The 72,089-nt window shown below is 37.0% G+C and overlaps 1 protein-coding gene, 2 long non-coding RNA genes and 1 pseudogene across 7 annotated transcripts; 2 read left to right on the forward strand and 2 right to left on the reverse strand.

The window, feature by feature from the left end:
- Window positions 1-16,907: 16,907 nt before the first annotated feature.
- Window positions 16,908-17,282, reverse strand: LOC147515544 (uncharacterized). Its single transcript, XR_015213453.1, has 3 exons — window positions 17,196-17,282; window positions 17,034-17,108; window positions 16,908-16,966 (listed from the first exon to the last, which is right to left on the reverse strand). It is a non-coding gene; the product is annotated as an uncharacterized LOC147515544 (long non-coding RNA).
- A 14,630-nt stretch (window positions 17,283-31,912) lies between these two features.
- On the forward strand, window positions 31,913-44,331 carry LOC147515545 (RING/U-box superfamily protein). Of its 3 annotated transcripts, none has more exons than XM_086588309.1 (9): window positions 31,913-32,156; window positions 32,235-32,281; window positions 32,434-33,630; window positions 35,705-35,793; window positions 37,622-37,724; window positions 37,827-37,931; window positions 41,834-41,945; window positions 42,721-42,903; window positions 44,014-44,331. In XM_086588309.1, exons 1-9 carry the CDS (start codon window positions 32,003-32,005, stop codon window positions 44,169-44,171), a joined length of 2,148 nt encoding a protein of 715 aa, XP_086444435.1. In that variant the 5' UTR covers window positions 31,913-32,002; the 3' UTR covers window positions 44,172-44,331. The 3 variants fall into 3 exon arrangements, with proteins under 3 accessions (XP_086444435.1, XP_086444441.1, XP_086444446.1); XM_086588315.1 differs by having other exon boundaries at window positions 42,721-42,894; XM_086588320.1 differs by having other exon boundaries at window positions 42,721-42,885.
- Window positions 44,332-51,759: 7,428 nt separating this feature from the next.
- Window positions 51,760-58,867, forward strand: LOC147515546 (uncharacterized). 2 transcript variants are annotated; one of them, XR_015210707.1, is made up of 6 exons: window positions 51,760-52,131; window positions 52,216-52,554; window positions 52,732-52,846; window positions 53,795-54,172; window positions 54,952-55,022; window positions 58,494-58,867. It is a non-coding gene; the product is annotated as an uncharacterized LOC147515546 (long non-coding RNA). The 2 variants fall into 2 exon arrangements; XR_015210709.1 differs by lacking the exons at window positions 51,760-52,131; window positions 52,216-52,554; window positions 52,732-52,846; window positions 53,795-54,172; window positions 54,952-55,022 and adding exons at window positions 55,029-57,754; window positions 57,852-57,935.
- Window positions 52,963-54,586, reverse strand: LOC147515547 (alpha-glucosidase-like; annotated as a pseudogene). Its single transcript, XR_015212980.1, has 2 exons — window positions 54,288-54,586; window positions 52,963-53,712 (listed from the first exon to the last, which is right to left on the reverse strand). The product of XR_015212980.1 is annotated as an alpha-glucosidase-like (transcript).
- Window positions 58,868-72,089: the final 13,222 nt, after the last annotated feature.

Raw genomic sequence — 72,089 nt, forward strand, 5'->3', positions numbered from 1 at the left:
AGATCCTACCCTCTTGCAAAACAGAGTTAGACATCACAATAAAATGATTTATCTTAGCCACTCAAATTTCCATTCATAACCACACCTCATTTAAAACATTTAAGTCTAATTGATATAACCTGGTTCGTCCCGTATATTCGGGGAATACCACTTATCATAATACCTATATCAAGGGTAGTCATTCATATGACATCATGATGTCATAAAGTCTCTGCGTGTATAACCATAGATCTCAGACTATCACAAGTCATTAATATTTTCGTAATAACATATCACGTTATAGTCATTTCGTAGTCACATAGAAATCACAATCATTTACTAATATTATTCACAGTCACACTTCACATCCATAATATCACACAATTCATATACTTTTACTTAAAAACCACTCGTCTACTTATGAGAACGGGGAAATATCACACCCAAGGAGTACATTCATCCCTTGTGAGTATCAACTCATACAAACCACGTATATATTTCTCATAAGAAACCATATACATCATATGCAATAACTCCATCACACGTAAAATCAATATTTTTACTTTGCTTATTAATTATCTTGTTGACTCATTTATTCAAAGATGCAGCACAACCTTTAGTTCCTACTCCACGATTTGCACTACACACATTTGCCAAATCACATATATCCATGTGCCTCACTCACACCGAGTACCACTACAAGACATATGTCCTAAGCGGGGATATCGCCTCCAGGAAATATATTTTTATCTTGTAAACTCGTAACTTGAGAGTCACAGCCATCTCTGGGCTTTCCATACACATAATCACAAAGCCTCCTTTGGGCATAATAAAATATCAGGTCATTCATGGCACCTTCAATGAATACCTTAGGTCATTCCCTCCACATTCAAGGAATACCCATCATAATACTAACAGGTCATTCATAGCACATTCAATGAATACCTTAGGTCATTCCCGCCACATTCAAGGAATACCTATCATAACACTAATAGGTCATTCATGACACATTCAATGAATACCTTGGGTCATTCCCGCCATATTCAAGGAATACCCACCTACATTCCCGTACATTCAAGAAATACAGCCAACCCGCAAGGCGAATGTATTAGTTCCTCTCTAAGGCGGCTTTTCACATGACATCATTAGTCATAAACATTTCATTTCATTTCTTTTCATAAAAGAGGCTTGGAAAGATCTAAAGATATGGGAAACACATTAAATTTTCATTGTACACTTTTACATAAGATTTTTAACACTCAAGAGTTCTCATTTATTATAATATTTTCATTACAAAACAAACATCGTCTCAAACAATAGAATAATTACTAAAGATTCTAAACATTATAACTAATCAACTCACCTCATTATCAATTATATAAATCATATATATCAAAAGGTTCAATTAGGAATAACGCATTAGTTAAATGTCTCGTGAATACATTTTAAACCACCACAATCACGTACACAATTAAGTACTAACATTGTACACATTTACTTAATTATCACAATAACTAATAACAAATAACTAATATATAATATAGTGTAGTGCCTACACTTTTGCTCAAAACTGCCTACGTATCCAAATCTTTTAAGATTGGAATCAAGCCTTCGTAGTTCTTATCAGCCACATAATCAAAATCAAAGTCCATCAATGCCAATATATATAATTGCATAAAACCACGTCAAATCTTTATTAGATAATTACAAACATATTTATACAAGTTTCGACAACATCCTATTATTGGATTTGTCCACAAAATTCAATATGTCAAAAGTCTGAAAAGTCAACATTCAAAAAGTCAACAGTCAGAGCCAACAGTCAAAGTCGACAGTCAACATATCATTTTCATGGTCAACAGACTCATGATCAGCCATGGTTCATAGTTAAGGTCATGGCAACATTATTGAATTGTATTTCTTATATTCTTTCCATGTAAAGAGAAGTATCTTGTTCGTATTTCATTGTTTACTCGTTATTAATTTTTATGATGTCTAAGTGTCATAGCGTCGTATATCATAAAAAACTGAAATATCACATAGTAGTTAATACACGTACACAGGTATATATAGAAATGTCTTAGCCTAAAGCCAAGTATGCAAATAGCCCTAGACCTATCCTAATAGACCAAATCATCATCCGAGTTAAAAGTCAACTCTGGTTAACTAGTCAAAGTCAACTCTGGTCAACAGTTAAAGTCAACTATGGTCAAGAGTCAAGTCTGATACTCAACAGTCAAAGGGTTATTTCCCAAAATCAGTTAATCCAAAACTCATCCCATAACCCATTAACTAAATAGTGAACTCATAAGTCCTAAGCCAACTTGGCTAGCCTGACTCGGTTAAATAATTTAAGTCTTAACCCAGCCCATAAACACTTCATCTTGTTCTTTAGATTTGGGAAAAAATTTCTTTCTAGCCGGATTGATCATGTCATGTGCAAAGTCTATAAATGATGGTTCATTAATTATCGCAGTTCGCGGCAGAGACAAGGTAGCAAGCGTATATGAAATGGAATACAGGTGGACCAAGCTACTTATGGATCGATAAATAGATTAAGCCCAAAAACAAAAGAAAAGGAACTGGCCCAAAACAAAAGAAAAAGGAACTGGCCCAACCACAAAACAAATCAATTTCGGCCCAAGGCCCAACCAAACAATCTAACTTAGTTCCGGCCCAAAACAAAAGAATAGAATCCGACCCAACAACTAACTAATGTTTAGGCCCAAGCCCAACCGACTAACAGGTCGTCTTCCTCCCTCACCAGCAGCTCCCTCCACCACGAGTCTCCGCTCGTCCGACACTCTAAACTCACCGACACAATTCTGTTTTGAACCTCATGAAAAACCCCATCTTTAGATACTATCAAAACCCGATTCCCCCACTCCTCAAAATTCGCGGTCGGCGCCATTAACAAAGTTTGGAAGCTTCAATAGCACCATTAACAGCCCTCACACACACACTACACTACCCCATCACCAACAATCCATTCCAGTACTCAACTAAAACCACAACAACAAAGTTCAAATAATCTAAGCTATTGGGCGATTTCTCTGGCAGCCATTAACGCCCTTCCAAAGCTCCAACAGCCCCCAACATCAACCAAACATCAACAATCCACAATCAACCAAATCAATACTATATATACAAGTTCAAACATAATTTACAGGACGATTCTTTCCTTTGGGGCTTTAGCCGCCATTAACAACCTCCAAAGTTTGAACAGTTTCAACAGTTTCAACAAATAAACTTCCAGAGTTTTTACTAATTAAGCAAATTAATATAAATGACATCTAACTTGTTTAACAAATTCGACAGGATGAAAAGGTATCAACAATAAGCATAACAAAAATATAACTACTCACCTCTATTGTGTTTACGAGCGATGTAAATGAATATAAATTTGAGAACGAAAAACGCCACGTAACAATCGTCAGAAAACAATCACAATAATATTTGTCATTCTCTCATTTTTCTACTCTGTGTAAAACTCTCTCTCTCTCCCTATTTAAAACTCCCTGTGTAAACACCATTTTCAAAAACCCCTTCAAATAGGGAATGGGTTTTATCCTCTTTACCTTATATATTTATAATCTTTATCCTTTTATTTTATTTTATCTCTTATTATTATTTTTATTATTTATTGTACTAGAAAAATATTAAATAAAAACACGGGGTGTTATAGCAATATACCTTCAAGATCAGCATATCTCCTCCAAAGGTAGCGAGAAGAGTTGTCTATAGACTCGTGTGTCCGAATCAAAATTACAAGGAATACTTTCAACTGTCCTCAGATTCGATCTTATCAGAATTAAACATAGGGGCAAGCAAGAGAAATTCGCGACCCATTCATAGAGGCAGGCTAAGAGCAAGTCGCGGCCAACTGATGGGACCATGCTAGGGTGGTTGTACCAATCGAACATATATGAGGTTATGTTAGAGTTTTCCATGCCCAAAACTAGGAATGAAGGGTAACTTCTTGGATCCGCGAATTCTTCAAAGTCCGCGCACCTGAGAGGGGGCATTTGTAATAGTCATATCTGTCACACCCCGAATTTCGTATTGCACTGAAAACATTATTTGTCCCCCCTCTTGATCTCAGGGTGTGACGACTCTCCACTTCCAAAACCCATAAACAGTTTAAAATATCACGGATAATTAAAACCAATAAAAATTTCAATTATACATAAGTCCTCTTCATTACAAAAATTCCCAATTAAGATTAGGTTACAAATCTCTTTTCAATAACTCTTTAATTAAAATATACAAATGAGAATACAAAAACATTGTCTAGACTGAAAAGCTATATCACCTCAAGGGAAAAACAAAACGTATCCGGAGATGTAACGCTAATGCAAACCACAAGCAGCAGCCAACCTTCTTCAACACTAAACCTGTCAAAACTTATCAACTATGTTCATTGAATGAACACACCCGATAAGCAAACATGCAAATCGGGTCAGCATTATAAAAATGCTGGTGTGAGTAGCCCTAAAAATACGAATATACTTATACATATATATACACAATCCATACGGCAGTTAGTTCCTCCACCGAGGCGCCTTAACTTTCAACGACTAATACAACATTCTTAAGTACAATAATCTAGGCAGGTAGTTCCTCCTTTGGCCTTTAACATTCTTAAGTACACTAATCTAGGCGGTAGTTCCTCCTCTTTGAAGCTTTAACTTCCCTCAACCTAACCACACAACAACTATACTCATAATAAATAAGGCATGTAGTTCCTCCATCGAGGCTTTAGGTTCTAACTAAACTATAACCACCAACCATATACAAATCATCTATCTAGAGATATATCCTTTACCAACATATTACCATAATTAGATTATTTGGGGCTTTCTTTGTGTGTCCCTAAAATCACGCCGTCGTATCTATGTCTTACCTAGTTTCCGGCTACCACAATCGCAAACCCAACGCCGAACATGTACATCCACATGCCTCCCCTTACATAATGAGCCTCTCGTGCGTAACCACCCTGAGCGGGATGCCGCACACCAGGTAAATCCTCACACGGAAGCCAAATCTATGTAAGCACTGCCACTATTCGGCATAAAATATTGCGCATCATCGTTCTATTTTGCGAACGGAATAATCAAGCCACTATTCGGCTACGCCAGGAGGGCCGCCCGAAGGCCATTCAGCTTAACTGAAACGCCAGAAGGGCCAATCACATGAGTTGTGGTAGTCAGGTTCTAGGATTTTCGTTACGTAATTTATTCAGGTGTCATACATCTATGACTCATAAACATTTCTACTATATCACGTGCAGGTCAATTACCTTATTGCACTAAGCCACAATCTCTAGAAATATCTCAATATATCTCATAACCATATTTCATACTTTCACGTGCCAATATCTTATTGCACTACACCACACTCCCGTGGGCAAATATTCACCAATGCTATATTAGCATTTCACATATAAAATAATGGAGTGTATATACATTTCTCCAAGATATTGCATTTATACAACTATCCTAGCATATTATATCATGTCACAATGCTTCAACGTATCACATACATGATAACGTATTAGGAATATAATATCTCCTAACATCTCAATATCGTCACGTGTCAAAAATACACAATATCAATGTCAAATCTTTATTAGATAATGACAACAAAAGTTGTACAAGCTTCCACAGCATTTTATTACTACATATGTCCATATAATATACAACATAAAACGTAGTACAATTAAACAATCCACAGTCCACAATCAAAGCCCAATATGCTTTACACACTACTCACGTCAAATCTAAATTAGATAATTTACCAACCAAGTTATACAATATCCGACAGTATTTTATTACTATATATATCCATATAAACAAACATATGAAAAACTGGAAAAGTCAACATCCACCAATCGGTCAACGGTCAAAGTCAAGTCGGCGGTCAACGGTCAAAGGTCAACACCTCATGGTCAAGGTCAAACTCAACATGCCATGGTCAAAGTCAAACTGTCATCGCCAAAGTCAAAGGTGAAAGTCAACCGTCCATGGTCAAAGGTCAAAGTCAATCGTCCATGGTCAAAGGTCAAAGTCAACCGTCAAAGTCAACGGTCGATGGTCAAAGTCAAACTGTCCTGGTCAAAGTCAAACTGTCGTTTTCGTGTTCGACAGGTCCAGGGTCATAGCCATGGTTCATGGCTAAGGACAAAGTGCATGGCTCATGGGCTCCTAGCTAAGGTACTGGTTCGGACCCAACTGGCCAAGCCCAAACGTTAAAACCCGAAAGTCTAAAACATTTGAAAGACCCAGGTTAGATCTATTTTAAGTCCAATGGGTGGTCCATGCAATATTAGAAAGCGGGCCCAAAAGCGGTTAAGTGGTTCGGTCCAAAATTGAACTGAAACCGGTCCAAAACTTAAAGAAATCGGGCCAAACAAAACAAATAAGTGGTTGGCCCAAACAACTAAAACAAAATGGCCCTAAAACAAAACTTAAGGTTTTTTGAGGCCCAAAACCGAATTTGAAATCATCGTTCATCATCTTCACCCATCACCACCACCAAAACCGACCACCACCAGATTCCAATCGGCCACCCAATCCAACCTAGCGGTTTGACTCCTCATAGAAACCCACACCACTTTAACAAAGGCAAAAACTCCAATTCTTAACTTCCACATATCGACCAAACCTAGATCTCGAGACCGTCGCCATTAACGAGCTTCCACCAAGCTCTAATCGACAGCCCCACACACCACCTACACTACTCCACTTCACCCAAACATCAACCCATCATCACTCAACCAAAAGAAACCAACCTAAAATCAGCCCAACCACGGGGCCATTAACGCTCCAAGCTTCATCGCGCCCCACACCACTCAACCAACAACCAACTTCAAATTTTCCCCTACCACCATTCATTCAACCAACAACCCTCAATACACAACAAAACAGTTCAAACACAAGAAAAATACAAAAACACATCCCACGGTATCACGATACTTGGCAGAAATGGCGTTTTTCAGAAGGAGGAGGTTAGGGGCTCAGGCGCCTCCCTTCACCACCACCGAATGGTGTTCCCAGATCCTACCAAATCTACAGAGTATAAAACAGTGCAGGGAAGAACCATGGTTGAACAGAACCAAATTAAAAGCGACAAGAAAAGAAAATGAAAGGTGGTTCTTCAAGACATGAAACGTAATGCGTAATGTGGTCTAGATGCGAGAAAAACCAATAAAGAAAAACCACTCACGCCACAACAGTTAACATAAATGGTATTGGCGCCATTTACACGTTGTTCAAAGCTTCCAACGATTCGAATATCGATTTCCAGTCCGACGAGAATAATTTGAAAAGACGGTTAAACCAATTTTACCAACTACGGGATCTAACAACAATAAGCTGAATCACGAACCAAAACTTTGAAGCAAAGTACAATCATACGTGAAATAGAAAAACTAATCTACTCTTTGAATTAAAACCCAACGAATCCTCCGTAGTCCAACCGTCGTGCTCCACCTCTCCAAAGAAAAAAACCTTCTCTCGCCCCATTTTTAATATTTTATTATTTTATGAACCCTATTTTCTAGAAAAGTGTTTATATACTTGGGTCCGAAACCCAAGCCCAACACAGACTCGGGCCCAAAACCAGGCCCACGTATCCCGAGTCCAATCCGACGAATTTTGAAAATAAATAATTAATTAAATTAATTAATTAAATAGAAAAATACGTATTAAAAAATACGGGCGTTACAATATCCATAGATGGATCATGTATGTATTGAGCCAAGAGATTAGCCCAAGACCATACTATGTATTGGGCCAAGAGAATAGGCCCAAGACCATACTATGTCCCATGAAGTAAACCTAAAGAGAAAGGGAGGGTTAGGATTAAAAGCAAGAAGGAGATATAAAAGAGAAAGAGGAGGAGAAAGGAAGAAAGGGGGGGGGGGGGGGGCTCAGAAGAGAGTGAGGAGAGGGGAGAGGGGTGGAGAGGAAATAGTGAATTATGGCTGCTTGATCCCAAAATGGGTACGTAGACAATCTAAAATATTGGTACAGTCGATAAAAAAGAGATCTCTAAGGCTAGTGAGGGTAGTGGTTATGAACACGGTTCACACATAAACCCTAGAAGATTAGTTTTTCCATAAGAAAATAAGTATAAATGCATGTCATAAATATAAAAAACATTAACAACATAGCAGATTATCCCTATATTGATTATTGATACTAGTAAATGGGCACGTGTGTTGCACGTGCTAGGAAAGAAAATCGAGGTGGAGAAAATTAAAAGAATGAATGCATATATAGGGTTTAGATTAATATAGGTCGAGGTCTTACAAAAAACTTCAATAAGGAAAAAACACTTCAATATGCTAGTTGTATTCTTTGTACGATTCGATATTTGATGCTATTGTATGTTCTGAATAGATATATCCGAAGAGGTATTTAACTGCTTGTAATTTAGTCAATATATAATTATTAGAAAAAAAATACATTAGATAATGTTAATATTTGTTCTATAGATCTATTAAGTCGGATATAATTAGGTGGAGTGAATTGAATGTGTAAATAATAGATTTCCTGGAGATGGCTATATGGCAAGATAACCATTTCAAAGCTATCCATATAATGTGTATCTTATTTTATGTGTAGTGTTGTTTTTTTCAAGCCATATGTATGGAGGTTGCATCACTGAATTACATCTATTTCACTCTATTGTTAGTCGCACATTCCTTTGATGTACATACATAACTTTGGCAAGTTTCGGGTTTCCACTTGATTAAGATAATGAAGAAGGTGCAAAGTGCATGTTGAAGGAGTGTAGTTTGTCAAGCGGGTATGCTATGCTTAAATGAACAACTGATTCAGAGTAAGCAAATAGAAAAGCCATTAGTAAAGAGCAAGAAGTGAATATCTGTGTGGATTTTGCCATTTTCTTTCTCAATTTCGAGCATTTCATGAATAACTATATTCAACAGTTTTCATTTGTATAATTGTATGCCTCCCTAATCTCTAGATTGGATAAATTGGATCAACTTGCCTTGCAGTCCTGCACATCCCATTTTACGCACCTTTTTCAAAATAATAATCAGTTGGTCCACCATATATTAAGCATTTCATGATGGGTTGGGTTGGGCCATTTTATATATTGTCCTGGGATTGAGTATTCTAAAACAATGAGTTGGTTTGGGCCATTATGTACTAACTCATTATTGAAAGATTGTTCACTAATGCAGGATCGATTCATGGAATCATGGATTGCTACGAATGCTGAACTTTAGCCTGAAGACTTTGCAATTGGGTTATTAGGTTATGTGCTGGAGTTTCATTTGAAATTTGAAACATGGAATGGAATGTTTATTAAAAATCATTATAAAGAATAATAGGCAAGGCAAACAACAGCCTATATAGCTCAGTGGTCGAGTGTCAGTCTTGTAAATTGAAGGTCTGTAGTTTGATCTTGCATGGAGGCATGTTAATACACTATATTTTTACAGTATTAAACACGATTAAAAAGTTGGTTGCTTTTTGGGTAATCATAAGGCATAAGCATTTGCAAAATGTTTCAGAAAACCTAAAAGACATCCGAAAAAAGGAGTTGGTTCCAGTGTCACATTCTCTTCTATTAAAGTAAATTTTCAAAAATATAGGATTAAGCTAGACCACCTTAGAGTCTACTCAACAGGTACCTTTCTACATCCACTATCTTTTTCATTCATAAAAACTCAAATCGTTACTAATTAGTAGCTACTGTTGATAGTTTTTTTAACATTAAAGATCTTATATCTTAATAAAAGTATAGATGTAGGAAGAATTACGATTCTCTCCTAGTGGTGTGGATCAGAGGTTCATATAACAGCCAAGTCCCATAGTCCCCTCTCTGAAACACAAACATTGGTTTTATAATATCTGGTGCAATATGAGAAGCACTGTTGGATAATTAGTCTAGTTAATATCACATTGTATTCCTCAGTCCTGAAGGTTATTGAAATGATACAAAGTTTTATGGCATTGATATCAAAATACAAAACCTGGATTTACCCAAAACATATAAGATGTCAGAAATGTTTTCGTAGTTCTCATTCTCATCTAGCTAGCTAACACAAAGCTACATTTTCCATTCATATATATTTACCAAAAATAATTGAGAGGGATAAATTAAAATGAAAGGGCAAAAAGAAAGTGTGATATACTTGTAGTCCAAATTTTAGCAGCTGTGAAAATCGGTTGTTCTTTGGGAGTTTTCCGTTATGTTGAAGTCCTAGATTAAGCGACACATCACTGACACTGATTCCAAATATTTAAAGTGAGGACTCAATATCTGTATCAGCACCAGTGGTTCCAAAATCAACTTGAACAGTACTGCCACGCTGGCACCTGTCGTCGACTGCCATTTGGTGGTGACGTTGTGACTTGGTTGGTGACATGTCATTGTACTTGGTAATGGTGGCTTGGTTTTTTGAGGAGCATTGTGTATTGATTGCATTGGATGAATGGTTGTTTTATGTAGCTTTGATTTCAGATCTTTTGCTTGCTGATTGCATTGGATGAATGATGTTTGTATAGAGTCTCTTGACATGGGCTTACTGTAGTCACAATATTAATGTACGCTTGTAGAGCACAGAAGCATTTTGAACTCTGATCCTTCAGTAATCTCAGAAATCATGACGTGAATGGTAAGATAAATTTCTCAGTCTTCTTCTTCTCTTTTTAAATCTTGAATTGCGACAACTAATCCCATTATATCACTCTTTCCTATAGATGCCTTAAGGGATTGCGGTGGGGGGGAGGAAGGTAAAGTGTTATTCCAAATCCTCTACTGCAGGAAGCAGACATGCAAGTCATAGTAGAGAAATGAAAATAAAGATAGACAAACATACATCAAGTGGTTCTGGTGGCTGCAAAGCGGCTGACAAAAACTTTCCAATAGTTCCAAGCTGCAAACTCTTAATTTGCAGACAAAGAGAGTTCAATGGCGTTCTCAACAGCTCAGGTAGTTTGATATTCAGCAAAAGGCTCATACACACATCTAGGGTATAAGTGATAACACTCTCCAGGCTGAACACGACCAGCTTTTATATAAATATTGACCCAAATGGTAGTCTCGTGGAACATTTCGTCAAGAGAATGGTTGTCAAATATTAGATTTTCGAACGCTTCATCTTAGAACAGCCAGAAACTCACCTTAGATTGCTTAATACACCATACGATTTCCTCTTCACAAAAAAAATATTCCTAAATACGAAGATGGAAAACAATGGTGTGCGGATATTCCCTGTAAATGGTAGTAAAACAACATTATTTCAATGTCTTATCTAATAGATATGATATTTGGTGGCCCAGAGTCGAGGCATTCATTGGATAATTTGGAGACCAGCTGGGAGATGTGCACTTTGGCATCCTACAACCTCACACAAACTCCTAGATTTTGTTTTTCAAGTGTCTCCTGGGCTTTCTTGAGGACCGACTGTAGATATTTTCATTGGGCTTCTATCCGTAGCTATAATTGTCGATGCACCTACATATAGAATAGGTGTTCCATTGATTGTAAGTTTAGCACATATATCACATGCATTCACTCTCAGCTATTTAACATTTTGTTGGTTGATGATGATTCTGATGATGGTTATGATAACTCATTAGACTATTACCTAAAGATGTTCGTTTAGCCTTCTTTGCACTTCAATTTGCATCTCTAATGATTCACTTATCTCCAAGCTTCTGATACATTTAAGTTCTTTTGTCTGTTCAGGTCAAAGCCAAAGAATGTATATACAAAGATGTGTCGTTGTTCAAACTTCAAAGTGTTACTTGTTTGTTTGGGATCCTGTCATGAGTGCTCCACTAGCATCACACATCCTATCCCCTGCTTCCGCACCCGTAAAACCTGTCACAATAAGTTAATGCCTTCTTAAAATTTGAAATTTGTAATGTTGTTATTCTGAATAATGAGGTACTATGTGTACTTTGTCTAAAGATGAAGTTGGAATACTCGAAAAGGGTGGGGTAAGAGCATGCACACCTTTATCTTCTCAACAACATCTTCCTTTGCCCCATTTACAGTGTGAGTTGCTTCCAACATTTTTCCATTATGAAGTTCGTTGTCTTGAATATCAACAACAATAATCTGAGACGCACAAAATGCCCGAGCTATTTGCAAGCAACTGAGGTATTTGATTTAGTTAATATATTTTATATGAAAACTTGACCAAAATGGAAGTTGCATCTTACCTAGTTACCTACATTTGAGTATGAAAGAAATTTGACCAAATAGATATTCAAGCATATATCTCCTAGGGGACCAGACTATTAAATTTCCATTCACATAAAGAGGTAAGTTAGGCAAGCTCTATGCTTGAGCATAATGCGGCAAATTGTAAACATTCAGATATAATATTCATGCACATTCCAATAATCAAAACTCTAAAAATAGCCATTTGTAGACGGATTGTTGATTATTGGTAAAATACTATAGCGAACACTCTTTGCTGATTTCAGGAATGATTTGATAATATGTTATGTGCAGCAAATCATATTCACATGTCTGCAGCTCATAGAGCTCTAGCTTGTGCAAGTGTGAGCCAACATACTTTTTAAAACCTTGTTTTTATCACCTTGACTACACTCTTTACTGCATTTTATATGTTTATATGCACTAATGCACCCCAAAAAGTGCACAATAGGTTTCAAGTGTTAGATTAGATGATAAAGTCTGGGCTAGAAGTCAAAATAAAATTAATGATAGTAAAAGATAGAAACTGGCGTGCCCTAGGAAAAACAAAATAATGGCAGATTTAACGTCTGGGCTAGAAGCCAAAACAAAATTAATGATAGTAAAAGGTGGAAACCGACGTGCCCTAGGAAGAACAAAATAATGGCAGATTTTCACCTTGATCCAACACCACTAATGCAAATAACTGCAACTGCATCTCCAGCACGCATGTCTCATTGCACCATAGGCGGTAAAGATTGCACATCCCAAAATAGTTGATTCTGTGTAGGGCAGATTATTAGTCATACATAATCCTCGATGAAATATTTGGGAAGTTTTCTTCAATATACTTTACCTGTAAATGAATCTTTAGATGGTATAGGGCAAGTCCTGGAATCCCCATGAGCTTCATAACCGTCTTTGGTGTTGCCTCTGCGACAAACATATAGAAGATTGAATTAGCAGAATAAAATGCGGGTGCATGTTCCTAAAATTAGCTTATATAGAAATGTAAAGAAAGAGATACTCACTGTCTGCTCCTCCAAGATGTTTGACAGCTCTGATGAAACCCTCGTGCAGCTTAGGCGTCCATTTTAATCTAGGCTTAGCATCAGTAGAGAGAACCAATCCTGTGTCACCACAAGCATTTCCTCAGCCTTGTAAAAAGTTTAATTAACTAAAACTAATTGCCAATCAAAACCAAATAGCGAACACTCTTTGCTGATTTCAGGAATGATTTGATAATATGTTATGTGCAACAAATCATATTCACATGTCTGCAGCTCATAAAGCTCTAGCTTGTGCAAGTGGGACCCAACGTACTTTTTAAAACCTTGTTTTTATCACCTTGACTACACTCTTTACTGCATTTTATATGTTTATATGCACTAATGCACCCCAAAAAGTGCACAATAGGTTTCAAGTGTTAGATTAGATGATAAAGTCTGGGCTAGAAGTTAAAATAAAATTAATGATAGTAAAAGGTAGAAACCGGCGTGCCCTAGGAAGAACAAAATAATGGCAGATTTAACGTCTGGGCTAGAAGCCAAAACAAAATTAATGATAGTAAAAGGTGGAAACCGGCGTGCCCTAGGAAGAACAAAATAATGGCAGATTTTCACCTTGATCCAACACCACTAATGCCAATAACTGCAACTACATCTCCAAAGACGCATGTCACCGTGATGTCTCATTGCACCCATAGCGGTAAAGATTGCACATCCCAAAATAGTTGATTCTGTGTAGGGCAGATTATTAGTCATACGTAATCCTCGATGAAATATTTGGGAAGTTTTCTTCAATATACTTTACCTGTAAATGGCTCTTTAGATGGTATAAGGCAAGTCCTGGAATCCCCATGAGCTTCATAACTGTCTTTGGTGTTGCCTCTGCGACAAACATATAGAAGGTTGAATTAGCAGAATAAGATGCGGGTGCATGTTCCTAAAATTAGCTTATATAGAAAGGTAAAGAAACAGATACTCACTGTCTGCTCCTCCAAGATGTTTGGATGACTCGATGAAACCCTAAATGCATTTCAAAGGCCCATTTTAATCTAGGCTTAGCATCAGTAGAGAGAACCAATCCTGTGTCACCACAAGCATTTCCTCAACCTTGTAAAAAGTTTAATTAACTAAAATAATTGCTAATCAAAATCAAATAGCGAACACTCTTTGCTGATTTTAGGAATGATTTGATAATATGTTATGTGCAACAAATCATATTCACATGTCTGCAGCTCATAGAGCTCTAGCTTGTGCAAGTGGGACCCAACATACTTTTTAAAACCTTGTTTTTATCACCTTAACTACACTCTTTACTGCATTTTATATGTTTATATGCACTAATGCACCCCAAAAAGTGCACAATAGGTTTCAATTGTTAGATTAGAAGATAAAATCTGGGATAGAAGTCAAAATAAAATTAATGATAGGAAAAGGTAGAAACCGGCGTGCCCTAGGAAGAACAAAATAATGGTAGATTTAACGTCTGGGCTAGAAGTTAGAACAAAATTAATGATAGTAAAAGGTAGAAACCGGCGTGCCCTAGGAAGAACAAAATAATGGCAGATTTTCACCTTGATCCAACACCACCAATGCCAATAAATGCAACTGCATCTCCAGCACGCATGTCAGCTGCATGTCTCATTGCACCATAGGCGGTAAAGATTGCACATCCCAAAATAGTTGAATCTGTGTAGGGCAGATTATTAGTCATACGTAATCCTCAATGAAATATTTGGGAAGTTTTCTTCAATATACTTTACTTGTAAATGGCTCTTTAGGTGGTATAGGGTAAGTTATGGAATCCCAATGAGCTTCATAACTGTCTTTGGTGTTGCCTCTGCGACAAACATATAGAATGTTGAATTAGCAGACTAAGACGCGGGTGCATGTTCCTAAAATTAGCTTATATAGAAAGGTTAAGAAAGAGATACTCATTGTCTGCTCCTTCAAGATGTTTGACAACTCTGATGAAACGCTCGTGCAGCTCAGGCATCCATTTTAATCTAGGCTTAACATCAGTAGAGAGAACTAATCCTGTGTCACCGCAAGCATTTCCTCAGCCTTAAAGCTAATTGCCAATCAAAACCAAGTAGCTGAAATTGTAAAAAGTTGACACTATTTGCTCTGCACATGCTCCAATGCCTTTTGTTCATCTTTTCTATAACTAGTTAAACATTGTATCTTTTCTATAACACGATATGTTAGTATGTGATGGATAAAAGACACGTTTTCCTCCTTACATGCTCCAGTGACTCTTCTGCATTGTAGCAAGTAAACTGCTTTCATACGATTTACTTTCTAACAACATGGACTTTGTTAGGTCCACAATATAAATAAGTCAAAACCATAATCAAAATGGTCATTGTTGTGTGATAAAAATGGCAAAGATAGTCCACAGACCAGAAGCCAGGTAAAAGGAAGCACATAATTCATTCATTTGAATAAGAACTGTAGCACTTACCTTCTCTAGTGGATAAGCCATTTTACGACACGTAGCACATTTCTCTTGTGTTCCAGAAAACATTCCAGTAGCCTTGGTAGGTGACCTTGTCTGAAACCTTGGTAGTGGATATCCTAAGCCTTGGTAGATGGCAAAGCAATGTGTTGAAAGCGGCATAGCCAGCACAGTATGTACCTTCCTTCAAAATGAATACACGTAACTAAAAAGACGCATGGTAGTTTAATCAGCGACTACATAAATTGGCTACGAATACCTTGAGTGGTTGGTACGTTCTGCTCTTCTTGTTTGATACATGAAAGTGATTAAACCTAGTAAAACATAGATAAAAGATGCATCACTTTCATTAGTTCTCAATTCACAAAAGTAAAATATATCCAGAAGAAGAAATAAAATAAATGTAAACTTTCTATTAATGATTTGGTCTAGCATGATATAGGATTGAGTAGGCAATGTTGCATGTGGATTATTCAAATAAGTTTGATCACAATAGTGGCAGTAAAAAAAAAAAGAATAGATATTGAGTTTTCCCACATAATAGAAAAATAGAGGAGAAAACATACCAATGTGAGTAAAACTGCGTTTCGTGATATAATACACCGATCGATTAGAGATTGTGCTTCTACAAACCAATTCCAAACTTCCGAAACAATATCTTCTAACTTTTCCTTTTCTTCTCGAAACAATTCCAAACCTCTTCAGCCAATCCTTTTTTTCTCTTTCTTTCTCATATCTTACTTCCGGTCTAGTACTAATAAGTTTAGAGTCTAGAAGCTTACTAAGCTGTACGAGTCACTAACCAAATGAAATATACGTAATCAAACGGTGATGGCTAAACATGCGCACCAGGGGGTGAAGTGATACTTATATATATCAGAGGGTTGCTAAATGGTAAACATTAGATATATCAAGTGCAAGCCATAACCATGTAGCTTGCTCCTGGTGTGAGGCGCTGACCTAGCAAGAGAAAGCACCGAGGGATCTTTCTTTACATACCAGAGTCGAGAAATTTTTAAACCTTCTCTCATAATAAACATTTTGATAGAAATAAAAGTATGCTGGATGAAATGAGGCCATAAAAGACCACAAATGACTATAAGAGAAACAATACAGTGATACACTACTACCAAGTAAGAGTGTAAGCAAAAATTATCTCCATTCTCCATAATATAAACATATATATTCCACTACAGATATTTAGATCATTTTTGACTTATGGAGCTCTGCAATGAAAATATTATTAAGAGAACAACTGTAAGAAAATGCAAGAAGTCTATACCAGAATTTTTGCGCTTCCAAAATCACAAAGCTTTACGTCATGGGTATGAGGATCAACCTACTCCAAAAGAAGAGGATACCTCATAACACTTTAATTGAATATAAAACACTGAGAGAGTAATTACCATAAGATTTTGTGGCTTCACATCCCGATGGCAAACTCCAGGTACAGTGTGAATATATGCTAGCCCTCTAAAGATCTGAAAAAAAATCATCAATTACATAGTGTCCTATCAAAGTACTATGATAAAAAATATATATATATGAAAAAGAAGGGAACTACATACTTGGTATGTATAGAGTTTCACATAGAGGAGTGACATCCTCTGATTCATGTTCGAGTAGTGCTTAAGAACTCGGTAGACAGTTTCAGGAACATATTTTATTTCCAAGTTGAGATAAAGTTCATTCCTACTGGTGGTAGAAAAAAAACAGTGCTAAATTTTTTGCATTTGAAAATTCAGTTTTGCAATCCAAATAAATTAAGAAATTGAATTGGGTTCAATTTTTCCTGAAATTAACTATGAAAGGAAAAGAAGAATTAAGAGGGGAAAAAACAAACAATTAGAAAAATACATACTAACCTTTTAACTTATTGCTAAATTTGATACTGAGATGGTGCAAGTTCAATGATCGTATGTTTGAAAGAGACGAATAGAAAGTCTTATTTCGGAGAAGTAGGGCGAAACGCTGTGGTCTGTTTTTAGTATCGATTTTAAAGTTAATTTGGGTATTGGTCAAGAACGAAGAAGACAGCGGTTTTCTTTTTTTTTTTTTAATTGTGAAACCGTGAAACGGTGTCTTGTTTTCTATTTTCTGAAGACTTTGAGTTTTATAGTCTTGGGAATGTTTTAAATTACCAATTTACCCTTCGAACATGAAGTGTATAAAATTTCGTGGGTGAAACTTTTGGGTACCCTTTTGGACCAAAAGATTGGGTTAAAACCGAAAATACGGGAACTAATAAACGGCGACAAGTTTTCCCATTATATATAAGATATATAAACACTACACACCTATAAGAAAATAAGCAACAAACAACGCAACTTAATCAAGATTTGTACAAACACCAGATGACTATGACCTTTGATTTAAAAAATCAACACTAACCAAATCTGAAGATCAATACATGCAACAAATCATTGAGTATACATTCAGCTTGAAGACAATACAACATTGAAATGAATATACATGCGATGAATGAAAGTCAAAGCATAAAATTACCACAAAAATTTGAGAAAGTGGTTGTCAGGATTGAATCTAGCTTACTTTGATCTAATGATGCAGTGGAAATGTCAGCTAGAACCATCAAAGCATATCTCGACACCCTTTCCGCCAATCTCTGCTATTAAGCACTTGAAGCTGCTCGATTCAAGCTCAGCAATGACCTTGTCAAGTTGTCAACAACTGTTTTAGGTAGCACTGATACATGTGGTCAAGGGTTGCATGGCCAAGAAATCAATAATAAGACGATAAGGAAATACAGAAAAAGAACAGCAAGCAGGTATACTACTTTAACATGCGCATGGTAGACTTCTATCAATTGCTCTTTCATAAAATACAAGAGTTGTAGAAAAACTATACTTGTACGTTTTTATCTAATTAAAGTAGAAAACTCCCATGACCCCTCTAAAAAAAGGAAATGTTCTCCACCACATTTTCTGGATAAAGAAAAAAATGTATGATAGGAAGGCGCATATAACAAAAAATGTTTGATCAGAAACACCATATCAGGTGTTTCATCACTTAGAACCATTTTGTAAAGTAAACATATCAGAGCATTGTGATTGAATGCAAACATGGAATGGAAAAATTAAACATGTTATATCCAGTTCATAGCACATTAAATATGGCAGAACAAGCATACAAATAATCAATATTACTTACTACTAGCAAAGATGGGAAAAATTACTTTTAAAGTAAATCAGAAGATAGTATAAAAGTTAGATACATGTTGGTAACAAAGTCAATACACACCCTCCGCCGCCTGCTCCCGTTAGCTTGGAAGCTAACTTATATCTTTCAAAGTTACACAGACTCACACCCATGCATTGGAGAAGACCTTGATTCATCTCGATTAACTCTTCAAGCTTCCCTTCCTTCTCAACAAATTAAGGAGAGGTCGTCTGATGTAGGTGACTGGATAATGGGTGTAAGTACCCTCCGTTCCACACTACAGTACACGTGTCCACATACCAGATCGTCCTCCTTCAACTCATCCCACACCATCAGATCGTACCCACGACCCAACACCCAGGTCATCCACAACATTAGTTACATCTATTTATGGAAGCAAATCAACTAGCGCAATCTCGGAGATCAATCAACGCCACAATCAAGGAGACATTAACTTTGTAACAGCAGAATAATGGCGAATCATCAAGATAGCACACAAGGTGGATCTATAATTTATAACGGTCCAGAGCAAATATGGAAAGTCAGCTCAAACATCTATAAATAGAGAGAAATGAACTACGTAAGGCTTGATTCAAGTTTTTCCCCAAGAAACTTGATACGTAGGCAACTCTTATCCCAAGAAGAGTGCAGCCATTCCTAAACCAACACATCATCAGGTCATAAACCCAAATTAAGTAACATCTACATTGGCGCCGTCTGCCGGTTTGTTCTCTTGAGAAACTACACATACCATTTTCTCATGCCCACGAAGCTGGTCACAAACAAGCCACCATGGAAGCACAATTACAAGCATTAGCATATCAGATGAAGACGCTACAGGAGTCATTTGTAGTACTTTAACAAGAGAACCAGACAATGAGCGAGCACATCACCTCTAACAACAACAACGGCACTCCAGACGCAGTAGAGAACAATGCCGTCACAGCCCTCACCACAACCACAAACAAAAGGTTAGAAGACTTTGAACAAAGATTGGAGAAGTCGAACGACAAGGCTAGCACGCTCCAGATCGCCCAAAAGATCCTCCAGACGTACAAGGCGTCACCATTCACAGCTGAAATCAGAGACAAACACCTTCTATTAAAGTTCATCCAGCCAAAGTTCCCGCTGTACGATGACAGCTCGTGTCCAGGTCAGCACGTAGCTCGTTTCACCCAGATCCTCACCCTATATAGTGCTACAGAGTACGACTACTTAAAGTGCAAACTCTTTGCAACTAACCTAAAAGACGGAACTTTGGAATGGTTTTACACACTCACTCCTGATTCAATCAGCAACTTTGACAAGCTAGCTGAGTCGTTCGCATCAGAGTTCGTCCACAATAGGAAGAAGCAAGCCGACCTAGACTCCCTATTTCAGCTCAAGAAAGCACATGGCGAGACGATTTGCGCTTTCCTAGGACGTTTCAAAAAGGAACTCCTTTCAATGGAGCCAGGCTTAAAAGACAGCTTTGCAACTTCTGCATTCATCATGCTCTCCTGGATGACTCCGACCTAGCAGGGTCCCTAATGTGAAACAAACCGGAATGCTTAGATGACCTATACCACATAATAGACAAGTACATCAAGTACTCGCAATGGTTGGCCCAGCGCAAGGGCAAAGAAGTCCTTACAGGGAGCGACAAACAAGAGCCCTAACAAAGCATCCACTATTCTGGGAACAACAACAACAACAACAACAATAACAAGAGCTCCAGCCCCGACAAACCCTCTTACACAAAGAGGGAATTCTCCAACTTTTCCAGGATGCCAAGCCAGATCCTGAAGAAGATATATGCAGCACCATACTTCAAGCCCAACATCCACAAGGTGATCGCCATTCTAGAACGTCCATACTGCCATTTCCACAAGCTCCACCACCATGACACCAATGATTGTTGGAGCCTCAAGCACTACCTCCAAGACTTAGTAGAGAAAGGCAAATTGAATATATGTTAGTTAATTTGGGTCTACAACCTGATGATGTGTTGGATTGGGAATGACTGCACTCTTTTTAGGATAAGAGTTGCCCACGTATCAAGTTTCTTGGGGTAAAACTTGAATCAAGTCTTATGTAGTTCATCTCTCTCTATTTATAGATGTTTGAGATGACTTTTCATATTTGCTCTAGACCGTTATAAAGTGTAGATCCACCTTGTGTGTTATCTTGATGATTCGCTATTATTCTACTATTACAAAGTTAATGTCTCCTTAATTGTGGCGTTGATTAAGCTCCAAGATTGCGCTAGTTGATTTGCTTCCATAAATGGTTGTAACTGATGTTGTGGACGACCTGGGTGTTAGGTCGTGGGTACGATCTGATGGTGTGGGACGAGTTGAAGGAGGATGACCTAGTATGTGGACACGTGTACTGTAGTGTGGAACAGAGGGTACTTACACAGCCCCCTTTATTTTTTTTATCCGTTCTTTGGACAACTGGTGGGTGGAAAAAGGACGATTTAAAAAATAAAGTCTGAAAACACGTGTCTGACAGCTGTTTGTTTTGAATTTAGGTTTCGGAAAATGTGTGGGAATAGTTGGGTTTTGAAACGTGGGCCCAAATCACGACGATTTTGTGGGCTAGTCATGATTGTGCTTGCGTGGGAAACAGAAACGATTTGTATTTTCTTGAGGTTTTGGGCAGATAAGGGTTTTGGTTTTGTGAAAGGTTTTCGTCTATTCATTCTTCAAGCCAAAGGAAAAAACACAGAGCAAAAGAAAGAAAGAAAAAAAAAACTTTCTCTTCCTTTGCTATCAGGTTCGTGCTTTTCAACTTTAAAAATTTGATCTTTTCTTCTTCTTTTGATTTTGCAATGTCTATGACTAGTGATAGTTTGAGTGGTGAAGTTGAAATGGATGAATGGAGAGAGAGAACAGTAAAATGGAGAGAGAGAACAGTAAGTGTTAAAGAGGAATATGTTGAAGTTAGGTCTCGTAGTGGTGATGAGGCTTCGTCGTCTCCACTATTGGAGATGAGGGCTGAGGATGCGAGGAGGCCTAGGTCGAAAGATTGTTATGCTTCTCTGAGGGAGGAGTTTGGTTAGGTGAAGGCCGACCTGGCCATGTACGACCTGAGGGGGGAGAGGAATTTGTTTAATAGTGACTACGTTCCTTGGGGTGGAGGAGTAGTTGTTTGTTATAGACAGTTTAAGGCTGGGATGAGGTTGCCTTTTTCCCCGTCTTACTGTGCAGGTGCTGAATTATTTGGGAAAAGCCGCTTGTCATTTTGTAGGGAACAATTGGAGGATTTTTCATGTGTTGGATTTGTTGAATGACAGGGGCTATAACATATGCTTATCAGATGTGTTGGAGCATTTTGTTGTGAGGAGGTCGGGTGCTCTAAACTTCAGTTTTCAGGTCGGTAAGGGGAAATCTCCTGTTATTATGGGGGTAAGCAAGGAGGAATGGAGTCGTAGGTCGTTGTTGGTTGTGGGTAGATATTGTCCTCCTCATTGGGAGTTGGCAAATCGTGTTGTACAGTTTGCTGGCAGGTCATTGGTTTTAGGTCATAATGTGTGTATGGTATACTATGATTTGGACGTTTTGACTTATTTGTTTTGTTTTTGCAGAAGTTTCTATTCGTGGTTGTACCAAGACCGGTGCTATATAAAGGTTTGCTTGTTTGAGTTGGGAGAAGAAACGAGCTTTGTTAGGGGGAGGTTGCTCATTATTTTAAGAGGCGTGGAGGAGAGAAAATTAACCGTAAGAAGTTGGAGCAAAAGAAGAGGGCTCACAAGGCTGTCGTTGTTCTCTCTAATTCTAGCTCAGATTCTGCCATAGAGAGTGAGAGCTAAAAGAAGGCACCTATTTCTGGAGTGAGAAAGGCTGGAGGGGCTGGTGATAGCCGTTCTGGGGCAGGTAAGACGGCTGGTGTGGCTGCTGAAAGCCGTTCTACACCTAGACACTCTGAGGTGGGTGATGTGGATCGTTTGGCATCCCAACGTTCTGAGCTAGGGGATGGAGGACGCTCTGCATCTAACTGCTTTTCTGCTGGTGATGCGGATCGTTCTGCATCCAACCGCTTCTCCTCTGGTGATGTGGATCGTTCTACATCAACCTGTTCTGAATCGGTTGCTAGAAGTGCTGGTGGTTTCGCTATTGATAATGCTGGTGGAAGTGCTGGTGGAGATGGTGATGCTCCTACTTCATTCCGGAGGCCTAATTTGAAGAGGCGCTCTGAAGTGGTTGAGACGGAGGGGGCTAAGAGGTCCTGAACTGAGTCTGAGGAATGACCTAATACTGTAGAAGGTCGTACTTCTTCAGGTCGGGTACCTTTGAAGAAGATGAACTTGAGTGATTTGGCTGTTGACGCTGGGGTAGCTGAGGCCCATGGTAAGAAGAAGGTTGTTGATGGTGAGCCTGCTGCTCAGCAGTGCAAGTGGTCAGGGAGTGTGGCCCTAAGTGACAAGAGTGGAGATGACGTTCTGAGCAGGCTTGTCATGTATGAGGACCCTGCTAGTGGGTTGAGGAAGTTTGTGAAGAATGGGGACTGCAGTTTCAAGTCCACATTCGTTGCTGGAGGGTTATTGGAGAGCATTATTCTTGATGGAGATAGGCGTAAGCTGGATGGTAAGAGTCTGGAGGTGAACTTGAAGGAGATGGATCGGTCGCTGTGCTTTGTGAGTGTTCTTCTGTTATGAGTTTGTTCTCTTTGGGCTTTGTCAATATTGGTCCGATCTAATCTTAATTTGTTATTTGTCAGGTTCTGGCCATGTATAGGAAGTTGAGGGAGATGGCATGTATCTCCGATCTGTACAAGAAGGAGTTGGATGCCACTAAGGAGGCCTATGGCAAGCTGGTGGCCAAGCAACAAGTGGAGAGGGCTGAGTTCGTAGGGTTGAGGACTCAGGTGCAAGAGCTTGGTGGGAAAGTGGCTCTGTTGCAACCTTCTCTTGACTCTTTGAGGCTGGAGGTTCAGCAGTGGATTGTTGAGTGCAAGAAAGTGTGGGCCGTTACTAAACGAGCTGAGTCTGAATATAACAACCTAGTGGATTTGGTGAAGGGGGTGATACTTACGTTCTGGTGGATGATTTTTTGGAGCTAGATCGTAAGTATTAGATCCTTAAAATGTCAGTTGAATGTGGGGCTGCAACAGTGTCTGCGGAAGATACTGGTGCAGATGCTAGTAGACGATCTATTCTGCCATCCGATCTAGGTGCTGCTCCAACTGCCTCTCCTGGTGATGTTGTCGAAGATTTGTTGACTGTTGGTGGTGATTCGGATAGCAGTTCTGATGTTGTACAGGGCAGCGAGCTGGATCCTTTGAATGTTAATCAAGTTTCTCCTGTTGTTTTGTCTTAAGCTTCTCTAGTTTAATTTTGGTTGGCTGTTTCTTTGAACAATTTTGAAACGTACACTTGTGCTCTTGCTACTGATAAACAAAATTTTTGATAATGGGGATACTATGGTCGTTTTCCTGGGATGACGTGGGGGCTTCCAGTATTTAACCGAATTTGTTATTTAAGTAGAAATATTTAAATTACTTACTTGTTGAGATTGTGCTTGAGGTTTGCATGCATGTGATTGCTTTTGTTGTCTTTGCGTGTTGTTTGACGACCTGTGTTATATAGCGGTAGCATTGATGAACTGCTGAACTTGGGTAGGTCGTCTGATTATAACAGGTTGTAGAGCATTTGTATATGACCTGGTAGATTTGCATAGTTGACACCTAGGCTTTGCCATGTTTAGGTGTGTGTAAGTCGTTCCTTTTAGGAGAACCTCTTATAGTTAGCCTTTGAATGACCATTATAGTTGAGTCTAACTTAAACCATTTCGAGATTGTAAGTTGACTTGGGGTCCTTTTGGGGGTCCCCTGGATTGCATTTGGCTGATAATTGGCTTTTGAGTGGCAATTACAGTTGAATCATACTTAACCCTGACGTTGATGTTAAGTTGATTTAGGGTCCTTTTGGGGGGACCTTGGTTTGAATTGATTGATAATTAACCACTGCGTGGTTGTTGTATTTGAGTTGTTCTTGACTCCTTTTTTGATGTACGACCTGACATTGTGATGTCCTAGGTCGGGTTACGTAGCGCAAGGTGCATGGTATTCATGTAATGCAAAAATGACATCTGTACTCGAAATGTTGATGGAATTTTATTCATATCGACCTATATATCTGGAGAAAAACTTATTGATAAAATTGCTTTAGGAAAGATGTATTCCAAGGTCGGAGAAGCATGTCACCGAGCTGAGTTTTAATCCAGTACGCTCCGTTTCCAACAGCTCTGTCAACTATGTATGGTCTCTCCCAAGTTGGATAGAGTTTGGCTGGTGCTAAAGTCTTTTTGAGGACTAGGTCGCCAGCTTAGAAAGATCTTGGGACGACCTTCTTGTTGTATGATCGTTGGATTGTCTGGTGGTACTGAGCTAGGGATATAACAGCTGTTTCTCTTAGCTCTTCTAGGAGATCGACTTCTTTGGCTAAGATGTTGTCATTGTCTCCCGATTCGACGATGTCTAAGCGTGTGGTTGTGATTGTGAGCTCTAATGGTATTACTGCTTCTGTTCCGAAGCAAAGTGTGAAAGGAGACTCGTTGGTACTAGCTCTGGCTGTTGTTCTGTATGCCCATAAAATGTTCTCGAGCTGCTCTGGCCATTGGCTTTTCTTGCTCTCCAATTTTTTTTAGAGATTTTCTTTGATGACTTTGTTTGTGGCCTCTGCTTGGCCATTGCTTTGTGCATATCTAGGTGTAGAAAATGCTTGAGTGATGCGCCATTTTTGTAGAAAAGTCTTGACTTGTGTGCCAGCAAATTGGGTTCCATTTTCTATGATAAAGGTGTTGGGTAGACCAAATCTTGTGATGATATTGGTCCATATGAAGTTGATGACGTTAACTTCCTTGACTTGGACTAGTGGGATTGCTTCAACCCACTTGGTGAAGTAATCTGTGGCTGCTAGGACGTATTTGTGCCCTGTTTTCTTTTGTGGGATGAATGGTCCCATGATGTCTAGCCCCCACATGTGAAAAGGTCATGGGCTGGCAATATTGATTAATTCCCTTGCTGGACTTAGGTGGTTGTGGCCAAATGTTTGACATTGGTGGCATTTAAGAACGTACCTTTTTGCCTCGATATGCATGCTTGACCAATAATACCCTTGGGCTATTGTTTTATGTGCCAGAGATCTTGCTCCTGTATGGTTGCCGCATTCACCTTTGTGGATTTCATCGAAAATGAGTTGGCTTTCGCGCGGAGTTATGCACCTTAGGTGGGGTTCTCCTGCGGATTTGCGGAACAATCGTCCGTTAATTACTGTGTATTTTGGGGCTCGAAATTGTATTACACGAGCATTTTTTGCTTCTGCCGGGAGCTCACCCTGTAAAATGTACTTCAGGAATGGGCCTATCCAAGATTGAGTGATTTCTTCTTCGGATGAGGGCTGAAAGTCGATGAGGCTGTTGACACTTTCTTTCTGGTATGCTGGTCTTTCCAGGATGTCAATGTAGATTGTGCTAGGGCAAACCTCTTGTGTCTTTGAGGCTAAGAAAGCTAGACTGTCTGCATGTCTGTTATCTTCCCTGGGAATGTGCTCCAATGAGAACGTTTTGAAAGATCTTATGAGGTCATTGACGACCTGAGCGTACTTTGCCAGGTTTACTCTATTCGTGACATATTCTTTGGTGATCTGCTTGACGATTAGCTACGAGTCGCTGTAAGCTTTAAGCTTTAAGCTTTGGGACTTGTAGCTGATGTGCCATGCGGAGGCCTGTGATCAATGCTTCATACTCCGCTTCATTGTTGGACGTTGTGAAACCAATCTTGATTGATTTTTGTAGCTGGGTGCCATCTGGTGATGTTAACACAGCCCCCAGTCCACTTCTATTATTGTTGCACGCCCCATCTACGCAGAGGTGCCATGTGTCTGGGGTGGCAGGTTGATGGAGTGAAGTGATGGGCTCAGGTTCCCAGTTGATGTCTTCGACAGGGAAGTCCGCAAGGAAATCATCAATGACCTGTCCTTTGTGAGACGTTCTGGGAACGAACTTTATGTGGTGCTCTCCGAGCTCTTCAGCCCACTTGGCCATACGAGCGGTTTTGTTGTTGGAACTCAATACTTGCTTGATGGGTACATTGGTGATGACCTTGATGCTGTTAGATTGGAAGTAAGGTCGAAACTTCTGAGCTGAGTAGAGTAAAGAAAGCATCGTTTTCTCCATTGGAGAATAGTGCTTTTCTAAATCTGCCAATGTCTTGCTGGTGAAGTAGACTGGCTTTTCGACTCTTTCGTATTCGCAAAAAAGAACTGAGCTGATTGCAAAGTCGGTTGTTGCAAGGTAAAGCCCCAATGTTTCTCCTTCCTCTAGCTTGGACAGGACGGGCGGCGTTGATAAGTAAGCTTTCAGGTCGGTGAAGGCTTTGTGGCATTCGTCTGTCCATGTGAATGTTGCGCCTTTTTTGAGTATTTGCAGGAATGGTCTGTATTTGTCAAATACTCGTGAAATGAATCTGTTGAGTGCTGAAACTATTCCTGATAACTTATGAATTTGCTACTTTGTAGTTGGTGCTGGCGTTTCAGGGAGAGCTCGTATTTGTTCTGGATTTGCTTCAATGCGCCTTTGTGAAACGAGGTAACCTAAAAATTTTCCCGAGACTACTCCGAATACGCATTTTGCTGGGTTGAGCTTCATCTTGTTTTGGCGAAGTCATTCAAAGGCTTCTTGTAGGTGGGAGATGTGATCGCCCGCCTTTTCACTGTTGACCACCATGTTGTCTATGTAGACCTCCATAGTGTCTCCTATCAAGTCTTTGAACATTTTGGTGACCAGTCTTTGGTAGGTCGCACCGGTGTTCTTCAAGCCGAATGGTAGGACGTTGTAACATAACGTTCCTTGCTCGGTTATAAAGGATGTCTTTTCCTAGTCTTCTTTTGCAAGTGGTATTTGGTTGTATCCACTATATGCGTCCATAAATGATAAAAGCTTGTGGCCGCACGTTTGATTTACCAGTATGTCGATCCTTGGTAGGGGGAAGTTGTCCTTTGGGCAGTGCTTGTTGATGTTAGTGAAGTCTATGCAAAGTCGTACCTGACCGTTCTTCTTTGGAACGGCTACAATGTTGGCTAGCCAGGTCGGATACTCGACTTCTCTGATGAATCTAACATTCTTGAGTTTTTCTATCTTTTCATTGATGGCTTTCTGAAATTTGAGTGCTAGTTTCCTAGGTCGTTGTTTGATGGGCTTGACGGTTGGATCTACATTTAACTTGTGGCAAGCGACCTAAGGATCGATTTCTGGCATATCGATATATGACCAAGCAAAAACATCTTTATTGAGAGATAGAAATTTGACAAGTTGCTTCTTGAGCTTGGGGTCTAAATCAGCCCCTACATAAACAAACTTTGGGTCATCATCTGTGCCCAGATTGATTTTTTCTCTTGGTTCTATTTGAGTTTGTTTCCCTTTGAGCTTGTCTGCTGCAGTTGCTGGAGGGCTGGATGTTTGAAGATCTTGCTTCTTTGGGACGTCTTTGTTTTTTACGACCTGAGGCTTGGGTGAGGTCGTTGTGCTGATGTGATTGCACAGGTGAGCTTCTAGTTGGTTGCTTCTGAGCTCCATGATGCCTCGGGGACCGGGAAATTGCAGGACCTGGTGTAGGGTTGATGGAATTGCTTGGATCTTGTGAATCCATCGGCGTCCTAGAATGGCAGTGTAGGACGACTTGACATCGATCACACTGAAGCGTGTTGAAGTTTTGACCATGTCTTCATTTTCTCCAATGGAGACTGGCAGGATGACATCTCCAATGGCATCTGTACGATCTCTATTGAACCCATAGAGCAGTGCATTTGATTTTATCATCACCGAGTCTAGCAGGTGCATGTCCTTGTAAGTTTGATAGAAAAGTATGTCGCACGAGCTGCCTGGATCGATGATGACTCTTTTGACTGTCCACCCGTTGATTTTGACGTGCAATACCAGGGCATCATTGTGGGGTAGGCACACCTTGTCTAGATCCTCTTCAGTGAATGAAATTGTTGTTGTTGTTTGAGGGTTATTGGGATTGATCACCTTAGCTTTGTGGGAGAGGTGATAGATTTATTGAAGTGCTCCAACTCATCGGCGTTTTTCATGACCTGAGGTTTCGTCATTTGAGGTGTCTGTAATCATATTGATTACTTTCTCCTCATCGTGGTCGGAGGAGTGTTGTCTCCTGTTGTGCCTCAACCGACCTAGAGATCATCGGGCTGCTCTGCTCCTGCTTCTGTTGTTGGCAGGTCATTCGTTGCTGCGGCTCTTGCTTCTGTGCCGTTTGGCATCCAACTTATGCCTTAGGTCGCTTTCTGGCAGGAACTCTTTCAATTTGCCTTCCTCCACTGAGTCTTGGAGATAGTGCTTGAGGCTCCAACAATCATTGGTGTCATGGTGGTGGAGCTTGTGGAAATGGCAGTATGGGACGTTCTGGAATGGTGATCACCTTGTTGATGTTGGGCTTGAAGTATGGTGTTGCATATATCTTCTTCAGGATCTGGCTTGGCATCCTGGAGAAGTTGGAGAATTCCCTCTTTGTGTAAGAGTTTGTGGGAGCTGGAGCTCTTGTTGTTGTTATTATTGTTGTTGTGGTTCCTAGAATAGTGGATGCTTTGTTTGGGCTTTTGTTTGTCGCTCACTGCGATGACTTCTTTTTCTTTACGCTCGGCTAACCGTTCCTCATACTTGATGTATTTGTATATTCTGTGGTATAGGTCGCCTAAGCGTTCTGGTTTGTTTCGCATTAGGGACCCTGCTAGGTCGGAGTCATCCAGGAGAGCGTTGGTGAATGCAGAAGTTGCAAAGCTGTCTTTTAAGCCTGGCTCCATTGAGAGGAGCTTCTTTTTGAAACGTCCTAGGAAGGCGCGGATCGTCTCGCCATGTTCTTGCTTGAGCTAAAACAGGGAGTCCAGGTCGGCTTGCTTCTTCCTGTTGTGGACGAACTCTGATGCGAATGACTCAGCTAGCTTGTCGAAGTTGCTGATTGAATCAGGAGTGAGCATGTAAAACCATTCCAAAGCTCCGTCTTTCAGGCTAGTTAAAAAGAGTTTGCACTTCAAGTAGTCGTACTCTATAACACTGTATAGGGTGAGGATCTGGGTGAAACAAGCTACGTGCTAGCCTGGACACGAGCTGCCGTCGTACAACGAGAACTTTGGCTGGATGAACTATGATGGAGGGTGCTTGTCTCTGATTTCAGCTGTGAATGGTGAAGCCTTGTACGTCTGGAGGATCTTCTGAGCGATTTGGAGCGCGCTGGCCTTGTCATTCGACTTCTCCAATCTTTATTCGAAGTCTTCTAACCTTTTGTTTGTGGTTGTGGTGAGGGTTGTGATGGCGTTGTTCTCTACTGCGTTTGGAGTGCCGTTGTTGTTGTTGGAGGTGGTGTGCTCACGCACTGTCTGGTCCTCTTATTGAAGTACTACGAACGACTCCTGTAACGTCTTCATCTGACCTGCTAATGCTTGTGATTGTGCTTCCATGGTGGCTTGTTTGTGACCAGCTTCGTGCGCTTGAGAAAATGGTATGTGTATTTTCTCAAGAGAACGAACCGGAGACGGCCAATCCAACACATCATCAGGTCGTATACCCAAATTAACTAACATCTATAATGGGTGAAGATAACTCTTTGCTGATAGAATCAACTGCAGTAAAAACATGAGCCATAGCTGGGTGCCTTAAGATGCTTTCTGAAACGTACGTACACCGGCCACCAATGCTTTTGTGTTTCTCCCAACTTTTGTATTAGTAATAAGCATCTTGAGTGGCATACTGGATTTCATGAGAGTCAATTTGCCCGAAACTTGAACAAGATTAGATTGCCTATTACATTAACCGAAATTACAAATGATCTCCCAATAAAACAACCTTTTTGCAAAATTTGAAAAGAATAGAAAAAAGTCATTTGACAAACTAGACTAGAGAGATAAATATATTGCAAAGATATGAGGAGATAGTTATGTCTCCTCATAATGAGCAGTTAGTTATTTCAATTTTTAAGTCTTTATTGTTTCCGTTATGTCTCCAAACGAGAAAAGAAGACAATCCTTAAAAAACGTTTTTATAGTTGTAATTTGGCGCACTTTTGTCGTTTAATTTTTTCCAATTTTTCAAGTATTGTGAATAAATGGGATTTTGGGCTCAACAAAATTGTCAGACCCCATTTTGGGCTGGGGTCTAGAAATAATAAGACCCATTGTTTTAAAAAACGCTAGGCGGTAGTCGGGCGGTGGGAGAGCGCCTAGCGCCTTCTAGGCAGTACCTAGACGGGCTAGGCGCTAGGCGGTTTTGTTTCCCTAATATATATAGTAATACACACATATACTATAAGAAATGAAGAAAATCATTTACCATAATTCAAAAAATAAATACAAACAAAGATACTTATTACAAAAATGAGTAATAGTTGAAGAATATCGACTTTATATAAAAACATACTCTTTGTTATAGTGACATACAATTTACATTAGACTTGAGTCTTTTAAACTCATTCAAATCTTAAGTCTACATGGGCCTTTAATTTTTGACATTTAATTATTCAAAAAAAAAAAAAAAAAAAATTTGACTGGACCGCCTAGAGGCCACCTAGCCCGCCTAATTGGTCCACCGATTTTTTAAACGACTTGGGCCTAGTCGAGTCGGTTGGGCACCGCCTAGCGCCTAGAGACCGCCTAGACCGATTTTCAGAACAGTGATAAGACCTTAAAAAAGAAAATTAAATAGCTGACTGGGCTGTTATATGTCGTGCGGCTATAAACAAACCGGTTACCAACCAATCAGGTAGCTGGTAAAAAAACGCATTTTTACTTGGTAAAGAAAACTCCTCAAGTAATAATAATAGTGTTTTGGGTCGGCTGGATTTTTTTCTTCCAATTTTATCCTTTTTCATATTTTCTATTTACAACTCTCTAATTTGATCTTAAGTGTAATTTGTTATATTTAATAAAGGTAAATATGTAAATATAAGATTCAAATATAGAGTGGACAACAAATGCGACTGGAATTCGATGGGCTTTTTTGGTACTGGATTTCGGTTGCAAATTTTTTAAAATTAACATTGCCGACTGGACTTTTGTGGGGCTTGCTTTCATAGTTAATTCCAAAATTAGTATATATAAAAAGAAGGAAGAAGGAAAAAAAAGTCGAGACCAATAACTACTAGTCAAGTGCTGGTGAGCCTGTGGTTGAAACCCAAACTCTCTCTCTCCAAATTCTGTCTCCAAATTTTCATGTCCATCTCCCCCACACACGCTCACAGATCGAAATCATCCAATTCAACACCCTCTTCAAACCCTATTAATTCCAATCATGGATTCCTCTTTCAATCTTCTCCTCAACCACAGCAACTCATCCCTTCTGACCCCACCACCCCATTGGTTTCCGGTAATTCTGTTAACTTTTATTTTTATTATTAAATTATATTATATGTCGTGTCATAAACTAGCTCTCTCATTTTAACAGATGGAACCCTCTCATCTGCACCATATTCTATTCACTCTTCCAAAAAGGTAATTCCTTTTTCTTTTTTCTTTTTACTCTCTGGATCAGCTGGTCCTAGGACTATAATAATACACACGACACCCATTGTAAACAAATGGTTGTTGAGTCTTTTATTTACAAATGGTGATCATAGGTTTATTGTTGTATCTTTTCACTTCAGGTGACAAGGCCAAATGGTCGGAGAAACACTCGTTATCGGTATCAATCTGATGGTCATGGAATGACATCATCCCATGTCAGAAATGATCAGGTTGGTGCTCCTCCAAGGAAAAATCAGACTGGGAATGCTAATCACTTGTTGAATTTTCAATATGACCCTATTTTGCGTCCCCAACCAAGGGTTCCGCCTCCAAGAAGGCCACAGAAGATGAGGCCTTACAATAAAGACCTTTTTCTTCAGGCAAACTTCAGATTTGTTGTGTTGGATTCTGGAACTCATTCAGTTGAATCCACGGATGCAGACAAGATGTTACAATGGGAAAATGTTGTTTGTGTAAGGTACTCCACGCCATATCCTGTGCAGTGTCCAATTTGCTTGGAGACTCCGTTGTGTCCACAGATAACTTCGTGTGGTCATATCTTCTGTTTTCCTTGTATTCTCCGGTACTTGTTGATGGGTGAGAACGATCATAAAGGTGATTGCTGGAAGAAGTGCCCCCTGTGTTTTGTACCTATATCTTTGAAAGATCTGTACACTATCTACATCGAAGATGTCAAGCACTATCAGCTTGGTGATGACATTCAGTTTACACTTTTAACTCGAGAGAAACATTCGTTGGTTCCTTCTCAGAAAGATTCTGATAATCTTGACTTCCCTGATAGTTTTTCCAAATTCAGTTTGACATCGGATGTCGATCTATCAGTTGGAGAGGCCTACTCAGAGCTAAAAGATTGGTTAGTTAGAGCAGAGTCAGGGCTTGTTGATGATCTACAACATATTCCATATGTTTGTGCAGCACTGGAGCAACTAGAGCAGAGGAAGAAGTTTTGGACTGAAATGCGGTCTCTTATTGGTTCTCCTCCTTTAGGAAACTCTACTGCTAGTTTTTCTAATAGCAAGGCATTGAAATATTCATGTAACACAGATTATAAAGTATCCTCTTCTAGTTTGAATGAATATGTAACTCCATGTGCAACACCAGCTATTGGTCGTAGTAAAAAATCAAAACAGTTGGAGAATTCGTCTCCCGAAAATGTGAATGGAGAGGAACGAGTGGGAGAAACCGGTGAACTGCTTGAAACATGTGAAGGCAAAGAATTTTTTTTGTCTTCTTCATATGAGGAGGAGAATATTGTAGAAAGACATGCAAATGGTCCTGGGCACATAAAGGAGAAGGATTCATACTCATTCTACCAGGTACTTGGCCTGGCGTTATGATTTATATTTTAGTTCTTTCCAACATGTAAAAAACTGTAGGGAACATAAACACGTTACTATTATGTTCTAGGAAGGATTACACGTAAAGAAAAGATAAAGAATGATCTTTTTCTTGGATTGGATACTGTGCAGGTTCCATATAGAGGTTTAACCGTTTAATCTCTTTGCTGATACTATAGAGTTTATACAGAATTACAAGGAAGTATTTACCTATATATTGCATATGGTAATAACCCTGTTTTTAGTCCACTGTTGAGCTTGAGACTGAATAGAAGACACATTATTACTAAATTCATTCCATCATTGAGCTTGAAAAGTTTACCTACTTACTGTGTATGGTAACAGCTCTGTTTCAGTCCATAATTAGTTACTTGTCTGGCATTACAATTTATATTTTTGCTCTTTCGTGAATGTGAAAAATGTTGGGGGAATGTAAATGCATAATCATTATGATCTAAAAAAGGATTATTTCTTGGAATTGATGCTGCACAGATGACATGTAGTGGGGTTATACTTTTTGCCAAGATTGTAAAGTAACTGCCTATGGTAATAGCTCAGTTTTCAGTCCCAAGCTTGAAATACTTTTACACGAATCCTTGAATATGCGATTCCCATCCTTATATTTTTAATTGGAATTTGAAGTTTTTAGGAGGGGCAAGTAATTTGTCATTTCCTGGAACACTTATTTTTAAAAGGAAAATATAATGGAATTTACAACTCCCTGCGGAACTCCGTCCTATGGAACCACCAGCACAGGCGACTTCCATCATGAATTTGAATGCCCCTCTCCCTCATCATCATCTCTAAGCTTCTCTGAGCATTCATATTACTATATGTTTCATATGATATTCACATTATCATATTTTTTTGGCGATATTTACATGATTACATCTTCATATATTATTTTTTATGATGATCACATTTGTGTGTATCCTACCATATTTGTTGACTGTTCCCTGTAACTATTTATACTTCGGTCATGTACAAATGTCCAGTTATCATAGGCTGTCGTGTATTAGTAGTGTTGGTACAAGTAGCGTTATAGTGAAATGACCTGGTACAGTTGAAGGTTGTTTGGGGTAATAGCGATGTCGTAATGTATCACCTACTAGAATCTATTATAGGAGAGAAGTAAATAAGTTTTTAGACAAATATCATCTCGAGCAATATAAAATCGTCCATTTGGGCTTGGGCTTCTATGGATGTAAGAGTGAGAGGCCATAGACTTGAAGACCTCATATTTGGGTGGGAGAATGTAATCCTGCCAAACTGGTGCTAATGGAGAAGTGATGCTGCATTTGTCGCATTGGTCATTGTGGCAATGCCAATAGCAGTAAGTAAATTTGGTAGTGGTGGCGGAGAGTTGAGTTTATTCTAAGGTAGTGATATAGCAGGTTGGTGGTATTGCTTTGCTCTAAGCTCTTTAAGTTCTTTTGCCTGCATGCATTTCCTGAATACTGAAAAAGAGAAATTTGTTAATATAGCATAATCGCAGTATCAGTGTTTGATGTGCATTTTACTAAGCGATATCTTATGTGTGAAATAGACGTTAACACATTTTCAAGGTAAATTAATGGGTTATTTATAAAAATAATATAAGAATTAGGTTTAGTTAAAATTAACCAACTGAATCTTTCAAGATCATTTTTTCTGGATGTACAAACATACTTGTGGTTGTGGGCGTCCACTTATGTGAAGGTGAGAGGACTTGGTTTTAAAGACCTCATATTTGCACCAGTTAATCTAATCTTGCATTATAATGTTATAATGATTATACTTTACCGATAAAAAAAAAACAAAAAAACATGTTATAATGTTAGTGGTTTCCAATGTGATTGTATCTGTCACAATTACGTGATTAACAAAATCTGTATCCAGAAAAGAGAACAAAAAGGTGTTTATTACCATTAACTAATTCTGATGTCTGCTCCTGGCCGTTGTTCTTTTATGCAATTTCACTCCACAGGCTTCTTCTAACTTCTGCAGCGTTATTATGAATTGTGTGCATCTTGCAGCTAATGCCACTGGTGCTCCATTTTTTTCATTGTTGCAGGCAGTTGATGGGCAGCACCTCATTATTCATCCACTAAACATGAAGTGTCTCCTTCATCATTATGGGAGCTCTGAGCTGCTTCCCCACAGGTGTGTGAGAAAAGTAGGAAGCCCTGTGAGTACATCATTAGTTATTTGAGCAAGCCCCGTGAGTACATCATTAGTTATTTGAGCAGTGACATGTAGGATCACTAGTGCGCACTTAGCATTTGACAAAATAGTTCCCACAGCTCGAAGTCACTTTTAGCTATTTCTAGCCATCATCAACCACTGTGGGCCGAGTCACCTGCTGCATGGCAAGTTATTAGCTTTACTTTGATGCTCTAAAGAGTATTGTTTGATTGGAAAGCGATAGCAGTATGGTCATAATCAAAAGCTATATCTAATTTTTAATTTGGCTGGATTGTGTCATATTGGAATAGCTTTTCAATTTTTAGCTTGATCCTTTTAGGGAGTATGTTTTTGCAGTTTTTTCAAGTTTCCTGCTATTATCTCTTATGTCTAAACTGTTGGGGGATGCTCTTATAGATGCTAATTTTCTTGTTGATGTCTTATTTTATGTATGTGTTTCTTGTTTCATTAGTTAAGAATAATCATGATCAATGTATGACATTGATGCTGTTCATGTTGAGGACAATATATTTACATACTTTTGCCTATATTTACACTTTATTTATAGTGCCTGTGGGACCCTTGTAAAGTACATTCAGGACTGCCCAGCCATACAATAAGCCGAAGATGATCTTCTCTGTTAGTTAGTCCAGTTGGAAATTCCTACCCTATTTGAAAATTTCACCTAAAACTGAAACCTAGAGTATTGAGTTTTACTGTTACTTCCATTTGATTTTTCTTAGGGTTTCGAGTTTTCAGTCATATTATTTTTTGCGAGGATGATCTTACTACAAGAATTTATTTGGACCTAGCAAGAGGGAGTAAGAACAGGTAGTATGTATAGGGATTAGGGAGTATGCATAACCTTGTCTTAGTACAATAAAACATCTACTAAAATGCCAAACAGATGAAAAGGCATGCTCTGTAACCGTGAAAGATGCGGGAGACAACAAATCTAAAAAAGAACACCTTAAAACATTAAGAAAAAACTCTAAATGCAAAAGATACTGGAGAAGGTCGGTGAGGGTAGGTTGGTATTAAGCAATATGTTATATGGTAACACAAATTACTGAAAAACATCTTCTCATGTCATATTTCTATGCCCAGGGCGGAGCCCATGTTTCAATGGCATGACCATTAAGAGTCACATAGGTTATATGTAGGCCTAGAATCTTGGTTTTCTTTTGTAGCCCGGTGGTATGGTTCAGTATCTGAGGGCAATTTTGGGTCTACCGATCTATCTCTATCTGTCTTTCTGCTGGAGAAAGATTTGAGGAGATCCAATCCTGTTAATGATGGACACCAAGATATCAGACACTGAATCAATAGGATAATCTCCATCCTATGTTATTATTAGTTTATCAACATTTTAGTATATAGGTATTTACTTTTGATGAACCAGAATCGAGGTTCTTGAAGTGTTAGACTGGTTTTTTTAACTATGAAGTGGAGCTTTAGTGGTTGGGGAGGAAGATGAAAGGGGCAAATGAGGGGTAATCATGGCATTAGCTATATATCAACAATTTTGGAACTTTGGGCTAACTGAATGGGGGTTTTAGTCTAATGAGATAAGCAATAGGAGGTTAAATTAAAACTGCCACACACTTTAGAAGGTTTAGTCTAATTAACCCCAGATTTATAGTGAAAAGTGTGAATTAACTAAATGTTCTCTTGTACTCTTTTCTCATGGCTAATCAGATGCAAGGCATTTGAGGATTTATTTGGTTCCAAATCTGTAATTTTCTTAAATTGTATAATTTTTCATTGATCATCAAACTGATATTATAATTGAAATAACGAATTGCAGAATAAGTGGAAAGATTTTAGAGTTGGAAACTCTGACTCAGACAGAGGCGGTCCGGAGACGTTATCGATTTCTAAGCCACTTCTCCTTAACAACAACCTTTCAGGTATGCAATCTTACTTACTGATATATAATGTACTAAAATTCTATCTCATAGTAATATGAAGTTTGTTTTCCTCTTCTCATTTTATTCCTCGTATACTTGCAGCTTTGTGAAATAGATATGAGTGAGATATTGCCTTCTGATGCACTTTTGCCATTTAAGGATGAAATTAAGAAACGCGAAAATCAGAGGAAGCGACTCAAAAAGAAGGTAATACAATTAGTACTGTTTTCACCTTTCAGTTGTTTGTCTGCTGGTATATCACAATTTTGTTGGTGTGGGTGGTTGTTTTTTCGCGGAAGGGAGTAGTGAAGTACCATGTATGTGAGGAATTTGAAATATTTGGAATTTTGGATGAAGTTTCTGGATGTGTTGGACTACTAGACTAGTCTATATTCAAAATCTTGAATACATGATACTGATAATATTTAAAGTACATGACAGAGTTGGGTATGGTGGACATGGTAGTATGGTACCCATAAAATCTGGACTCGGGGACACGGTTGATATGTCTTTTTTTTATTTACTTATATCTTATATAAATCATCTATTTACCAATTCTATACTTTAATGCCAAGTCGGGCTCCCATTTTGACAGTAGTAAGACCACTAAGTGGGAGTATTTGATCCAAGCCTTCTAAATCTGGGTATTTTGTTCATTAATAAGTGACCCTAATACTCAGGATCTTATCATATCAATCAAATCTTTATTAATTCAATGGTCTAAGATTTTTAAAGAGTTTAGGAGTTGAGTATATTGTGGTGAGGTGGGACAAGCTTTAATATTCAGTTGTAAGGTGATTTGTGGTTCTCGGTTTAGCCTCATATGGCTATGGTTTACTTTTGTTCCACTCTTGTAATAGAAGGCTTCCTTGACCTTCTTTTATTTTTTATTTCTAATGAGATTCATTGAATATGCAATAATACCCGTACCTTAAAATCCAACAAATATTTTAGTTTCTTTTTTTTTATCCATAAAAGTTAAATTCCATTCCCAATAATAATAAGAGTGTTACAAACAAGATAGCTAACCCTTAGCGAGAAATTAAGAGTAGCTAACCACATCCCCACCAAACTCCCCCAAAAGCAAAATTACAACACCTAGCAAAATTACAACACCTAGTGTATCCCAATTACAAATAAAATCAAGAAATCTCAACTCTCCAAAGATGGACACATTCATTGACCAATTATACAATAACTCTTTAATATCCACCAAAATCCTGTGCATATCCTTTTCCATGTTCTCAAATACTCTCCTATTACGTTCCAACCAAATCCCCAACACTATTGCCTTGGGAATATGTTCCACTAGCCACTTGGCTTTCAAAGAAAGATCCACCGCAACTATGTCGCCATCAAGAGCCTCTCTAATATCACCCGAACGCCTCTATGGTTTATTAAACGAAGAGAAGAGCAATTCCCAAAGTCACTTGGCCACCGGACAAAGAATAAAGTCCACATCCTCTTCAACCCCCTTACAAAGAGAGCACACATTTTCAATCCTTATACCTCTTTTGTTTAGTTCGTCAATAGTTTGAATGTGCCTAGATATGTCATCCAAGTAAAAAAGGCCACTCAAAACGGGATAGAATTCACCCCATATCTTCTTATACGGAAAGTTGGCAATGATTTCATTCCCCTCTAGCTCCTCTTGCGCCTTTTCTTAGCAAGCACACCATAAAACGATTTAACCAAGAACACTTTACTTTTGTCCCACTTCCAATTTCTCCCATCTACCTCCCCAAACTCCTCTCCTTCTTGATAGATGACCGCCAACAACTCAGCAAAGATTTCTAGTTCCCATTCAATAAGGTTTCTTTTCAAAACCAGAACCCAAATCATCCCATCCACTCCTCGTGACAAGTATTTCGTGACTTTAGCTTCCTTATTGACCGCTAAATCAAAGATAATTGGGTAAAGATCACAAAGTTTCCCTTCTCCCTCCCATATATTATTTCAAAAAGATAGTCTCACCTCCCCCTAGTTGAAAGTTTATGCCATTATTGAATTGATCCCATCCACTAGTTATCCCTTTCCACAAAGTGATCCCATATGGTCCTTTTGGAATTTTAGGTTTCCACACACTATCCCCCTCACCGTATTTTCCAACAATCACCTTTCTCCATAATTACTCCCTCTCCTCCCCATACCTCCACAACCATTTAGACAAAATGGCTTCATTCATACATTTGACATACTTGCAACCTAGCCCTCGTTCTTCTTTATCAAGACAAAGCCTATCCCACTTAATCCAATGTATTTTCTTCATCTCACTACTACTTTCCCAAATGAACCTTCTAAACTCCATCTCGATTTCATTGACCACACCTTCAAGTATTGGGTAAAGAGAAAGAAAGTAGTTGGGGACTTGGCTAAGTGCTGATTTGAGCAAAGTCAATCTCCCCCCTTTCGACAATAGTTTTGTCTTCCATCCCGCTAACTTGTTAGACACCTTCTCGAGCACCTTGACCCATATATCTTTAGACTTACTTTTTTTTTAGTTGTTAGAACAGTTTAGAAATTTAATCCGTTGGGAAAAACTATGATACTACTATGTTACATATACACGCCATATTTTAAAAATAATCAGTGCCGGATACGTATATGTGACACATTGTGTGTGATGTACCTCGATTTTTGACATTTGGTCATGTCTGACGCTTTGTCTCCGTGTCGGATACAGACACACGTGTCCATGTCAATGCAATTTAGGAATACTATTAAGACTGGGACAGATGTGGAGTTGTATACGTTTTGCAGTTGATATGGAGTTTTGAATATTCAGGACTTAAAAATAGTAGCAAACCAGGAAGAGAAATTTTGACTACTGGTCATGCCTTGGGAGGTTGGGCCCAAGGTCTTGGGATCAAATCCCACCTTCAGCAGGGAAAGACCATTGAAGTGTTTGGGCCTTTGGGGGAAGAAAGTTGTAACTGCATAGAAAAAAAAAAAAAAAAGGTAATTTTGACATTTGGATACTTGGACATGGAAGGAATTGAAATTATTAGAAATTTATATATGTTTAGGACAAAAAAGGACCGTAATACTTAGGGGGGATAATATTGGAGATCAAAGGAAATTTTGAAATTGGTGGTGATAAAAATTGTAATTGATGACCCTTTGCAGTTATGTGGGGTTTGTGGCTGGAGAGGAATAGAAGTCAATTTGAGGATAGAGCCATAAGTGTGGAGCAGATAGTCATTTCGATCCAAGGTTTGGTGGCTGAGTGGGCATTGATTTGGGGGTGGAGGGATACTCCTTTTGGTAGTTAGCTGTTCAGATAGTACTCTCTTTTGGCTGTGTCATGTGGACAGTTCATGTGTCATTCACTTTTTATGTTGTTTATTTTGCATTTCTTTCTTTCTTTCTCTTGATGTATATAGGATACCTCATCCTTCAACCTTTTTGATAATATATACACTTGACTGATCAAAATAGAAAAAAAATGTTGAACTAATATAAAGAAGGGACAAGTTTGGAATATTGAAATTATGGTCGCAGAATGTTAAGCAATTACTGTTGATATTTGTCCCAGGAATTTAAAATAGCTCAAAAAGGTCCTCAAAACTTTATTTTAACCAACATGATTCTGAAAGTACTGATCCTTTCTGCTCTCTCGTTATCACTAGTATGCCTCTGAAATAATTGCAAAGTACAAAATTGTCCTTGATTTTTTGTTACCTAGTTTGTTCCCAAATGATTAAGGAAACTTCCAACTTTTGATTCTTTCTTTATCGTAATTTTGGTATTGCCCATTTTCCTTGAAACAATTACAACTTGGTTCCAAAGTTGCCATCTTGGAAAGTTTGAATGCTCTGTATGAGTATGGAATGCTCAGCTTTAAGTCACAGGTGCAATATTCCAGCACAACATTTGCCCATTAATTTTTTATAAACATGAAATATAGTTCTCTCATGTCTGCACTAGAGTGATACCTGGCATTGTATCTTTGATGCTTTAACACTTTTAATTATATCCTATGTTTATTAATTATTTTTGTTTTATTCATCAATTTTCAGCTTGTGTAATATTTTTATAGATGAGGGCTTCTCTTTTAAGAGACATCTTATCCTGTCAACTGACAATTTAAGTGCGTATTCTATCCCTAGGAGCATCAAGAGCAAGTCAAGGCCGAAGTCACTTCCATGCATGCCATGTCCATCCAATCCAATTTTGGGCGTCCTTATATTGAAAAGTCATTCTCCATGGATGACTTTAAAGGTAATGTTAGCATATCTAGACTCAACTATTGATATGTTCGACTGCTTAATGTAGTTTACATTATAAAGTACTTAAAATCTTCCATATCCCTACACAGTTGATACTATGACCTATAATCTATCTTATCGTGTTCTTCCTAACTTTGTAGCATAGTACAAAATGCCGCAAAATTTGCAAAATTGGTCAGAATTTGGCTATAAAGTGGACAATTGCAAATTCGCCCACAGTATAGTGGACAATGCTTATATTTGCCTATAAAGAACAAACAATTAGCAATGTCCTGCCGTCCACACTTTCCTCTATAAATATTCTGCAGGTGCTGACTAGCAAAGTCGGTAAAACCTTTGGGTGATGATACCAGAGGTCTGGGAGCCCCGCCAGCAACAAAGAGTTACTGATCTCATTTAAAACAGGCTTGCCAATCAAAAAAAAAAAAAGCAATGTCCACTATACTGCACATAAATTGGCAGACAAGAAATTTTCACTCATTATACTATGGCTTTCCACTGTTGGTTCAAGTTTGAAGGGATTAGCAATTTTTCCACTATTTACACACTAACCCATTATGGACTATTTGTCCACTGTATTGTGGATTTGTGGGAAATTGCCATTGTAAGACTTGAATTTTGTTTTGTCCACTAGTTTTTGCCAGTTTGCCCACTATCTTCCCTACAGCCCCTATAACATCTCTCCTCCACTTTCTCAAATTTATCGTTCTTGCTATCTTCCCATTACTCCTATAACATATTTGTACATTCGCTACTTGTGTTGACAGCTTTAGGAAATGCTCCCTTGTCATCCAGTCCTCCAATGAGCAGTGAAAGGAAGCGATTCTCAGATGTAACGCGGCTTGGTTTTGCTGCTGCACATGATTCTCCATCATTGAAAGCTGAGGAATCTGCCGATTCTAGTAAAGCCGAAGAGAGTGGCGAAACATCAGGTTTAGCTGGTAATCCTGGTATTGTACTATCATATTCTTATCACCATTAAATACGTTTATCTAGATGTTTTCGAGGCTTTTCGGTTTCAATGGTGATTGCTGTGTGACACCAGATGTTCTAATGTCTGGGTTTTTGTTTGTTGTTGTCTTTTTGTAATGTCATTGCTTCGCTCCGGAAGAGCAGGATTTTTACATATCTCATCTCGGTGAAAAAGAAAAAGAAACGAAAAATAGGAAAATAGACAAAATACAAAAAATGAAGAATTCCTGTTATCTCATCTATCAAGGTTCTTGGATAATAATCTTGTTTTCTGGAAGTATTATCCCATAGCAAAGCCTGGTGTTGGCGTGTTTCTTACTTTGATAGTTTGGCTGTGCTTGTTTAGTTGTCTGTGTGTGAGTAATTTCATGTAAACTCTAAATCAGGGTGTATTGTAATTAGTTAGTAGGTGTTCCGATTACTAAAAACTAACAAATAAAATGAAAAATTGGTTAAAGGTTTGCTGCTATATCTTTTAGAAAGGAATATGGTGGGAGAAGCACCTGTCAAGTGTCGACACCTTGAAACTGCCCTATTCTGCTACACATCCTATTGTAGCTCAAATTTGCATGCAATTTTTAGAGGCAAACAAGCACAGGCTTATTTGTATGCGAATATCAAATTGGCAGAGTTTGTAAGTTGTAACTAAGTAATTGTTGGTGACACAGAAGGGACTTTCTCGGAATTCACTTGTTTTGATATTTCATAATTCTGTCCGACGCTTTATTCTGGTATTTGTGCTGACATATAGGTGATATTTTGGCACTCAAACGTTCAGTCAATACGAGAATTTGGAATGTGGTTGGTGAATAACCATTATCAATATTGGAATGTATCAGTTCCTGTTAAAGTTTATAATGCATGTCGATAATTTGTGGTAGATGGGAAGACATTATGTATAAGGATCTTGATTTTGGTTCGTTGTGAATTTTTACTTAGTTATTTATTTATTTATTAAATTTTGTATCTGTAGGTTTTCACAACTTACTTTTATATTGAAATTCATGAAAGTTATCTGTACCTATCCTTTCACTAAAGAACAATGTAATAGCAATTCTTGGTAACAACATTGTTTTATCTCTCTGCAGGTAGAAGGAACATGGTTACTCTGTCATTTGCCAATATCATCTCCACAACCAAATCTCCTGAAAGCAGGGAAATCCCAAAGATCGATGCGCTTGTTGGAAAGAAAGGGAAGAAACCTAATCGAGTCCTTTTATCTACTGCAGGGGGACGACGCTACTGAATATGTAAAAGCTGTATTTAGATTTGTATATTAATAAAGTGAAATTGTTGAATACTCTTCTGCTGGTATTTACGAGAATGTATCTTTTAACAAACGCGACCAACAATGGTGCTCAACTCATTTTAACAAATTGGAATTTATTGTACAGTTTTCCTTGTTATCTGCATAGCGTATCACTCGTGTTTATGTGATATCGTAACACTTACCGTTGCCTGTTCTTTTGTGGTGAGGCTTTCTCTTAAACGGACATAGTATATAGTGTCTTGAGCAGTTAATATAGTGTCTGTTAAACAAGTTAATAAACGTAAATTAAAAAATTGTTCAAGACACTATATAAGTTGTTCAAGACATTATATGAGCTGTCTAAGACATTATATGAGCTGTCTATGAACACGTCCGTTTAAGAGAAAGTTATTTAGCACTATGTGAAGCTTGTTAATTAAACAAGAACAAGCGGGATCCAAGCAATAAGCTAACTGAGCCCAGCTCAGCTATTTTACACTGGCGATGGTATTCAAGGAATCAAGGATTTCCAGCTTACCGACCTGAGTCTCACCAAGCTCGTAAAAAACAACCGAGTTTTAAAAGGTCAAGCTTGGCTGGTAGCCTGGTATGAACAATCCCGAGCCGAGCCTCAAATTCCACCCGTAGGTTGGAGAGAACAAAATAATGAAGGTCATGTAAATACAACAGCATGCGACAGTAGAGTCCCAAACAAAAGTGGGTTATGTTCTGCTTTTATTTTCTTAATTTTCCAAATGCTGTTTTTTTTTTTTCTCAATGAGCTACAATTGCTGGCGTGGAACAACTGTCACCCCAAATTTCTGTAATTAACTAGTATCATAAAACAGTAATAAGAAAGCAAGTAAAACTTATCACTGAGGATTGTGCTCGGCACAATTTCCTTAAGACGAAAAACGCCGCCGGTATGGTTGCTGCCAGCCTCAAGCGTACGTCTCCCAGGGTATCTTGATAAAGAGGAGAGACCTTAGTTTTATAGATCTGAAAACCCCCCCAGGGTATCTTGATAAAGAGGAGAGACCTTAGTTTTATAGATCTGAAAACCCCCCCTGCGCGACGTGTGTGGGCACATGCGCACTAAGGTTTTCTGGAGCTCCCACCTCCCGAGAGCCCCCAAACCAAGGAGGCCTTGTGTGCGCGCGAGCACCACCTTATATCTTTCTACACTATCCCTCCATAAAGACACAACCAATATAAACTTAAGAGTCTTAAGTTTAGTAACCAATGTGGGACTAAAGCCCCCCACATTAGAGTGTAGTAGATACAAAAGGTCATGGGTTCAAACCCATGAGGACACAAATTCCTTCACATTTCCAACAATTTCCAGATAATTAAAATAGGGAATTTTTTTCAAGATATAAATATCTCAATCGCCACCCTATTCAATCATCTGAAAACCTAGGGCGAAACGAAACCCTAATAACATATTATCAACCACGATATTAAAAATCTGATAACAAATTTAAAACCAAAAGGAACAATTCTTCAATCACATTATTAAACTACAAAGAAACTACCCGACTCTATTACATCTGTCTCAAAACAAAACCGTACACTTCAGAAAAACTTAAGCCAGAAGACTCCAAGAACAAATCCAAATCACGTGTCCTCATCCACTGCACTCCATCATCTATGTTTTCAAGAACACACACACGTTGTAAAACAAAGCAAACATGGGTCAGCAAATTGAAATTGGCTGGTATGAGTAAGACTAAATATAAAAAAAATATGTTCAATATTTAAAATAAAGAAATATACAATTACAATAATTTCAATTTGGAAGACAAGTTAGTTCCGTTTTCTCAAAACGACATGTAGTTTATTCCCAAATAAGATTTCACCCCCAATATACAATTCCAAGAATCTCATATAACAGTACTCATTATTTCCACTCTCTAAAATAACTCACAACATAAATACCACTTACATTCCACTTAGTAAATACACATATGATAACCTAATTAAATATGAATTTGATATACCTTACCTTTAAGCCATCACGTTGTCTTAGGATAAGACACCGTCTCTGCATAAAAAGTTAGTAAGTCCTACCCTCCTGCAAAACAAAGTTAGATTTTCCAAACATAATAATTTATAGTATACATCTATTTCACTCTCACTGCAACCATCATGGGTATATATAATCTGGCATAATATATCGTCAATATTAACATTCATGTCACACCACCATATCCATTATATCATAATATATCACCAATATTAACTAATATTCATATCACACCACCATATCCATCATATCATAATATATCACCAATATTAACTAACATTCATATCACACCACCATATCCATCATATCACGCTAACCATATTCACATTCATTCGTAAGAAATTATATGCATCATATCATAATATATCACCAATCATATCTAACAACTCGCTCATACTTAAAACCAATATTTTTCTTAAAAACCACTCGTCTACTTATGAGATCGAACGAGGAAAATATCACAACCAGGGAGTACATTCATCCCTTGTGAATATCAACTCACACAAACCACGTATATATTTCTCATAAGAAATCATGTACATCATAATACATAAATATTCATATGCAATAACTCAGTCACACGTAAAATTAATATTTTACTTTGCTTAGTAATTATCTCGTGTACTCATTTATTAAAAGACACAGCCCAACCTTTAGTTCCTACTCCACGATTTGCACTTCATACATTTGCCAAATCACACATATCCGTATGCCTCACTCACACCGAGTACCACTATAAGACATATGTCCCAAGCGGGGATACCGCCTCCAAGAAACATATTTTCATCTTGTAAACTAGTAACTTGTGAGTCACAGCCATCTCTGGGCTTTCCATACACATATACAACCTCTTTTTGGCATAACAAAATATCAGGTCATTCATGGCACATTCAATGAATACCTTAGGTCATTCCAGCTACATTCAAGGAATACCCATCATAACACTAATAGGTCATTCATGGCACATTCAATGAATATCTTAGATCATTCCCGTCACATTCAAGGAATTCAGACCTACATTCCCGTACACTCAAGGAATACAGCCCACCTGCAAGGCGAATGCCTTAGTTCCTCTCTAAGGCGGTTTTTCATATGACATCATTAGTCATAAATATTTCCTTTCATTTCTTTTCATTAAAGAAGTGTAGAGAGATCTAAAGATGTGGGCGACACATTAAATTTTCACCTGACACTTTTACACCGGATTTTAACACTCAAGAGTTCTCATTTATATAATATTTTCATTACAAAACAAACATTGTCTCAAATAATATAATCAATACTAAAGATTCCAAACACAATAACTAATCAATTCACCTCATTATCAATTATATAAATCATAGATATCAAAAGGTTCAATCAGGAATATATAACGTATTACTTAAATGTCTCGTAAATACATTTTAAACAACCACAATCACGTACACAATTAAGTACTGACATTGTACACATATAGTTATCACAATAACTAATAATTAATAACTAATATATAATATAGTGGCTGCACTTTTGCTCAAAGCTGCCTACGTATCCAAATATTTCAAGATTTCAATCAAGCCTTTGTAGTTTTTATCAGCCACATAGTCAAAGTCAAAGAACAATAAGAATTCATGCTTTAAGGTTGCACACTTTATTTCTCTTTCATTCCTCAATTATATATATATTAAACACAAACTTTAATGTAACATATCACGTGATATAACATAAATCTATACTAATATTTAGTGTATATGCAACAATTGTACTTGGAATATAATACAAATGTAAAATTAAACAATCAAGATTCAAGACACTCGTATGTCTAAGTAAATTAATTTATCTCATTACAATAAAAAAAAGTTAACTAGAGCTCTCCTAAAAAGAAAACATGGTAGGTTATCTAGGTAACTTGCCAAAACAATAACGTTTCCTATAGCCATCTAAATGATACACCACTTAATTATTTGAAGACTAGGATAGGTATACTTACTTTTTCATGTAGAACTTGAAGTCCCAATGTCATTCTATCTCGGAGTAAAAATAGTTCAAACTTTGTAAAAATCCTAATTTTCAGCAAATTAGATTTCTGATGGACTATTTTCTGAATGACATAACGCTTTTCACAGGTGTCCAAATGCATCGAGGTTTTTTTATTTGAAAAGATAACACACAGAACTTACTTTCTTATGTTTTACAAAAATACTCAATCTCATTCTAAATGTTCGAAAACTAGGCTCGAACACAGTGCGCAGAAACTGATTTTTGACGCATTGTTTTATGCTAGTCAAACTTCCAGACACCATAATTAATTTCACAGGCCTTGGAATGCGATGAGGCCAATTGGAATAGAAAGAAGACTTCGAAATCTTACTTTTTCATGTTTTCATAAAAATCTAGTTCGAATTCTAACTAAATTAAAACTGGACTTGAACACAGTGCGCAGAAACTGATTTCTGACGCAATATTTTCTGTCAACCAAACTTCCAGATATCATATCTACCACCACAGATCTCGGAATGCGACAAGGCCATTTGGGTTGGAAAGAAGACTAAAAAAACTCACTTTTTTATGTTTTGGGGGTGAGTTTAAATCTGACCCTAATTAGGTGAAAACTCGATTCCAAACTAGGCACAGATTCGGCCCAAAAACAAACTCTAACCCAAAGCCCATCTAAATTAATAGAATCCGGTCCACTCAAACTCAACAGACCTGGTCCACACAAAAACTGATTAGGCCCAACTCAACAAAACTTAGGCTCAAAAGTTTTAGCCTTTCTCAAGCCCAACTAGAACTAAAGCCCATATGTGAATATCTAAAACAAAACAATTAATCCCACAAGTATTTCGATCCAAGCCCAAGCTCAACTAAAAGAACAACATCGCTGGTCTTTCTTCTTCCTCACCAGCGCATCCCACCACCGGATTAGCCACCACAACCACCAACCCTACTCCACTCTAAACCCATTGGTTTTACTCCTCCCTAAAAACCCCATCTTTTGATACAATCAAAACCCCATTCCATCACTTGCCAGAAATTGCATTTTTTACGCCATTAACACCACCTGAGCTACTTCGACAACCCTCAACCAACAACCAAACCCCACCGAAATCACTCAGTTTCAATCCCTAACAAAAACCCAACACTATTGTATAATCAAAACTTGATTTCCCCCACTCCTTACAAATCGCATTTTGATGTAATTACTGCTCTTTCAGAGCCTCCACTGATCAGATTTCACATTCCAAATAAACCAACAGTTTCAACGAATACAAATCGACATTTCACACAACACAATCCAATACAATCAATCAAATAAAAATCAACCCATTCAAACATTTAAACCTCAAATAAAGATTTGTTTCAACTGTTGAACCTCATGGTATCGACAGAAATCGTAATTTATACAAAAACTTATGTTTGGACAGAATAAGCAAATTTTAAATAGACTAACATACGTAGTAATGTGAATGTCGATAATTTCAATGAAAGATAACAGTATCTACTCACTCGGCAGCTATCTATCAGTAGATTTTCAGCAAGAATCCTCCCTTCTCCTTTATGTGATTTTTTTTTCTTTGTGTGTAAATTAAACTCTACGTGTGAACTCCTTTACCTACAGGGTTTCCTATCCTTAACTAATATGTATCTTATTTTTTGTTTTATTTATTCTTATTATTAATATTAATCATATATTATAAAAATAATAAATAGAAATAACCTGTTGTTAGAACAGCCAAGACAAATAAAAAACCATCAAAGACCATTAATACTGAGTAGTGGAAAATGCTCCCAGGCACCCACGTCAGCCCCTATTTTTTTTCCTGAGACTGACACATCAGATTTTGCGATCAACAGAAAAAAAAAGAATTCTATGCCCTTTTTTGGCCAAACTCAATTGTTCCTAACCCAAAATAGATAAAAACCTCTTTCCATACTCTCTTTTCCCAATCAAAACAAGAGTCAGAGAGAAGATCTTCGTTACCCACGTTCTCTCTGTCAAACAAATTTGTTCTTATCAAATCAAATCAATTCAATCAGTAGTTTTTGTCTTCTCAACAGAAAAAATAAACCCCCCAATCAATTGCTTACCGTCTTTTTTTCATCCTACCAATTTCTCCTTTTTGAATCACTAAGAAGAAGAAAGCAATTAATAAGAGGTAAAAAGACTGCTTCTTTAATTACTTATTCTTATTTGATTGATTCTTTCATGTTTGTCAATTGGGAATGCCATTTTTTTTATAGAGACAACTAATGTTCAAGAAGAGAGCAATCTGTTATGTCTCTCTCACATTAATGTCATGGCTTTTTTGTACATGATATGCCAAATACTCCTACTCCCTATCAGACTATATATAACTTATGGGTACTACTTTCGCTTGATACATTTTATATACTGATGTATTTAGAATAATCGTTGTCTATTAGAGTGCATTAGCTTCTCATATATGAATCAGCAAGCACATAAGTAATTTCCATCATTGTTTTTCAAAAATGATATGACTATAGGAAATATTCTTGCTCTTTGATAACATAGATTTTGACTTCTCCTTCATCATGCTAGAAAGAGATTTATATATCTACTCATTTCAGCACTACTTTTGCTTTACTTGATTATAAAGATTGATTTACTAAGCGATATTTGTGGATACATTACTTGGTATTATTGATCTGAATGTACCGAAGGTTCAAGTATACAAACTTAGCGACGAAAGAAACTCAATTTCATGTACAGGGCCATGAATCGAGTCCAAGGTAATTTAACACCGAGGAACAATAGAAGAGACAACGAAGGGATGTGAACTGCAAGAATATTGTTGATGAACTAGAGGGACAGGTAATGAAACTCACACTATGTATATGTTTATCAAAGCTATGATTATTGATACTTCTATAGTATTGCATTGCGATCGTAGGCGATACGATACTCGATGATGCGTGATACTCACATTTTATTAATTTTGAAAGTGCCATACATTTTTCTAATTCATATGGATAGTTGCATGGATTGTAAAGCCTTTCTTTAATAGAAACAAACTGGAGACCAAATGTTTAAGTCCCATCACGCATAATCATGACTAGAACACATGAAACGGTGATAGATTATTTATGTATTAGTTGCTGAATATATAATTTGGCCGACAAAAATTCACTTGGAGTCTGCTGTCGAAATTGGGAGCTAGATTGGAAGTTAATCAGGTGTACATAAATCTTTAGTAGAATTTATTAAAATCCAGTTGCATCCCAATTTAGGCACCAAATGTTTTAACATCAAGTAGATGCCAAAGCATGTAGGTCAAATGAAATCTTATTAGTCAATATAGTGTTAAGGTGAAGGGGAAGGTGAAGGGAGGAGGTGCTTTTTGTTTTAAAAGTTGTCAGTTAGTTACTTATTTCACTGATTAGATTCATGAATATGCTTATATATATATATATATATTCCCACAATGCATGGTCAATCAATGATGGCCCGCACACTATCTGGCATAATCCATTGTGTCCATGGCCCAGTTATCTTCAGGACTCCAGGTTGGTATTTAACATAACAGATCCTATGAGAGTAGCAACAATTGATCTAGCTTGGAAAATGAATTAAGAGTTGAAAATCCTTTTTCCTCTGAGACTGACACATCAGATTTTGCGATAATTCGGCAGAAAAAAAGGAATTCTAAGCCCTTTTTTGCCGAACTCAATTGTTCCTAACCCAAAATAGATAAAAACCTCTTTCCATACTCTCTTTTCCCAATCAAAACAAGAGTCAGAGAGAAGATCTTCGTTACCCACGTTCTCTCTATCAAACAAATTTGTTCTTATCAAATCAAATCAATTTAATCAATAGTTTTTGTCTTCTCAACAGAAAAAATAAACCCCCCAATCAATTGCTTACCATCTTTTTTTCATCCTACCAATTTCTCCTTTTTGAATCACTAAGAAGAAGAAAGCAATTAATAAGAGGTAAGAAGACTGCTTCTTTAATTACTTATTCTTATTTGATTGATTCTTTCATGTTTGTCAATTGGGAATGTCATTTTTTTATAGACACAGTTAATGTTCAAGAAGAGAGCAATCTGTTAAGTTTGGATTTCCCTCCAGAGAAGCAAGTGACCAAGTTAAATCATGGTAGTGCAGTGGAAGGCAAAGTATGATCCTAATAATCAGGAGAATTATGGAATTATTGAACATGAAGAAGATAGTCCTTCGGTTAATGATGTTGAAGAGGATAAGGAAGAATTTGACCTTATGCGAGGAGTTGATGACGACAACGATGAGGGTGACTTTGAAGATGATAAGGATGCGGAGCTGCTTGAGAAGCTTAGTGCCATTGATAAGAACCTTGAAGATAAGCTGGCTCTACTGGATCACACGTTTGGAAGGAAGGTAAGTGTGCACGTCTTTGTGTTGTGGGTATTTTGTCTTCCATTTATTTATTTAGTTTTCTGGTATGCCTTTCTTTCGTTTATGATACATACTTATATTAAGTTGCGGTTGATGTTCTAGGTTGTAGTTATACTAATAAGAAAAATGGTCCAAACATCTAATGAATATTGACTTTAGATCCATCGACGAAGATGGTGAAAATCGTATGTTTGCTCTAGAGGAAGAGATTAATGATCTTGCCAACGAGAGAAACGCTTTGACAGAGGCAAAAACACGCCCACTTTACAGAAAAGTAAGTGTGCACGTCTTTGTGTTGTGGGTATTTTGTCTTCCATTTATTTATTTAGTTTTCTGGTATGCCTTTCTTTTGTTTCTGATACATACTTATATTAAGTTGCGGTTGATGTTCTAGGTTGCAGTTATATTAATAAGAAAAAGGGTCCAAATGTCTAATGAATATTGACTCATCTTCTTTATGATCCACTTCTGTCCAACAACAAACTTTCCATTCACTACCTCTAATTTTATTTTGACCTCATCCCCTAATAGTTCACTGGAGAACTTCACTAGACTCTGATTCCCCCCATCCTTTCCCATTTCCAGTTCCTCTCCATCATCCAAAAAAACTTCTCCATTGGCATTACCACTGTTGTTGACTGCCACCAAGAGGTGGAAAGCTGTCTTGCGTGCAAGTTCTGTCGTATAGGCTTCACCTTGCATGGCTAGAATATTACCTTCACGAACATGCACGTTTATGGAATCTGGAGAGGAATCAAGATTAATGTAACTTCCACTCTTTACACTTACTGACTTTAAAAAATTGAATAAATTAAACCAAGTCCCAGCTGGGAAGTATGTGTCAACAGATACTTCCCCTTGCTTTAATACAGGGGAGACCATTATTCCTTTTCCGAGTAGAAACTGTGAGCTAATGCTATAGGTTTGGACGTCTTCAGGAAATGAGAAGAAAAGAGGTCGTGCAATCTGAACCCCTTTAGTGTGCGCCTCATTCATCAATGTGTAAAAGTAAGGGAGTAGCCTATATTGGAGTCCAAGCGACTTCTTTGCTGATTCGGCAACAGAATCCCATAGATAGAGCTCTTGACGAATTGTAAACTTTTCAGAGTGGTCTCTGGCGAAGGGATAAAAGGCCCCTAGCTGCATTGAAACAGAATTGTGAACACAAATTTATAGAAGAATTTGGTATGTTGGTATAATATATAAAGATTCAAACTCTCAGGTTATTGGGGCCATTAATAAAGGACTGCAACCTACTACAAGTTTCATTGCCGAGTGTCATGCTATTGTGGAGGGAGGGGAAAGAGCTATTGTGGAAGGATTTATTGATTGAGTCTGACTCAACTGCTTCTGTGCATGCCTTTGGAGGCAATGAAGTACCATGGGAACTGGAAACCAGGTGGCTTAATGCACTAGCATCACTCGATCATGCAGTGATCACATCTAGCTGGAGAGAGGTCAATTTCTCTGCCGACTGGTTAGCTAATCAGGGAGTTACCTTGGGACCTAATATGTGTGTAAATTATGTTGGAAGGACTCCACTTCTACATAAAGCGGAGGACCCCCATATGACCTACTTTAGATTCAAAAATCTATATAGGTGAGATTTGTTGCACTACAACCTATACTTTCTTTTCCTTTTCCCTTTGTTTACTATATGTAGCGCCTATATTTTCCTTAATACAATAATTACTTATAGAGAACAAAAGTTTTACCTGAATCCAACGCCGGAAAAGTTCTTCAGTTGTGTTCCTGGAGAAGCCACAGATATCAGCTCCAACCATTGGGATCCCGAACAGTCCAGAGTTCAAAATAGACGGAATTGAGTACTGTAGATCATCCCATGTGGCCGCGTTATCACCAGTCCAATGTGCTGTATACTTTCCAGACCCAACGAAAGTCGACCTAGAAAGTATAAATGGCCTCTTTTTTTATAACTTTGCTTAAAGCTGTATTTGTGGTTGGATTCTAGGAACCCATATAGATTGTGGACGTTATACTCCGTGACATTACGAAAGATAGTGAAAATCGTATGTTTATATTAAAAGTTAGTTCTACACTCTTTGGTCTCACAAAATCTGGGTGCATTTGTCATTTAAGCATTTTGGATTGCGTGTTCATTGAGAATTAGTGTATTGATGATTAAAGAAATAGGGGCATTACGGCTAAGGTTTTGATGAATTCCAGCATAGATGCATAATATTTGCATATAAGAGGAGGGTAAACAATAATTTCCTAAACTTTCCTCCTTATGACGCGACGATGTGAATATTCAACATTTTTGCATCTGTATTCTTTATCGTTCTTTTATGAAAGCACTTAAATGTGCCTTGCTTTTTCTATGCTTCCTAATGATATGTGTGTCTTCCTTTTTTGCAGAAAATGAGATGAAATCTAATAGATGTCTTTGCATGGAATGTATAGTATTTGACTGCGTGTCGACTGTCGAGGTAAGGTTCTGGCCAAATGATTGATTCTATATTAAGTATCACTTAATTATTATTTTAGGTTTACAATTTACAGAGATGAATAAAAAATTTGTTCTATTTCGTGTTTTGGTTTCAGTGGTTAGTGTGTTAATACCAGTTACACAGAGATGAAAAAAAAATTTGTTCTATTTTGTGTTTTGGTTTCAATGGTTAGTGTGTTAATACCAGTTGACAGTTGCCTCACATTCTATTATTTCTATATATTCCTCTTTCTTATATACAAAGTATCAAACTGCTGACTTAGCCAAAAAAATGATGCTTAAACTTCACAAGTTCCCGTGTTGGGATTTTATTCCAACCTTCCAGATAAAGTCATGAGAAAGCAGGGACACTAAAGATAAAAGACTAATAATATATGAAGATACAAAAGAGACTAACAAAACATAATGCAGACTGAGAGAAGGGAGACATCATTAAGCATGTCCATCAGCAAGATTCGGACGACCTACTCTACTCTACACAAAACACTGAACCCACTTAATCACTCTTCTATAGATGTGGGCATTTCCTTAAAAGCCCTTGGCCCTAGGGTACTAGGTAAAGACTCATGGTTATTTAAGAATACCAGGTCTTGGACGGAAGCTAAACCCTTAAGGGATTAAACTCCCAGTAAAATCTTGACTTCTATCTGGTCTAGGCGCCTTTTCAAATGGCCCTCAGGTTGTCTCGGATTCACAGTATAAAAGGTAGCATACATGAGGCTCCCACCAGTGTCGGTCTGGGGAGGGCCAGATGCAGATAGCCTTACACTCAGGCCGTTTCCACAATTTAAACCCATGACATCCCGTTCAAAATGGGATAACTTTATTATTGCACCAAGTCCTGCCTTTTACCATTGATTCACAGTACGCCCACCTTAGGAACCCCGAATCTGGGATGGAACGTAACCATTATTGGTCTAAGCTCCTACTTAACCATCTAAGTAGGGATTGATCATCACTCAAAGACCACAGGTCTTGGACAGAACCTAACCGATGGCGAATTGAACTCATCACACAACCTTCGGAGCAAGTGGCTTTCCAACATATCCTCGGAGTAAGTAAATAAACTAACTGAAAAAAGGAAAATATGGATTGTATATCCAGTAAAAGCAACAAGATTACGTTAAAGCACGCTGATTGTAGCCATCAAATCAACACGTCAAAGTATGAACTTGAAAAACATGTGTAAATGTATGGATACGGTAACACAATTTCGAAAATACTAATATTAATTGCAGAAAACAATGATAGATTATTAAAGAAAGCAATGATCATCACCATCAACATCTCTGTGTTTATTACTGTTGAGATGTTTAGTCCCACATGCGATATGTTAAGCCATGCATTAATATATATTAGTCTTGGGGCCTTTCAACTTATCACCAATTATCACCAATTGGTTTTAAGTTGGATGCCCATCTTCTACAATTACCCTATGTGTACATGGGTTTAAAGAATATATGAAAGAGGAAGACAAGGACTCACTCGGAAAGAAGAATTAAGTCCTCAAGCTACAATAGACATGTTAAAGCATAGCCTGAATTAAAATGAGGCATGAGGTTACGTAGGCTTTTAGTTCACACAGCAGAAGTGCACTTCTTCCTACCAAAGGCATTTTGACATGCCAGGAAACAAAAAATTACATGATTCGTTTCAGAAATTAAATCCAGTTGAGCAGTAAAATTCAATCCAATGTCAGAAAGAAACACCTCCTCTTCAGTATGTTTCTTTTCAGTCATGCAAAGAGGATTAGAATTGAAGTAGCATGTTTAAAGAATTGTTTAACAGTATCCAAGAGATAAAGATACATGTTAACATTAAACACTCAACAATTAATGAATGACTGGTCAAATCCTAAATTATGATTATGTATCAGTGTTTTATGTCGAATAAAACTATAGTGTAGTACCTACTATCTAATCCCACTTCTCCTCAGGTAATGTGTGCATGGAATAATATGATATACAAATGTAACATTGAGTCAAAACACTTTTTTATATTGTTGTTAATACTATATACATGACGATTCTTGATAGGCCACCCCAAGAAGTAACTTATACTGTAACCAAAACTATATTTGCAATTCCATTGCCACTCTACAACTCTTGCATATCCATACAAACCAAACTAAGTAGTATTGAACAAGTTTCATTAGTAGTTTTTCATTGGTGTGAGACGCAATACCTCAAAACACTAATGTGCTGATCAAGGAAAAACGGTAATATGAATGTTTCTGCCACGCACCCATCACTTAAAGGTGGAGTCTTTTGGAAAGAAAGATAAATGGAAGACCAGAAACATGGATTATTTCCTAGACAACAAACAAGAAACTATGGAAGTATTATTAGTTGTACTCTTATAATTAATATGCAACTTTTAGTTTCTTATGAGTACCATTAATATCTTATGCAACTATTTCATATTATTATTGGCACCTACACCTCACTGTTATGAGTTTTTCTTTTGGGGGTTCAAACACTATTATGAGTTGGCTCATGTGTTTTTACGATGAACTACAACAAGCAAATACATCATTTGGATGTTACATAGTGCATAAGAAATCTCGATGAATTATGGTTAGTCCTATTATCTCGATGAATCGTGGTTGTTGCCGCTCCGGAGAAGCTCAATCTCAATCAATCACTTGGCTTGGGGATCTTGCAGTGTTGATTATTTCGAGGAATTAGAGCAAATTGGTGAAGGAACTTACGAGTATGTCAAATATTTAATCTTTTTATCACATATAAATGGGTGAATGAACTTAAGACTGCATGTTGTTACTTATTATCATTCTATTTTAATGTTGCAGAGATGTTTTCAATAACGATCTTTGTGGAATAATTTAGAGATGAATGCTTAGTACATGTACAAGTCAAGTAGTTGGTTCTTAGAGGTACTTATTTCAATCTTGGCAATATTATCTAAGGGCACTATGAATAACAACATGGCTAATTATAAGGAATATTAAGTGTTTTGTGCAAAACAGTTTTTCACCTTAACATTTCTTTCTAGCAAAAAAAAAATCATTTATTCGCATCACTTTCTTATTTAACATGTAGTAATTCTAAAGGAAACATGAACTTCTTTAAACTTATTGCATGTAACCAGATTTATTGTTGTGATTTAAGCAAATAAGTTATGATAGCTATGATTTCAAGCTGTATAAACCATGGTTATGAAGAAGATGCTTTTCAGTGGTTTGTCCAACCTTAGAGCACCAAGAGATTTCACTATTAGAATAATTTTATAACATGAACAGGTAAAGCATATAAAGTCGAGTTCTAGACTACAATTCTACTTCTTTTGTTTGTTTTACTCGGTGTCAGCTTTATTGAAGGGAGCAACTCAGTACACGAGATCGATCACACCCCACATAAAAGCGGTTGAAATACTAAGCGAGGCGACTAGGACTTGAGTGTGCGTAATTCACAATTTTATTCTTTCCTTGCAGGTTGCAAGAGGAACATATACTTCTGCAATGCATTTCCATAGGGTGATACATCCCAAAAGAGACAATGGTAGAGAAAGCAGATGAAGACAAAGAATTTGTAGCCGGGCCCAAAAGGAGAATAGGAGATAAGAAACCTGCTGCAACTAGAAGGAATAGAGGTCAAACTCGTTTAAAGCCAAAGCTAATAACTGATGTACTGAAACCACAAAGGGCCAACTGTCGAGCAGGAAAGTATGTATTGAGTGAAAGTGAATTATCTGAGGACACTACGGATGATTCTTAGTATGATGTCATAGAGGTAGATGCTAATGAAGATTAAAGATGACACATTTTATTGTCACGCTATGGAAAGGGTTGTTTCATTCTGATTGTTAGATGGGTTTGTTCTCATTAGTGTCGTTGTACTGCTAAAATCGTTATTTTCTGTTTAGTTGATCAAATTGTATAACAAATCGCTTTTTCCTTGAATCCTCAACCCTGGGCTTTTATTTTTTCAGATTCTTATTCTTTGTGGTTTTTGTTTTTTCTAAGAATGGATCTTAAAGGTTTATGAAAGATTGAACCTATACGATTCTGAACTTGCTACATGTTTCAATTTCTTAAATGCAGCATGGGTTTAACTACAATGGGTCCTTAACTCCTTATCATTACAAGGCATTCATCATGAGTTTGAACACAGAATTTTAGTCTCTATAGGACCACTATCTCCCTTTATTTTTGTTATTGATTGCGTCCATTTGTGTTCAGATTTTGTTATTAGTGAATCGACAAAGCTTCAGCAGTTACTGATTTCTCGATTGGTAGGAGTAATTTCAGTCAATGTAGTTATGAAGGAAGCGTGTAATTTATTATGTAAACTAACCATGTATTTATTTCTATTAAACCGTGTATTTATTTCATGCATGTGAACCGTGTACACAATTGATATTTGGCTATCATACTGTAATCTTGGTCTAGAAGGAAACTCTAGCTTAATCTTATGATTAAGGGTGCCTAGGAAAATATTTCACCTTAGTTTATCTGTTTATGTCAAGATATTGTAATTTGTGTTGTTTGCAAGATTCTCTCACATTACCATGAATGTGTAGAAGTAGATGTGGCTGTACATCCAATTGTAATTCTTCATTGGACATGGTAGTGGATCAGAGTGGGTTCTACGCCGATTAGGAGTTATAACTACAAATTATTTAGGGTTTGTTTAATTGTACAAAGGTACCCTGCTTGGTCTACTAAATGAATGTTTTAGTATAAAATCTTCGAGAATTAGAAATGTTCACCAACGTCAAGAATTTTTGAGGATCCCAATAGAAGTTTATACACGTACTGTCAATGTAAAAGTTTTTATCAAAATGTTACATAATTATAGCAGTTCATTGAGCTGCTGGAGTGTATCATTTAAAAACATTGTTCAAGCATTTACTCTGACGTATATATGCTTTGGGAGTTGGGATAGGCTTATTTACTAAGTAATTTAAAAAGTTTCTTTGTTTCTCCTTGAGATGGAAAGTTACGCAGTATTTTTAAGTTTTACCACTGCAAAATATTTCATAATCATTAAAGAAGTGTAGTATTTCTAGGCAATCATGCATAGATTGAACCCAGTAGATGGTTGATATGTGTTTCGCCGATTGGAAACGGTGGATGCATAAATCAATTAAGTCCTATGCCATTTATAATGTTGTATATGACTCAAGTATGTTCAATCGATTATCCTACTCATATCAAGACTCAAGCAATGGCTTGATGCTTTGCTCCCAATGTACGTGATGGGTTCCAGTGACACCCAAGCAATGACCTGATGCTTTGCTTGCATTGTTGATGGCTTCTCAGTGAGACCTCAAGCAATGGCTTGAGCTTTGCTATTATAGGTTAAATTTTAGTATTTACTCATTGATGTTTTGGATATAAAATTTCTATCTATCTCAATATTCGCTTATTGACTCATAGTTGGATATGACGTAGGTTATGTGCAACTGAACAACAAGATGATCATTGTGTGCAATGAATATAATTTGGTTATCGCTTAAACATATGGTATGTTTTGAGTGTTCTATTCTTTGATTGTTGCGTTATATTTTGATAGTTTATATAGGTGAGGATGATAAGAAATGTTATTTAGGACAATAATAACCCAAAAATAGAATCAAAACCTTTCAAAAAAAAAAAATTAGAATAACATAAACCCTTCAAACAAAATATAAATATATTATAAGCAATGAATCATTAACTATCAATATACATATATTATTTATTCAAGTGGACTTTAGGCTTTTGAGTCATTAGCTATCTATGTAGCAAGTCCGGCTATAGGCCGGGCCAAATGGCTAGTTAATAATGAGTAGTTGAGAATGCTCCTAGAAGCCACCTCATCCCCTTTTTTTCTCTGAGATGGACACCTCAGCTTTTATAATCATTCAACACAAAAAAAAACAAACTCACGCCCAGTTTTGGGAACGCGTAAGAATCTAAAAAAAGAGAGGATAAAAAAACATTTCGTCAACAAAACCTTATAACCCAAACTTCTTCTTCTCACCAAACCTTATAACCAAAAAAATAAAATAAAAAACTCTTCGTCAAAACCCTAGTCCAATCAATCCATCTGCAAAAAATATAAAGGTTGTTAATTTTGTACCTAAAGTAGGGCCTATATATCTATTGGTTCTTCTTCTACAGATTCATTTAAAGTTGCTGAAGCAAATTTAAATTTGATAATTATTATTCCAACAATAGAACAGGTGTGTTTCTTTCTTCCGACACATTTTTTTTCTCTTTCAATTTCAATTAGGGTTTGTTTTTTTGTTTTTTTTGAAGGAATCCAATCCACCTTTGATGATATTCTAATTAAGATTTTTCGTTGAGTTCTGCAATGAAAGTTCTGCGAAAATCGAAAATCTTCGTTGAAACTTTGGGTTGTCGAATGAAACTAGTGGTTTAATTAGTTTTTTTAATGTTCCAGGCAATTTTTACTACTGGTTACAATGCGGTGTTACACATTCATTCTGTTGTTGAGGAATGCGAGATTGTTGCTCTGCTACAACAGATTGATCAAAAGACAAAAAACCTATGAAAAAGAAGGTTCTTTTTGTGAAGAATGGGGCAGTTGTTGTGTGTCGTGTTTAGGTCTACCCAAATAGCTTTACTTGAATTCTTAGAAGGCGCAGTTAGTGAGTTAGAAATGCTAATAAATTTGATTTTGGTTATGTGCTTTGCAGGTGAATAATATAATATGCATTGAGAAGTTCTCTGATTTTCCACAGTTTGGGAGGTTTACTCTTCGGAGCTAAGGTTGTAGAACTAACCTTGTCCATCAGTTTATTCCAATCATATTTGTTCTGACTGTTACCAATATTTTTTTTTTGGGCAGGTAAAACAATTGCTGTTGGCAAAGTAACTGCCCTTCCTTCTCTTGGTGGCAGTGGAGCTTAAATTGTTTTTCATAATATTAGAAGTAAGGACCCTGGTAATGCTTTAACTTTTCTCTTCTTCAATAGTATTTGATTATTTGTAGTATTTTTCTGTACGATTGTGATTATATATTGGAAATTGATTCCCCCCCCCCCCCCCACTTTTCTTCAAAATTCTCTATTTGTAAATTCATGTTCATACGATACTTGGTTTTTCATTGCACTTGACACACACACACATACACCATCAATTAGAGTCCTCTTTTTAAGTTAAATTAAAATCTACCTTGTAAGAGGAACATGATATTGATTTTTTTAACTGGAAACCACTTTTCCATATTATTAAATCTTTCCTATAATTATATTGCAGGCGGCTGAAAATTATGATGAGGACTGTAGCATGTGTAAACGATCATTTACAGTTGTAATATTGAATTGAAGTCCCAATGGTACCATAAAGGCTACAGTTATCTGTTATGCAGTTATCTGTTCTACTTGCAGCTGGAAAATAAACTATTGCCAATTCTATGGTGAACTCCTTCCTTCTCGGGTTAAGCTTCGGAAAGTTGAATATAAGTGGACCAAGAAAGTCGGTCCTGCTTGAGACCATAGCTTTTCCTTGTAGAGTATGTACATAACTATCTCTTATACTTTCAAATGTTCTGTTCGAAGTTTTGATGGTTGACGTAGTGATCCAAGTTTTATATGATAGATACTAAAAGTAGATTGGCATTCATATATTTCACACTGTAGTAATGAAAGATTCATGCAAACAATTTGGTGGTCATGAAGTAGGCACATCTCAGATATTAAGTACTGTAGTTTTAGTCACCAACTTTTTATAGTTTTCTTCTTCTCATCTTCTTTCTATATTGTTTTAGGTGTTTTTTATATCTATTTTAGGACAGAATTTGGTATTGGAATTTAGTTCAGATCAAGTTAGCATTTAATCTCTAAATTGTCTCAATTTGTTATTGTAAGACCCCAAATTATTTTTACATTATTTCATAACAATATTTAGTATTTCGGCATTTGATATTTATTTCTTGGTCAACGGGCTATTAAATATGGGTTTTACTTTTTGATAGAAAATAGAAAAGAGGGAAACCAAGTATTTTGAATTTTGAATTTTTGTGTAGAGGTTTTTAATAGTTGGAAAGTTTTCAAAAGACATGTTAATATAAGGTATGTAATAAATAGAATATTTTTAATAGAAAATAATATTCTATATTAGGAATAGAGATAGTTGGTAAAATAGGAAGTTTCTAAAAATAATTAAGCATAATATATGGTAGATAATTCTTGGAATGGAATGATTTATCATAAGTTCAGGGTTTTCAGAAAAACAAGGTTTTTCTTAAGAATTAAACAATTTTAACTAAAAGAAAGAAGAACGGAGACAGAGTGGATTGTGCAAGCTAGCTTGGGATTATTTTTCTCGCATAATTCTTCTATATTCTTTTTCGCGATACGAGCGAGGTGAGTAGTTAGTTTTTCTACTTCACGTGTATACAGAAACAGCTTTACTGTCCAATGTTTTCACTCATTTTTACTGCTTATTCTTCTTTCATTATTCTTCGTCCTGTCGTTATTGTTAAACTGGTTAAATGTTAGTATATGGTTTTGCTTAATTATTGAAACTATCGGAACTGGTGGAACTCTGAAAATGAAGTGCTGAAGCTTTATGAGCTCGTTAATGGTGGTGCGAGCCCAAGAATCGTCATGCTTTTATTTGTTTGAACTTTTTTGCTGTGGTTTGAACTTTTATTGTTGTGGTGTGGTTGAAGAGTGTTTCGTTGTTGTGTAAAGTGTTGGGTATGTGAATTGAGGTTTGGTTGGGTTCTGTCGAAGCTTGGAAGTGGTCGTTAATGGCGGTGCGAACCAAAAATCGTTAGGACTATTAATTGAAATTGAAGGTGGTCATAATCTAGTTTGTTTTGGGTTGAACTAACGGTTAGTGGTAGTGGGTGTGTGTGAGTGTTGATGAGAGGTGTTGTTGGGAGCTTTGAATTCGGCGTTAATGGTGGCGTGAATCCAGATCTAGTTTGGATGAAGATGATTGATTCAATGATTTAAGGTTTTTGTTTTTATTACAGTTGTAGGGGTTTGGATGGGGATTAAAACCACTGGGATGAGGGTGGCGGACGAGTGGTGGCTGGTGGTGGAGGAGAGCTGCTCACTAGGTGAAGAAGACGACTTGTTGGGCCTTAGTTGGGCTTGGGCCCGAACAACTCATTTTGTTTGGTTAGGCCAGTTTCATTTTAGTGGTTTGTGGGCCGGACCAATTTGTTTGTTTTCTTGGGTCGGAACAAAGTTGGTTTGTTTCCTTTGGGCCGGTTTTCTAATTTTATGTGGGCTGGTCCTTATATCCCCAATTGGGTCAGGTTGAATAAATGGGTTGGTTTTAGACTTTTGGGCTTGGGCTTTTCCCTTTGTTTTGTTTTGGTTAATTGGGTTAGGACTATGGGTGGAAGTGTTTAAACACGGATTTGGGTTAGGACCTGTTTGGATGACCACCGGTTTAGGGCAGTTGACTGTTGGGCTTGACCTGTTGACCAGTCAACCTTTAACCGTTTATCTTTGACTGTTGACTGTTTAATTGTGCTACATTTTTATATATATTAAATTTAATGGATTAATCAAATGGTAGAATGTGGTGGAAGCTTATATAAATTTGTTTGTCATTATCTAAGAAAGATTTGACGTTGATATTGTGTATTTATGGACACGTGACGAGAGTGAAATTTTTGGATATATAATATTCCTAAAATGCTATAAAAATGTTATGCAGTACGTTTGGAGCAATTGTGATATTATGTGGTATGTTGGAATTATTGTTCTGTTAAATAATATCATATGTTAGGATAGATTAAATACAATATTTTTGGAGAAATAAATGTAAACGCTCCATCATTATATCTGTGAGATGCTACTATGAGGTAGTATAATATTTGTGGATATTTCCAACGGGATTGTGGCTTAGTGCAATAATTTATTTGGCACGCGAAAGAATGAAAGTTGTTATAAGATATATACGTATGACACCTAAATAAATTACGTAACGAAAATTCTAGAACCTAGCTACCACAACTCATGTGATTTGGCCCTTGTGATGGGCGTATGTGATTTGATTGGCCCTTCTGGCGTTTTAGTGAATCTGAATGGCCCTTCTGGCGTAGCCGAATAGTGGTTTGATTATTTCGTTCGTAAAATTAGAACGAGAGGCGCGATATTTTATGCCTAGTGGCAGTACCCGCATAATGGTGTTCGTGTGGGGTTACCTGGTATGCGATATCCCGCTTAGGGTAACTACACACGTAGTGGTTCATTATGTGAGGGGAGGCATGTGGATGTACATGTTCGGCGTTGGCAAGCGATTGTGGTAGCCAGGGAAACTAGGTAAGACATAGAGACGGTGTGATTATAGAGGCACTTGAAGAAACTTTAAACAATAATTTTGATGATATATTAAAGTGTACGTTAAATATATAATTAATGATTTATTGTAAGCTATGTTGCATTCACAATGGTTTTGCAGAAGGGTGGGTTGAATTGATTATTTATGTATGTGTGACTCACTCTGTGGTTAGGCCTATACCAGTGTAAGTATATAGTAAGTTTTAGTTGATCTAGTACGGTTTGAAGCTAAGGCGCCTCAGTGGAGGAACTACCTGCCTTAACTATTGTACTTAAGTTGTATTATTCGTTGGATGTTAAGGCGCCTCGGTGGAGGAGCTAGATGCCTTATAGATTGTGGATATATATGTATAAATATATTTTGTATTTTAGATCGGTATAGCCATTGGATTACACTGTTGATTTTTTGTCTAATGTTTAACAAAGGTTTGTCAAATACATGTGTTTTTTTTTTAAAGTCTGACGAATTAGAGGTAATTCTCTTTTTATTTAGTTGAGAATTCTCACTAAAATTTCAGATACAATGGAGTTGGTTGTATATTAAACCCATATGCTACTTTAAATGGGTATTTTGTTTTGCTATTGAAATTTCAAATATAATTGATTTGCTTCCCAGCATGCCACGAAGAACAAATGTTAGAGAAGCAACAAGAAGGCTCGCAATCTTGCTTAGCTTGGAGCATATGGGTGGCAACATTGTGAGTTTGCACTTCTTTTTATAAGAGCTTTTACTATCTGTAATTTCTTTTAATAATAGATGCTAATTATTAGAATGTGATTTTTGGTCCAATATTCTGTTTCTGAAACTTTTTCTGAATTTCAAAGACATTTTAGAAATAAGGATTCATTTTACAAATGCATCGCCCGTGTATTCAGTTGGAATTGAAATGTTAGCATGACCAGTTGATGTGTCGAAACCAGAGCAGTCGTCATCACATGACACATCTCACAATTCATGGGTTTTGTATGTTCTATTATGTATGGTATTCAGGCATTCAACCTGTTCAGATTGAAGCTTTACAGGAAAAAAAAAATATCAACTAAATTTTGGTATAAGAGAAAAATACTCAAATCATAATCTTCAATTATATGGCATGTGCTTTATTTGATTCAACTATTGTTTTTCTTAATTATGTGTAGTAGGAGTTGTTGAGCGATTATGCACGGTTAGAAATAGTAATTCAGGTTATGGTTAAGGATGGGAAGGTGAAGAATCTGCCTTCCATCATTTAATTAAGTTCTTTTATTTAATTTAATTTTTAATATTCTACAGTTATTTGCGGAGAATTGTATGTCTTTAAGCAGTTTTGTTTGTCATAGATTTTACTTAAAGTGATTTGTGACTCCATAAGATACAAGGTTATTCTAAGGAAGTGCCATACTGGTGGAGAGGTGATCTTTGTAGAATAGGACAATCTTTTGTAGAGCCTCGTGTCAATGTTTTTTTTTTTTTTTTTTTTTTTTTTTTTTTTTTTTTTTTTCCGTTCAAATTTTTAGTCTATTTACTTAGGGCATGAGATTAAATCTCAGCCACCACATAGCTTTTCCCAAAACCAGTCCTATTATGTTATATTTCGTCACTCTGCCATTAGCAAGTAAATACGACATTACTCCATTTACTTACAAAATGAATCTGGTTCAATTTTATTTTTCAATTTACAAAATAAATCATTAACCTTGATTTTCTAACATATATTTTATTTGTTCCTAATTTACCCGTGACAAATATATTTGATTTCAAAAATATGTTGCGACATTATCAAATTGAATTGAGGTGCAAATTGTAATTCTTAAAAGGGGTATGGTGTTTGCTTCATGGCATAGGGTTATCTAGAGATAAAATAACTGTTTACAGAAACTTCTCGACAATGTTGTGTTGAAATAGGTAGGGAACATGGTTCCTTTTCCTATCTAAATCACTCTTTTTGGAGAAACTATGTTCTCTTTGGTTTTTTTTTTCAATCCAATTTGTTATTTTTATTTTGGTATTAAACTATTTTTGAATATAATTTGTTGTTGATTTGTGTTTTTTTCCTCTTTAGATAATATCATATATTATGAAGTTCCTTTTCGCTTCTGATAAGCACCTGGTTGGCTTTTGGTGGTTAGAAAATATATACGAGTAGTTTAATTACTGCTATCAAATGTCGAGTAGGACATTTGATATCATATAAGTTTGCTGCTTTTGGTACCAAATGTCCTTGGCCATTTGAAGAGATCCAATGCCTTGAAATGTGGTGAACTTCTTGAAACGAATTCGTTGTTGGAGAGGTATGATATAGTGGAAATTCAATTGAAGAAACAAAAGCTGGAGGGAAGAGAAAGCTCTTCCCGATGCCTTTGTGACATTCGTGGTAAGTTGTTACCTCTGAGTTTTGATATGGAATTGGAACAGGAACAGTAGAATATAATAGGATAAAAGAATTCAACTGTGGGAAAAATGGAATATTTCAGTCCACATTGTCAGATGAAGAATGGTCCTGATAGTAGTGTCGACATTTTGAAAAAATGTTATCTATGAGTGAATTGAGATTAACTATAGGGGAGAGGAAGATGTGTCATGAAATACTGTGCTACTTGGATTGGATGAATGTTGATTTTGAAGCCTGTATTTTAAATATTTGAGAGGAGTGTTTGCACTCTTGCTACAGAATGTTTCTATTATGTTTTTGGTCTTGATGCAGAGTGTGAATCGTTATCTTACTAGGAAACGTTAAATCAAGATAGTGTTCTTTTCTCTAATGCCAATTTGGCAGAGATTTGTGTCAAGCAGGGAACAGATAGTCACTTAACTTCTACTTCAGCGGATAAAGAAGTTGATGGGCAAGAATCGAAGAAGTCAGGCGGAGATATGAAGGACTCTGTCCAAAGTGATGACACTTTGTCATTTGGAATATTTTCCAGAGGCAGGATGTACCAATGTTAGTTGAGTTTTTGCAGAAGCATTGGAAAAAAATTTCATCATATCAATATTGGTTATCTTCCAATCAAGTCTGTAAGTATCATCGATAGTAATCATAGTACCATTATATTTTCAACTTTTGGTTAAATAATACAAGATAAACTTGGCTGTTAATTTTTTCAGGTTATCCACCCTATTCATGGCCAAAAAAATTTATTAGACGAAAAACATATGAAACAATTGAACAATAACACTATTCTGTTTAATGATTTATTTGTTTGTTTAATATTTCAATCATTTATATAAGTTAAGTGTTAAGCTGCTAACAAAATGAATATAAAAGTTAACATTATTCTATTATTCTATTATTCTTTATAGTTGATTACTCTATTTAGTACTTTCTAAAATAATGTATGCACGTCTCATATGAGATGGTCATTAGGGTTTTTATGACTAATTTGGACGGGTTTTCGTCTTCTTCATTAGCATATTGAAGTGGATTTTCTGATTTTGGCATTCTGATGAGATTTTTTTTGACAATATTATGTTAGTATTTTAGTCATTTATAATTGTGTCTTGCTTTGAAGGATGATATCGAAGGATCAAACTCTTTGATATCATCAATAGTTGTGTGTCGAACCATTGGTTCCATTGGTGGTCATAATGGTAATGGGCTAATAGTGCACTTTGGTAGTTCCTTTGCACCATATGCATTCTCATTTCACATTGTTATGTAATTGAATGTGGTTGCATTTCCCCCCTATTAAATTAGACTATAAAGTCTTATTTGGATAAGTTTTCAAGTATGTCTATGTCTTTTAGATATTTTAGTATATTGAATTTATATATTTAGCTTTAATATTTATTCCAAATTCATCCTTTCTTTACAATGATTTATCTTTTCTTTCATTTGATATTAGTCTATGTATGTGGCTGACAATTCAAGCCAAAATAGAATTCATGTGACTGACAAATATTGTCATTTACATTGTTTTAAGAAAAATGGGGCATGCAATTGGAAAACATTGTAATACCTAACTGTGTAACAGTGAAATATCTTGCAAAATTTTGTTTATGTAGATACCGACACTAAATCCTAAGAGCTTTCTCTCATACTTACTGAATGTCAGATTGGTTATGCTTTATATAACATTGAGATAGGCTCTGATGATTTTTTCTACTTGGTCTTCTTAGTATATTGACCTATGTCATTGGAAAGCCTTTATCATTACTGTTTAACATTTCAAACTAGATTTGATAGGCTCATTTATTGATTCACATTGATGGTTGTTTCAGAGGCAATGCGGAATGAATGTTGTTGATTATGTATGTGTTTGATAAAGCCTTTCATGGGTTAACAGAAGTGCACGGTAACAACTGAGAAGTACAACAAACTTGACTCTATGTATCCGACACTTCACAAATGAGCAAAGCAGCGTAACTAAGCTAGGTATGCATACGGTAGATCATAAATGACATCTTTGGGCACTAAAAATGAGTTTTGATTTCCATTCTATGATCAATATTAGTTTCATCTCATCTATGATAGGAACTGAAAATCTCCATTTCAATTGAGTTATGAATGAGGGAATTGGAAGTTTATATAAACCTTAAGGTATGAGCAAGGTAGTTAATAATCAGAACTTAATGCATAGGTCTCACAAGAATGCACTCTCTAATTTGAGGACTGAAAACACATCTAATTTGAAGAATGCACTCTCTAATTTGTTCTTGTGTTTGATTGAATTGTGTTGGTCTGAAAACACCTCTTCTATTCCAATCAATAAAACCTCACTTGTATGTTTTTTTTTTTTTTTTTTTTAGTATGTTTCTATGGTATCTAGGTACCATGTAGTAGTAAATGTGATAATGCTAATATACTGATTGCAGAATTGTTATAAATTTTTTGTATTTGTTTACACTACTTTTAAATCCCACTATATTTCTTAAGTTCCAGTGACAACAATCAGTGGGAAAGTAGTTGAGCAAGTAGATTTGTTGAAAAAGAGACAGGTGCCATGGCATCTGGACGTGTGGCAGTTTGCCATTTTATATGTACTCTGGGTTGCAGCTATATTTTCCCACTTCAGAGTTTGTGGATACTGCAATTATATTTGGTGTGATGGCCGTTGTTCATTTTGGTGAGAAGTAAATATCTTACACTATTTCATACATGAATAGATGTCTTGATTATCGAATATATACCTTGCTTTTCAAATTGCTTAGGCCAGGAAGTTTCATTACGTTAATTGTCTTGGTCATACCCTCTGAAGACTTTGAAATGGTGGAATAGTCAAAGCCATAGTTAAGCCCATAATTTGTCTTTAGGGTGTGCATGAATGGAAGTTAGCATAGATTGCCATTCGATTATTACTCATTTTCTCTTTTTGATTTATTGTGACGCTATTGGATTTTGCATATCCTGCCACACTCCTACAAGTACTAACTCAGGTTCTTACTGAACACATTTGACTTGGTCTTGCTTGAATATTTTTAGCGTAGACACAATTAACACTTAGGTATGTCTGTCAAAAAAATTGGTTTGGATGGTAACAAGATTAAGGAAATAATAAGGGAGAAGACAATATTAATTGGTACTGTTAAAGATACTTAATTAAAGTTTAGTATAGTTATACTAACCTGAATTATAAAATGCTTTAGAGGTATATGGGAACTATGCAAATGCTTTACTCCATTAACATTCGACTCTATGAAATTGTACTTAGAGATAAAATTTGTGATGCTACTTATAAAGGGGGAATGCATATATAATCCCGTTCTTATAGTTTGATATTTGTAGTGGATTGGAAGTTGAATTGTTAGGTTCAAAATGTCTTTTTAGCATTAAGTCGTGACAACTTGGTTTAATCTGGGCTTAGTTTTTAGCAAACATCTACAAATAAAAAACATGCATATAGAATAAGCAAATATGAACAATAAAATGGAAAACAAATTCCCAACTATTATGGCCCATATCCATTGCTCCATCCTGTTCGCCGAACTCTTTTAGTTGCCTTCGCAAAGTAATCGTGACCTGTTTCCTTCACTGGAAACCTCACAAAATGACTTCATAGACCCCCGAACAGCAAACAAAATCATCTCATCTTAGAGAAAAAAAATTTCTCTTTCTGCCTTGAAAGGCGCGACCCGCGCTCCAAATATACCTGTATAGGGCGCGTGGCGCACTCATACCTTCAGCAACTTCCAGGCACAACAACGCAACCCGAGCTCGACTTTTGCCTGTCCAAGGCGCGTGGCGCGCTCACTTCCAATTTCTCTCTTTCTGGCTTTAAAGATGGACCCGGGCAGTTCCAGTTATTGTTCAGATAGAGCGACCCGCGCTCCACCCGTGCTCCAGCAGAAAAAATTCAGATTCAGATTTCGATCAATCCAAATCTTGATCTTTTTGATCTTTAGATCTTTACAATAGATTACATCAATGATAAAAACAATAACACGATACATACCATGATTTAACTTACATCCATTGATAATCAAAACTTGTAAAAATGATCAATTTTTCATAAAATAAAAAGCGATCCATTTCTTTCCAGAAATCATTCTGACCATAACAGTTGGTCTAGATGCCTGTAAAACCATGTTAGAACAGTTCTACATCTACCAAAAAATCTACATGCTTTGATACCAATTGTAGGAACTGTTATTTCAGAACGAATATTTATACAAACCGCGAGAACCCACGCGCAGCGGAATCAATGGGGTTCTCACGATTTTGGATAGAGAACATACCTTTTGAGAATCGGCTTAGATGTAATCTCTGAGAATCAAAGCTTTATCAAATCCGAAATCAACCTCTTGATCTTCTGTTGTATTCCTTTAGAATAGATTGGACGTTGTGTGGACAACGATCTA

Source organism: Coptis chinensis, chromosome 2 (assembly GCF_015680905.1).
Source record: "Coptis chinensis isolate HL-2020 chromosome 2, ASM1568090v1, whole genome shotgun sequence".
Taxonomy (NCBI): domain Eukaryota; kingdom Viridiplantae; phylum Streptophyta; class Magnoliopsida; order Ranunculales; family Ranunculaceae; genus Coptis; species Coptis chinensis.

Excerpts from the sequence above, each read along its gene's own strand:
- LOC147515545 (XM_086588309.1), top strand. The coding sequence starts at position 32,003 with ATGTCCATCTCCCCCACACACGCTCACAGATCGAAATCATCCAATTCA. Across the intron at positions 35,794-37,621 it reads TCTGAGCTGCTTCCCCACAG|AATAAGTGGAAAGATTTTAG; the intron begins GTGTGTGAGAAA and ends AACGAATTGCAG. Across the intron at positions 37,932-41,833 it reads GGAAGCGACTCAAAAAGAAG|GAGCATCAAGAGCAAGTCAA; the intron begins GTAATACAATTA and ends TTCTATCCCTAG.